Source organism: Takifugu flavidus, chromosome 14 (genome assembly GCF_003711565.1).
Source record: "Takifugu flavidus isolate HTHZ2018 chromosome 14, ASM371156v2, whole genome shotgun sequence".
Lineage (NCBI taxonomy): Eukaryota > Metazoa > Chordata > Actinopteri > Tetraodontiformes > Tetraodontidae > Takifugu > Takifugu flavidus.
The window spans coordinates 12,304,081-12,374,298 of NC_079533.1; the positions used below are offsets into that span (position 1 = coordinate 12,304,081).

Consider the following 70,218-nt stretch of genomic DNA (forward strand, 5'->3'; position numbering starts at 1 on the left):
AAGATGTCCCCACCTCCTGTTTAAAGTATTAAATATGATTAAAGAAGAGTTTGTCACTTTCCAAAGTCTTTCCTCATGACTGAATTGCAAATGGAGATTTTCTCTGCAGGGTGGAAGTGTTGAGTCCTGGCAACAAAGAGACTAATTCCTGGCAACATGTGTTTGCTTGTTGGACGTGTGATAGGAACCATGGTTATGACCTTGGTGACGGACATCCGTTACAAAGCCCTGGGTGTGAGGTTCGGTCTGGGATTATCACAATGAAACAAAAAGACTGATCTTGCCAAGGCCAATCAGGATTTCTGTAGCCGATGGTGAAATATGTGAGGGTACATGAGAACATGAGGAAATGGGAGTGTCGTGTGAAAGTTGATTGCATTCTTAAATGCATTTGTGCATCTTTAACATGAGGAATAAAGGAAGTGGAAGTGTTCAACATTCGTCATCTAAAGATGGTAAAAATCCATTCCAATCAATTTTTTTGGTTTAATTCTGAATGATTTGGCTTTCTGAAATTCTTTCCAGCAGGGTTTGGTTATATTGCACAATAACAGATTCTTGTTTAACCAAATTTGCAGAAAATATGACAAACGTGGGCGATGCATTGCATGTCAACAACAGGAAACTCATGACCGAAAAATGCAAGAACATTAAGAATGTGGAGTTTCTACAGTTTCACACAGAGATTTGAATGCAATAAATCAATTTTAGGAATACAATTCTGTCATTTACAGACTCTTCTGTCTGGAGACCATAATTCTACTGTGCAAGAATCATCATAGAGTCACTTTTAAATAGATCTAATAAATTGTGTTTCCTTTTAAAAAGCTCAGCCAAACCTCAAGGACTCGCATTGTTTTACTGGCCCTTCTGTGAGCAACTCCACAACCTTGGTGACAACAGGAAATTCTTTTAAAGTACCATCTGTTATCCTTTGCTCAGTTTGTCCTAGAGATGTAACTTACAGCATGCATAATTTTAGCCTAGAGAAAAGGAGCTGCCAGAGAGTAGCTTAAAGCTGACTATTATAGCTGTTGGTGCCATAGAAACAACCCATAAGACTTCAGGTCACATGTCTGTCTCCGGTATGTGGTGGACAGCCCTACACTCTCGGATTAAAGGGTACAAAGGACACTCAGTACGTTGGATGTTGGAGCGCTGATGCAATCTCAGTTATGTTTGCTCTTATTTCATGCTCCAATGATAAACACACATTAAACTCCGAGCTGGACGAGTTTTGCAACTCCTGAAAAAGTTTCCATACACTGTGCAGAGTCTTCCTCATCTGTGTCTCTTTCTTCATCTTTATCTCACATTGTCCCTGCAGACAGGAATAATTACAGAGACTGAAAATCCCTTAAATATACCATGCATATGATCATGTAAATCTTTGTGTATATGTCAAGGAGGACAGGATTTTGGATACGGTGATGACGTTCTTGGGAAATTAGTAACAAAATGTAGTTTAACTTCACAGCTTTGTTGGAAGTAAATGTTGAGTAAAAAGATGGAAAACTTTGAATTATTTTTCTTAATTGCTGTTTTTAGATCTAATGCCTGACACACACACACACACACACACACACACACACACAAAAAACGGTATTGTTTGAAACTTGTTCAAAAAGCGTTCAGCAATACGATTTCAGCCTGTGCAATCCCAAATCCAACACAAACTGTGTGGGAGCGGACCATTTGCCATCATGGATCATGAAGACAGAGTACACAGCAGGACAGACGGTGTGAAGTTGCCAGCAAGGAGGCTGGACACTGTTTCTGGGCAGCGCACAGGCCATTAATTAGTTGACACTAGGATGTGAATTCCTGTCCACAAGATGTCTGTCCGCCAACTGGCAGGGATGACAAGTGTCCCACATCACCTTTCGTCTGCACATTTTGACACGGGTCTATAAAAGGCCTTATAGCACAGCTGCCATATTCAACAAGCCCCCTCGACATGCTTCTGCAGATACATGCATGCAGTTACGTGTTTTATTCCACACGCACGCACCATCAGAGCAACAAGTCACCGTCAAGTTGACACACCATCAACTGCAGGCTGGTAGCAGATTAAAAGGCTTATCCACGGTCATTATCGCCATAAGCAAAGAGGCAGCGGCTGCCTCGGGAACTCGTTTGCTGGCATTTACAACTTTCTCTGCCTCAAAATGCAGGTGTCCCGTGTCAACTCTTTTATATATCCAAAAGACTGGGAGAAAAGAGGGCGGGTCATCTGTCAGTCATTCAGAAGAGGTTTATGATTCAAAAGGCCTGGACAGTGTGCAGGTGTTGAAACAAAGAGGCCTGGAAGTCGTGTCTTTCCATGACTCGTTAGAAAGAGTGAGCCAAATCTGTACATGGCAGTAGAAAAGATCAAATATAACTAACCTCTTCCCCTTTATTTATGTCTTCCTGTCACCATACGTCTTAATATAATTGTTCACTTGCGCACTTAATGCAGTGCATGAATGCCGCAACCACATGACGAATAGCAACGTTTGGAAGGTACCGCAACCTTTCAGCGCCAATGAATTCGACCATACATCCCAGTCAGCATCTAAATAGCTCGCTGCTCTCTATTTGCTGATGTTTGGAGGATCAAAATCCATTTTGGAAACCACAAACATTACCCGAACTGTTGATGACAGAGCGTGCTTGTGTGTTGTGTCATGTCAGCGGATGCTTCAGCGCACGATGACTTGTTTGGACAATGAAATCATATGCGGTGGCAGTTACAAAGACCCACACACAAAAAAGAGGCAGGGCAATGCTCAGTCTCACTGCCAAGAGAGTGTTTGTATTTATGCTTCTGACATGACATAGTTTTCTGAATATGCTTATGTCTCACATCTGCTTCCTCCGCTGATTCTCAAGCTCGCGTTTATCAGACAAAGCACGCCCATCTTCCCCCAGGCAGGCGGCACGCTCGCAACCGTTTGCTTTCATTGCCTTTTTTTTACTGGGAGCCGTATCTGTCTGTAACCTGTGATTACATTTGCTGATGTCATCCTCCCAGAGTTTCATTGTTATAAACTGGTGTTGTTATAAACTTGTTGTTTTAAACTTTGTTATAAACTTGACGTTGGCACAGTTAGGACAGTAAATATTTAAATGCGTTGTGCACACTGTGAAGCCACAGCAATCATAAATTCAACAAGAACTCTGATTGTTGTTTATGTTGTTCCATTTTGGAATATAACTTGGCAAAATGCTGTGTGTTCAGCAGGAAGGTATAAAGAAGTAGAGAAAATCTGATTTTTTTTGGCCTTTTCTGAACACTGATGATCAGTTTGACACAGTTTGCAGATAAAGAGGTCAGTTTTTGCAGACACTGAAACCCAGCGTCTTTCCATTGCATCCCAGCTCCTTTTATGGCCATAGCCGTAGGTTCAGGGAGAACTTCAGGTGACCTTCCGGGGGTCTGTCTGCATTTCTGAAAGTTGCTGATCACTTGCTGTAAATCTGAGAATTACAGCACCAGTTTAAAGCGCTGCGGCGCTGTAGTTAAAGGGTCCGTTTGGGGGCTGATGATACAGCTGAGCACAACACCTGGAATCCCTCAGCAGCCAGTGAGCGCTGATTAAAAACAAATGTCAGCACCACCACCCGCCATCCTCCCGTTCACCCCCCCACCCAACCACATGCACCAACACACCCGTTTTCCAATGCATTTCTTCCCTAAGCCCTGCAGCAGCACCGGACTCTGTTTACTCTGGCCAGGATCAACTCTCGGCTACTGCCAGGATCCACAGCCAGCAAACTGACTTTTGACCCATATTCCCAAGGTCAGAAAAGTTCAGAGATTTGTGAATATTGAAACCAGTAATATTTGACAGTATCATTTCAACATTTGTTCTAAATCTGCCACATGAAAGCAATTATGAAACGTGGACTTTTCTAAAATATCACATCTATTAAAATTAAAATTAGAAAAATATTTGTCTTGTCTTTTAGACAATTTCCACAGCTCACTTAATTTGCCAGTTTTACAGCAAGGCTCCCGTTAAAATAGTTAGCTGGTTAATAAACTATATTCGACCCTTTAGATCAGTTAATTAGCCAGATATTGCCGAAATTCGTCTCTGTGCGCACCAGTTGCTGCCAGTAGTGTTCCACTTTACGCACAAAGCAATAGAGTCACGATCATTACCTACCCTGGAGATGGTTAACGGGGTGCTGAAATCGCGTCCTCCCACCAGCCGGAACCCCCAAGGAGAGGGTCCCTTTAGTGTAACGGTCTGCGACATGTTTGGCATATGGACCGGCAGCAGAGCACCTCGAGAGTCTGCGCGTTCTTCGGTGCGAGCAGGAAAATAAAGCAGCGTAAAGTAGCCGGAGTCCCTTGGCCAGCTGCTAGGCAACGCTGTCCCGTCTGACAAAACTTTCCTCTCGCTCTCGAATCAAGTTTAAATAAGGAAACCGCCTCTGACGTAGATGTGACGGTCTGTGCCGCCCACATTCGACCGGTCTGTGCTGCCTGGGCGCAGTGGGAGGGGACGGCGCTGCGCTGGGGGAGACCCGCGGTGTCCTGACATCAACTGTGGTGCGGAAAGTATTCACATCCCTCCTTTCAGTCGAGAATAAAAACTGTATCAGGAAGGAGTTATGGGATTAAATTTAATTGTTACAAAATTAACAAAATGGATTGAAAGAATCAAATATCTTTGCTGTTTGTGTTATTGATCATTTTGAGGTTGATGAGGAACTTATGGATCAGTTCAAGGCTCAGGTCCTTTCCGCGTCACCTTTCGCCTGCAAAGTGGATTTTTTTTCTCCAGGTCTGGTGTCCCCCAACAGCACAAAGTTAAATGGAGACTCCAAGATGCCCCATGGATGAATAGCTCCCTGTGACCAGTCTACAATGCTATGTTTCGGTTGTTTGTACACATGTTTCTATGAAATGTGACAAATAAGACACTAAAACAGACTCAAAGGTAGGTGAGATATCTCACATTTAATGCAAGATTTCTGGATCAGTGTCTATCTGCCAAATATGTGCTCTTTACTGCCCATTGGCTGCTCTTTCCAGGGGGAAAAAATGACTATAGTTCTTTCAAACATGTAGCCTCATATGTTTATGGTTGCAAAACGAATCTCTGTTGGGTCTCCAGAGCTGTATAACTATAAGTTTAGAACATCAAAGTATTCATCTGGAGAACCATTGGATGATAAAAACATCTGTTTTAAATGGCAGTCAGGAGCTTCTTTTTGTCTTAAATTTGGACGTAAAAGTCGACACAGCACACTAATAAACAAAATTTATATTTGAAGCTCTCTTATAACGCACTCCTGGACCAGGGCTAAGTTGCTACCTATCAGGTATACTTGTGCTAATTTCTGCCACTTGCTATAAAGCCTGCACTAGTTCATGTGAATGGTATGAATTTCACAATAACTGGACATTAATCAAATTAGGATTGTGGCATTATGATCATCATAAATAGTAAATAAAGTATATACTACATATCATGCTGCCCCAAAACATGGTCAGGTTAGATCATCATGCTAACAGTGTCAGCATGATAAAGAAGGCATTAAAGGTAATAAACAAGGTAAAGACTAGAATTATGCCTCAGCTTGTGCTAATCTTGACATAAACTTAAATTTAAAGGCAGTCCATGACTCCCTCCTCAAGGTCTGTGTCATCCACAACAGTAGTCAGAAGCTCTTGTTATTCGTACCTTCACATGGCAGGAAAGACCTCTCCTCTCTTCTGTTTATCAATGGCTTACCCGCTTGCCCGCTCTCCTCCTCCGTTCTCCGTCCAATTTTCACTCCTCCGGCCAATTACAGCGTGAGTCACCGGGCCGGAGTGCCAGAGAATTATCTCACAGACACTCCTATGAATTTGTCTCCAAGTCATCTGCAGTCATCTGCTCTGTCTGAGAGATCTGAGTCAGCTCTTAACCTGTCAGTGTAGCACCAGTAACATCAGGTGTCACTTGGACTGAACATTGCAAAAAACTCCTGGGCTAATATTGAGAAATAATTAATATGGTTAATTAAAAGCTGGGACAGAGCATTTCAACAGAAAATGAAGTCATTTGCTTGGTATGAAAATTGAGATCCTGAAAGTGTGGACGAACAGTATTTACAGATGTCTTTTTTGCACCTAACAGCGTAAAACCTTCAAAGGATGACTAACCCAAGGCCAAGAAGGTATTAAAGGGCAGCCAGCAGTGGAGATTTATTGAGCAGGAGACCCGGGTGACACTTGGGATATGTGTCTTCAAAGCCTGCTTCCCGTAAATCTGTGTCAAACTACAGAGCGCTTCCATCCCTGTGTTCTTGTCCCATAGATCGCTGTCAGTCCGCACGCCATCAGCGAAAACACCCAGTTAAATTCCAACAAATCCGTGATCGGCCTTTTATTTTGATGCACAGACAGGAAGAACCTGAGCGAAGCAGGTGAGACAGCAGGTAACGGGGGGTTGTAATCACACGCTGTCTGACAAGGCTGGCGTATATCTGCTGTCTGGGAGAATGATGTCACCTCAGATATACAAGCAGTTGACTCATTCTTCTCTTTTATTTACAAAAAAAAACAACCCACGCCTAATAATAACCTCATCTGTACTCATGGATTTTCCATTACGTTTATGTTCACATCCCAAATGAGACAACTGTTTTCATCTATTAATCGGGATGCATGTGTTGAGCTATTTCAGTATCTGTACAGAGGACATTGGTCTTTAAAGGGGGTGTATTGTCTCCCTGTCCTATGAAGTGAGTCCCTGCCCATTCGAGCTGTTTACTGGGACAAAAACTATGTGCTTAATCAACTCATTTGGCTGTATAAACACAGCTTTTGAAAAAGCACTTCAGGGCAAAATCAGAATATAATACCAGTAATGCAGCTTTCCTTTGTTTATAAAGGAAGTTCTAAACTATTCTTCTGTGAAACCTTTAAAGGTGATAAATCGTTTCTCTTCTTTCTTGCTCCGGCTGCTTTTCACTATTCTGAAAAGTTGGAGGCTTTGCCTTTACTCACGTTGACAAGAGTTGATTCTTTGTTTCTTTGTTTTCTACGTCGTACAACATCGGGTCATTTTCCGACCCCAGAGCCGTAAACGCTTTCATAATGGCACCGACTGGAAACAATCGCGCCGCCGCTGCTCCCCTCGCGGGGAAGCAAATATTTGTAAAGGAGCCATGATGTTTAATGTATGCGGTTGTGATATTGCTGAATCAGAAATAAAAAACAGATGATTTCAGAGCGCCGTAGAGGGGGACCACCATAAGCTCAGTTCTCTTAAGAGCCTTTCAGATTTAGGAGCCACCATGAGAACATTGATGTGATTGTAAATAATTGAGAACAACTGATACCGGAGGGAAAACCTCCTGTCTAATGCCATCTTTATCTCAAAACCATGTGTTCTCCTCGTTTGACAATAATTCAACAATCCACAATACTTAACCCTTCCACATGGATGAATATTTATGCACTCTAGCCACAAGCATACTGTGATCATGTACTCCCTCCCTATCAGATGATTTCATATGAGTTCCTGGTGGCCCTTAGAGACACTGCCCGTACAGTGAATATCTAACAAAGTGCTGCTGAGGCCTCTAGCCATTAAGGCAAACAGTGTGAGTGTAAAGGAGGACTGCCATGTTACACTACAGCCGTACTCTGACCCCGCACATATTGATTTTCCACAGCTGGAGGTGTGTGTCCTGAGTATTGATGTTTGTCTGGATCAATACGGGAGAGGCACCTTTTACCCTCCTGTCATGCTGCTACACTACATTCTAGATGCACGGCTATTATAAGGAGAAGGTGGTATTTGGCATGCTCTCTCGGGTTATACGTGTCCTAAACATACTATTAGCCTTGTTTTTGCTAAGCTGAGCATTTCTGCGTGGAGGATCTGTTTGTGTTATGTTTGTTTTCTATGTTTCAAGACATGGAAACAGTGCAGGGAATGATGTACGGAACACGTTTGGATTCCTCTGTAAACAACTCCAGCCAATTACAACCTGGCTGGAGGAGCCGTAAACAGAATGAATTTCCAGTCTGCACGAGTTCTGTGGATTTGGAGATAATGGCGTCTTTCGGGGGAATTCTGTGGGGGGGGGACCACGGTGGAATACCAGGGTAATCGCTATGAGCCATTCTGTGCCCAAGAAATGAGTGTTGTGTGTGTTCTTGGCAAAAAGTCAAACACAATGGGTGGGTGACTCTACTCTTGTCCCCAGTCCTGTCTGTGGTGCTCGCTGACAGAGCCTGAGGGCACGACCTGGCCCTAGCAGAGGAAACCCTCAATGTGACCTGTGACACAGCACAACAGTCGGGAGGCCAAAAGCAACTGCTCCAAAGCAACATGTGTTTATGCTCAAACGAAAAGGCCGTCCAGCTGCTCCAAGACTCAGGATTTTATCCAGAAGGGGGCGGAAATGCAGAGGGATATGTTGTTCAAAGGGAAGGCGGGAAAACCAGTAATTATAAAATGTTTGTGGTCTGAAATTGCGTGATTTTTCAATTTTCAATTGCATTTATGCTTAATGGCATTGTATTTTAGGAATTTTCTTTTTTAATTATATGTACTCAACCATTGCTTTCACTCAACAAACAATATTTTCCACAATGTCAGCTATTTGTTATCCTTAGTGGTGAAGCGGTATTAAGGTATTTATTAAGATCAACACCCTGTCATTACACTTTTTATCTGGTTATGGGAATGCAGGAGCACTAAGCTAACGTTGTGGTTGTGCACTGTATCATCAGGATTATTGTGTCCTTGTGAAAGTACCACTTTTTTGTTGCCTTAAGAGCAAGTGCCAAGGATCACCTGGTGGCCAGGAGGATCTTTGCTGGAAAAGTCTGTGCTGCTGCAGCTTTTTCTTTCATCCAGTTAGCACAAACCACAAACACATTGTTTTGACTGCAAGGACTTGAACAAGAAGCCAGTTCTGTGAAGCAGAACTAAAGGATTACACCCATATTACAGCAAAGGGGAAGCCCCAAGTGGGCTGACATGGAAGCTGTGATTCAAATTTCTAAGAATTTTTAAACTGTAATTTTTTGGGTAATAGTCTTTAATGTCCGTCTAATCATTTTTGCTTGTTTCTGGTTTCTCGTTGTTGCTTGGCTGTTTCTGGACGCATGTTTAACCTTAATTTGAACTGAATTAAAGTGTATTTTTAAACTTTGAGGAATATATAGGGGCGAACGTTAGCTGGTATGGAACTGACCTTTTGAAGTTTCCTTTTATGGGGTGTAGAACCTAAGTACTTAATCAGCTTTTAAATGTGCAACAGTGAGACTAACAGGTCCTCAGAGGCTGCAGGAGAGGATTGAGTTGTTTCCCGCGGCGGGAACATGGGAACAGGGAACCGTGGAATGATTTACAGCTACTGGTGCACATCTGCTATCCGGAATGCCCAAGTACAGCCAATTAAACCCAAAATATTGTTCAGGCCAAACGCCTTTTTAATTTTTTTCCAAGAAGAACAAACATCCATGCTTACAAAATTCAAATAAGAGGTTTTAAAAAGGTGCGTGAATATTTAATTTCCAACTCCCCCCCGCCCCGTTATTTCCTTTCTGGTTTTACATCCATCCTTTATATGTTAGTCAATCCCTGTGCAGGAATGTCAAACAGTACTTGTGAGAAAGAAAAATAAAAGGTTCACCCCCGTCCGCTCACACAAACCTACACAGCCACCCATTCACAGTGGCAGGAAATGACCCTGCGCCTGGCTTTTGTTTCATTTCATTCCTCGGGACATTTGTTTACCTGTCTTCCTGAAAGGATTAGCTGAACTAAACCAGTGCGCAGTTAACCGGTAGCATCTCAAACACTATAATATGTCAATGTGTGTAATTGTGTATTGTTATGTGACATTTTCTGAGTCCAAAGCTTCAGTTTTTCAGGATGGAGCCTTCAGAAACATAGACATGCCTGGTTAAGTGTGTATTGTTTGGCATATCCCTGCAAAAAAAAAAAAAGGTCTCGGAACCTGTTTACGACCTGTCAGGGAGCTTCAGGGAATTCAGTGGCTTTCAGGAAAATAAACAAGGGAACACTCTAAAAGTCTTTGGATGATGACTTCCAGACGAAAGTGAGTTGCCTCTCTTTTACAATCAGACCAGTGTCAGAGTTTATCCCACCATGAAACTATTTATCATGGATTTGGGGGTCTGGCTGATTTGTTTCTCCGTTGGGGCCAAATTGAGACATCCAAAACGCTATTCTTCTTATTTCACCTCACTTTCTTTTACTCCTCCATTGACTTAATACATGTAAACACATGGCTGAATTTAAAGTGAATATCAGTGGAAACAACATAACAATCTGTTATTTAAAAATTGTAAATTTAGATATCAGACAGTCATGGTAGTTGAAATTCTGACCCTGATGAACAGTTAATACGATTTTGTTCAGTTGTATAAGACGGTCCGGAGTTTAAATGGGTCAGCCAAGTTTGGGTTTTGTGGTGAATTCCAGCCGTCCAAGAGAAACAACAAGGTTTCATTATGCCGACATGCTTCTAAACTTCCCAAATTCAGGTCACCTCCATGTGACTTCACTTCCTGAAGACCATTAAACATAGAAATGTCATATTAACAAGGTGCTACACAACAAGTGTAACAGAACCATGAGGACAAAAGGGTCCAAAACCTCTTGCTGGTTAAACTTCTGCGAGTCAGCCAGTGTGAGATGAACCCGGCTGGGGTAATTTATTCTCTGATCCACCCCACTACTGCAGGTGTACTATTTTTGGCCATTGGCTTTTTCAGATTGGAATTTTGAGTGACATCATGTCTGCTCTGCAAAAGTCCAAATAGCAACTTTTTAAGTTTTGTTTCAGACTGACTCAGTTAAACTGGCTGAATCTTCACTTTATATCTGATTGGCGCAGTTTCCACTTTTTTATCCCTTTCTGCCCACATCCCAGACTGTACTTCCTTTTACCTTCTGCTGGTCCTGAGACCTGTGCGGCTTTTTTTGCCTGAGTCAGTATGAAATGAGTAGGAGACCGGGGGGTCCTCATCTTTCTCCTTACCCAGTTTCTTAATGGTTTGCGCACATGCCCGAGGGGAGGGAGCTTATTTTTCCTGTGGCTCCCGGTGCCGTTACCATAGTCAACCGCCCTCTTCAAATAAGAACAAAGTGCTCTCGACGCCGTGGCAATGTGGTCTGACAGCCGACAGCAGTCCTACAAAAGCGAGGTCACGCTAAATCATGCTTTTGTAGATGCTATGGGCTCACAATTTACATAGTAAAGACTGTTTGACCTAATTTCTTACTGGAAAACATTCAACTGCCAAGGTGAGCTTCGTTTTGTGGTCTGTTCTCATGACTTTACTGGCCTGGTGTTATATTCATGAGCAATAATTAAATGTGTGGAAAGGGGAGAGGAGCTTTTTTTTACCTGAAAATGAAAAAAAAAAATGGAGCACCAAAACAGCCATCACCTTCGGCTGTGTCGCGAGGAAAGTCAGGCTCAGTCATCTCTCCTTCCCTTTATTGGTGTGGGAACTGAAGCAGACAAGGGGAGATGTTTGCAACTCATCTGTGGTCCAACAAAAATCCCACCACAGGCCCCTCTGTACCACAAGATGCTCTCAGCCTCCCTCAAGGCCTCCTGGGTCCTGTTTTAGTTCTTGTACCCAGTCAGGAGAGGGGTGCTGCAATCCAGTTCATCAATTCAATCAGCTTCTGTTACAATCAAAATTGTCAAAATAGGCACTTTAAATAAACCCAGAGCCAGACTCCCAACAAGCAACTGTGGCAGGAAAAAAACCCATTTCACAGGGAGAAACCTCTGCTAACCTTCTGCTGAAGGTTAAAAAAGAAGCTGGTTAGAAAAGTGGTGAAAGGTGGGGGGGGGGGGGGGGGGGGCAGAAAGAGGAGAATAGAATATATGTATATATAGCCCTCTCCCAAAAAAGTGTCTTGGAAGGGAATTCATTCTTCCTGGAAAAACAAGCAATGCACACCTGGAAAGTCCTGGAAGGTCCTCAATATTAGTCAATATTAGTGAAGCTGAAACTCACATCTGCCCTGAACAGTTAGAAGCCCTTTAAGTGACAAGAGAAAATGAGTTGTTGGCAAATGGGTACGTGTCCTCAAAATCACCCACAAATGCACTTGCGCGTACAACGACACGAGAAGAAAGAAAGAGAATAAACAGAGATTTGGCAGCAGCAGGCAGGAGTAAGATGCAGTTAAGTGCTCGTGTGGACGCATTAAGTGGTTTTTATAATTAGTATATTAAATTTCTTTTCTGGTTTGGGTACAATTCCATGAATACAGGATTCCAAGAACAAAAGCCCAGCAGCTGACCTGACTCAGTAGCAATAATCCATACTTGTGCTGACATGTAAAGTATTCAAAATTTATTTTTCTTTTTTTTAAATAAATGGACAAAATTGTAACTGTATGACAACTGCCAGTAAATCTATTCTTATTCTAGAATTTACACATCATTATGTGGTTAGATTAAATAAATTTTAGTGCCAGTTCACAATAAAAAAGTATAATGTAATGGTCTGAAGTAGGTCATGGGTCTGGATCAAACCGTGTGATAAAAAACCTGGATTTAAAATCCAATATTAGCTACGTCCCCCAGTAGCTGAACCCATTAAGTAGGAGGAGAAAGTTACATCATGCACTGTGAGCAACACAGCCAAAAAGGCACCACTCAAGCCAACTCCCATAATGCATTCCTGCAAACTCTAAAAGGTATTCAGTGTCCAACAACACGCAGTTAAGATTCCAGGCACCCAGAAAGAAATGTGAAGGATTACGCTGAAACAGCACTGGACATGCATGTGGTGTGTCTGCGCAGTCCTGAGGGAATGGTTTCTTCTGTGTTGACAGACAGGCGCTGGAACCTGATCCCCCAGGTGTAGCAGCCTCCCGATATCATTATTCACCAGACATACAAGTGTGCTCATACAACAGAAATGTCTGAGTTAAACTGACTCCATAACTTGGAAATGACATTCAGGTTTAATGTGCTTGTACGCTAAAATGTCAGTCTTAAAGACTCCACTATAACCAGTATTAATCCTTTATAGCCAAAAGTAATAGGTCCATTTAACCTAATCACTGAATTGCTCCTTCATTAAGCTAACAGCTTGACATATCTTGGCACTGAGGATCTGTTATAATCAATTTGTGTTCTGCCCAACAAATGTCACCTGTTCTTCATTTAATGTTACATATGTTGAAATGATTGTATTATATTGCTCTCTGACTGGGTGGTGCATTTAACCAGTGGGCCGAGACAGGTGGAGTCACGCCACACATCCATTACCAACTTAACCATCAATGGCAATAGTCTTGTTTTAGGCAGTGATGGGATATATAATGAGGGAGGAGGATTGTTACTTTATAGATAAGCTCATCTGGGTAGAAGATTACTCAGCAGGATCTCCTTTAACATCTGCTTTCTGTCCCATTACCTGGTGGGAGTCATTGGTCCAGAAACACACACACACACACACACACACACACAAACACACACACACAGGGAATTGTTTTTTCTGCCTCTCTGAGTTGTTTGTACTCCCAATGGGGTAAAATTAAATGGTACGATGGCTGAAACCCCAAACCTGCAGTGTGTGTTCACTCAATCACTTGTGCACCAGCAGGAGGGTTGAAGGGAGGCGAAGCAGCAAAGAGAAGAGCATACCTGTACTACTGTATCTTTTGTCCTGTTGTATGTGCTCTCTGTAAATTAATTCCACAAAACAAGGCAGCATGTTTGACCTTACAACCTTTCCACTGGAAGGAAAGAGCAAGCTTGGCACCGGATGAGGTTTAATGTAAGGAAGTGGTCCAAACATCTGGAAAACTGTAGCACCCGAAGGAGAGGTATGGCTTTTCTTAATCTAGCCAGTCAGAAATTGTGTTTCACCCACCCAAACATGATGCCACTGTTCCGGGTGAGTTTAGAAAAAGCAAAAACATATTTTGAGCACTTTAACCAAAAAAGCAGTCTCTGCAATGCTACCAAAGAAAGATGGAAGACGCATTCTGTTATCTCATTTGTTATGCATTCCAGTTCTGCTCTCTGTCTGGTTTCTGTGCGTCATGCTGTGTGACATCCCACACATCCAGTTCTGTATTGTACTTAATGAATAAGTGCAGTCTTTAAAAAAATAAAAAATAAAAAAACATGCACACAGGTATAAAATTACTTGATGTTTGGTATGTTGTTACCCAACTATGATTGCATGGCTTGCAACATAGTTTTGTGATTAGCTAAGGGGAAAAGGCATCATTGGAATTTATTATCATTCTGCAACACTGGTATTTGAATAGGAAAGATGATTTCATTGATCAAATATGGCACACATAAACAAACGCTAACAAACGCTTAATGCAAAAAGTGATTAACGTGAAAATGTGCATTTGGAATACAGTACCGCCCACTGACTAAAGCAGAAATAGGGTGAGATCCGTTTGTTAATCTTTTCAGACATCTAGTGGACACTCGTGAGCGACGCCCATATATTAACCAGTCGGTGCTGAGCGCGGGGAAGTGTGCCCTCTAGCAGACATATTTGAACATTGCAGGTATATTACTCCTCGATTACGCTACAAGTTCATTACAAAGTTGTAATCAGTCTATCAAGTCCTCCTAGAATAAAAAAAACACTGTTACTGTTTTCACAATTAGTCTCTTGGTTTTGACCAATTTTCATTTCAATTTTTTTAATTTCATTTTTCTAATCAAATGTAGTACCGGTAATAAGGCACAAAGCAGCAGAGGTGCGTATCTATCTATCTATCTATCTATCTATCTATCTATCTATCTATCTATCTATCTATCTATCTATCTATCTATCTGTCTATATATCTAAGTATTTTTTCTTGGCAATGTTGCTTGTGGGGTCAGGCCCCAGGTTTCTGTAAAGCGCCTGGAGACAATTTTGATTGTATCAGACGCCATATAAGATGAAACGATTTTGTGTCAATTTGAGAGAATTTTAAAATAATCTCCTTTTAGTTTCAGTCATTTCTGAAGCCTCTGAAGTTTTAATGGTCTATTCATCTGTCGACGCTACATAAAACACTGGCTTAAAAATATATACATATCTGATTATTGTCAATCATAAAAAGATACATTTGAAGAGGAAAATGTTAAATGTATAGTATAAATGGCCAAAGTCTTGGTTATCAAATGGCCCCCTCCCACAGTGTATATGAAGTTAAATCCATGCACTGCAGTCACATAAGTATTGCATCATGTGTGTCTGCATCCCTTTTGTTGATTTGTCATTACATAAAAACAGTGGAAATTCTAGTTTGTTATATTTTTACAGTATTTAAGTTTGAATGGCGTGTGTTCGGTGCCTTAATGACTATGTTTAATTTTTTCCCCAGCTTCCACCTAACACAACAGACTGCAGGGACAAGAATAGCACACAAACTTCAAGAAGAGCCAATGATTGAAAAATCATGTGTAAAGTCTGGTTCTCTTGGCTCCAAACGCCGGTGAATCCATCCTCCAAACACGCGTCTCAGTGGCAACGTGACGGCCTGCATGGACCACATTACCGTAAACACCCCAGAGGAGCGGGAGCCGAGAACGCGCCACAGATTATCAGTTTCCGAAACTAAATCACGCTTTTCAATTATTATTTTCAATTATTCTCCAGATTTTACCGTTGGAAAAGGAGTAAACAATGATACGAGACTGTAATAACGTGTTTTCGTCTACCTCTGTTTTATCCTATTCACAGAAAAGAAAATCACATTACAATAATGATAAAACGTACAAAACTTAGAAATGGCTAAAACGATGACTTTAACTAAAATATTCTACCATTGATGCGGATGTTCCCTTTTTAGCTTAACTACGAATAACACTGAAGTCTAAGTTTCAAAATTAAACAGGTTAATTATCTCAAAACATGATAAATGATACGTGCGCTCCAAAACGAATGTGCTTGCGTTTCTAGTTGAAGTATTAAGGTACGCCCTCCTGTAGGCTCTGTACGTGGCAGCGTCGAAATCCCCCCTCCTTGTCCTTCTCCTAACCCCACCATAAGACTAAAGACGTGCCCATACACCTAACGCTGGCCGCTGTCCCTAAACCCGGGGTAAACGAGGTAAGACGACATCAAATTTCACATTTAAACGCCCGAGAAAACGCCGTTCGCCTCCCCCGGACGTCAGTGAATGGCGGCGGTGTCTCGAACATGATGGGACGGTTGTCAAAAAGCTGATCCGGGCGCTGTGTTGTGAGACAAGCGTGTTTTCGGCTGCCTACTTTAAAGAACTAAGTGGGCTTTTTTTTGTTTTTGTTTTTTAAATTCGTTTTGAATTGTTAGACATTGCGAGAAAATAGTGTCGTAACATCGTGCAGCCAAGAGGAACAAGTTTGAACATAACGGGAGAAAGTTCTTCGAGTTCCAGGCAGTGCGCCAGAAATGCTCACATTCTGCTTAAATTAGAAAAGAATATGTTTTTGTAGCTTGTGCCGACGCAATAAAATAAAAGATAACGCGGTAAAAGTAGAAGATGTTCACCGGAGACTGAGTTCATGCGCTGCGAAATTTCTAGAGAGACGAGTGACGTCAGGCGAACTTGTTCGAACGGAGCGGCTCGAAACCATCAGCAAGACAGTTATTTCTAATCATAATAATTAAAAAAAAACCAATCCATTAGTGAGTCATCCACATTGATTATGGGGACACATGTTGAAACGAGCAGATGGAGGTCAGAAGAGATGATTGATCACAATTTTGGCAGGGTTGCGTAATAATTTAACTGTCATCCTTCCCAAATGTTGGCAGCCAGTTTAGGAACGTGGATGAGCATCCCAACGTGGCGGCTGAACCGTGTTGCGGCTGTAATCTCAAACCACTGCTGTTATGGGAACAGCTTAAATCTATGGAAGGAAGCCTTGTTTGACTTGGGCGCCAAGTTCAGGCCCCGGGTGATAAGAGCAGAGCTGCAGTTAGGAATCTTGAATTACTCAATTCTTGGTGTTTTTTTTTCCCTTAAAAAGTGAGAGTATTTCAAGGATGATTAACAGTATTTACAGGCTGCAATATTTAACTCTTTCTTTCTGAATCCACCCAGGAGACTTTGTGTTGTTGCTGCTGCTGCTAACCAACCAACAGAAAGGCTGGAAAACAGACCAAGGAGGTAATAAAAAAGAAAAGCTTCAAAGGAAATGTGCATTAGGATCATCTGCCCCTAATCCTGATTTATGGTGCATGTCCAGGAATAGCCTGATGATTCATATTCGATGGTGAAAAGTGATTGAACGTGGCAGCAATGTGAGTCTGTTGAATTCTCCCCTCTGAGTTTCAGTTCCGCTGCAGCTTCCTCAGTCATTTTGATGGATAACACACTGCGCGTGTGTTATACAGTTTTGTGATTTACAAGATGTCCTCTGGAAAGTTAAGACACACAGTTAAAACATACAAATCCCTTTATGCTTACCTATGTAAACAACAGCCTACCCGTCCTGTTAGTGTGCGGTTTAACATTAGGCCTGTAAGCGTCGTCTCAGAGGTACACATTTACTCCACAACGGCTGCACTCAGCACAGCAAATTTGTCTTGGTATGCAAAGGTGAGTTTGGGGGGGGGGGGAAGCATGACAAGTATAAATGGATCTGGATGGAGGAAGTAAAAGAAAAATGAAGTGGAAAGGGGAACTTTCACTGAAAGTGGAAGGGGTGGCTCTCGTTTTTAGCAAATGTAAAGTGTTGGCTGAAATGAAAGGCTGAGATTGAACCTGTTATAACTGGACACGCGCATGGACATGCACATTAGCGTCACTCAATCCTGCTTTGTCACACCGGTGTTCGAAATTTAGAGAATTTTTACATTTGTATCCCTCAAACTCCCAAAGTATGTCACAATTTCTGCATCAATCTTGAACAACTGCTGTGTGTGTTGAGTGTCTGGAATCTCACGTTTCTGATGCAGTCATTCAATTTAAGATTTTTTTTTAAATTTGAATGTTTTTAAAAATGAGAGCTTTAATGCTTGTCTTGCTGTGTAAACAGCTGCTGGACCACCCAAGATCCAGAGGAAGAGCTGGCTCACAATTGGTACTAAACTGTGAATGTCCAAGTAAATATTTGGTCCTCAGAAGCATCTGCTCCTTTACATTGTGTCCTGATTCCAACTCCGTGGTGGAGGGCTTTTAATGTGTTATCCCGCCAAATCCGTATAAAATGTGCTATTGAGTTGTGTGAAGAGAACGGCAATTCCCCCCCAGGTGGAATCAGGAAATTTGGCAAATCGAATCCGTCCTATTCCGCGGCATAGTGGAAAGTCTCCTCGGGGACTCGTCGTCTCAGTTTGAATATTCTGTGCACAAGAAACGGCGCCGTATTTCTTCCCATGCTGAGCCTCAAAGTAACAGTATGAACGCATCAGAAATAAAGGCAGGGGCCAGCACTGATGAACCTGTGCCATGAAACACAGCAGAACTTCCATGAATTGTGACTCAGGTGTTTTAACCTGCAGGAAGTGGCCACCTTTGGGCTCTGTAATCACAGAGGCTGCAGATTACAAGGCGAGAGATTAAGTCCTCTCATTTGTAGTTCCACGGCTTTGGTTTTAGGAAGTGATCTTTAATAAACCGGGATTTGTTCTCGAGCTTTAGTCGTGTTGAAATAATGTGGTCTTACAACCAGGGCATGAGCAAGTAGACAAAGTTCTCCAAATATACTGACATTAGATAAAATAGCAGAAAAATGTAAAACGCTGGGTTTTGCCGCACAGCTGAATCACCATCGGCCACACTAATGTGTGCAGCCAAGGCAAATACCCCATTGATCATGCATGCATAACAAGTGTGTGTTTAGCCTTTATAATCATGTCACTGTTTGGAAAATTATTCAGTACTTGTTATATTTTCTCTGGTATTTGGCGATGTTTATAGTCCAATGTGAGGCGCCTTGTTGTGAAAAACCCAACTAATGTTCATAGGACGCTTCATTGAGCCGGTTTTCCCAAACTGGTGCGTTGCTTTAGATGAAATATTCTGCATTTCTGTGTCCATGTGATTTGTAGGCATGTTTGGAAACAAGTTTGAACAGCTCTGCAGCTCTCCTGCGTTGTAATAAGGTAGTTCTTAGTAGTTCTCTTCTGTCTCCGTCTGCAGCATAAAAGAGCTGCAGTTAGTTTAAACTACTAAAATTGGAATTTAGAAAACTCTGTCGACTCTCTCACAAAATCATAGGAACACAATTCTAATTCTCCTGACCTTTTTTACCGGCTCTTAGAGCTTTTAAATAATGACCCAGGCTTGTTTGTTTCTACCATATGGTGCCATCGTCTCCTGTTTGCCTCATTACAAGAGTCATTTGTCAGAAATGTGCCAGATTTCACCCTAAATAGACAAGCTTGAGTTTTTAGCTTCTGCAGAAGCTTCTGTAAATACGTCAGATTTTTACATGCAACAGACAAATCAGCTGCAGAGAAGTGATGTGTTAAAATGGAATTAGATGCTGCCCAGGAGGGGAAAAGTGTAATTTTTCACATAAGCAGAGCCAACAAAGCTGGTCTCCAGCACAGGACGCTGTGATTCTCTACATAACAGGTCCATTGTGTTGCTCTGTAACACAACACTGTTACACACACAGCTTGTGCTGCTTGGCTCTCAGTGATACTGCTTTTTAAAGAACAAAAGGTAAATGTGGTGGAAAGAAAGTAACATATGCCAAGGAAATAAGCTCGGGTGAAAGGGGGGGTGTTGCCTGTTTTAAATATATAGGATGTTATGTTTACTAAATTCTGGGGCTTTGAAATGTTCTGCTCAGACACTGGTGAGATTCAGCTTCTGTTAGCGTAAATCTCTTTCGACATGGTGAATTCCCTTTTAATCTTACAGGTTACTGAGAGTGACACAATGAGGACTTTCCTGCCTTCCATCCTCTGGGTGCTGCTGCTGCACTGCTGCGGCCAGATGACACAGGCTGAGGTCTTCACTTCCATAAGTAGGTTCAAATGGAGGTTTAATCTAATCAAACACAAGAGCTTCTGGACCCAGACTTCAATTAGTGGGGGGAAAAGGCAATCAGGGTGGTAGTATGACTAGAATCATCCATCATTTGAATGTGCTGTTTCCGCAAATTCACTTTGTTTGATTCTACTATTGAAATTAATCAGATACATAAAATAAGCATCAAATGTGCATCTTTTGAAACTCCCTGAATCAGTGTTTTCTGACATGTTATTTCATCTAATATCATAGAATAGTTCCCCTGATAAATTGTCTGCATCATTTTAATCTGTGAGATACAATACATTCTCTTCATTTACTGCTTTTGGGAAGGTTTTATGAAAAAAAGACACATTCCTCCTAAACAAACTAGATGAATCACCACTGGCCCTTTCTGTGGCTTTTTAATGATGCTTTTTTAGCCCAGCTTTCCCATCACAGCCTCCTGGATGAGCACCCCACTGTCATTTCAGCTGTTTTAGAGGTTTGAGTCCCGTATTTTGTGGCTGCGTAGTTATTCTTAGTCGTTATTTTGGGCTTGGTGTAGGTTTACAGTTAAAAGGTTACCAGTATTAACCTTTACAAGGCTTGCTTTAATCCAGTTGCAATAAAGAGTAGAGATCATTTTCATCACCCATATTGAAATTTAGAATTGGGGAGAATGTAAGCTACACTATTACAATAAATACAGAGGAATTTCAAATTCACCCTGTGCATTTTTATTTCTTTATTTCATTTTTTCTCCTATATTTATCTGCCTTCATCTGTGTCCGCAGGCCATCTGACGGATCTCATCTACACAGAAAAAGAGCTGGTCCAGTCTCTGAGAGAGTACATTAAAGCAGAGGAGTCAAAGCTTGCTGCTGTCAAGAGGTGCGTTCAGGGACACTAACTCAAGACTGTGCATTTCACCTTATAGGAGTGTTATTACTAAAGGGGTATGCGTGGAAGCTGTAGTAGCCTCGTTTTTATCCCCATCTTTCAGCTGGGCGAACAAACTCGATGCTCTAACCAGAGTGTCCACCTCTGACCCGGAAGGCTACTTGGGTCACCCAGTAAACGCCTACAAGCTGATGAAGAGGCTCAACACAGAGTGGACTGAACTGGAGAGCCTGGTGCTGCAGAATCCCTCTGATGGTAGGGAAGAGAAGGGGAATCAAGCAAAGACGGGATGAATCAGAGGTCAAAAGGATATGTGTCATTCATCAGTTAGTCAGTGTAATCTATTTAAAAAGAGCTTTGCAGGTTGGCTGCCTCATCTGTATTACAGATATTCCTAACTGAATCTGTATTTATATACTGTAGGTCGGGAGTCAGGAAACCCACCCAAGTCCCCCTTTTTTCTTTATATCCTATTTAGATAACTGCATAAATGGCATAGCAAAAATAGAATGACTAAAATTTGACTTTTTAATGTTCCTCATGTTGAAGCCGAGTGGAAATTTCTGCAGCTCTTCTCTGCTCAGAAGCTGTTGTTTCTTATCAGGCATCTTTAGGAAAGACTGTGCTTGGATCTGGTGTGTTGTGCAAACTGCTCATACCATAGGATCTTATCATAGTGTAAAATATGTAGTGGGAATGATTCAAGGCGCTCTGTATATGCAGCAGAAACTGGATGAAAACTAAACATGGAAACACTAAATAAATAAAGCCTGACTTTTCCATTTTTTAGTATTGTCAGGCTTCCTGTATACGTGGCCTGATTTTTGATAAATGTTTTCCTGAAGGGTGATTGTTTATCTTCTGTAATCAAAGCAATTCTCTGGAAATTGTCAAGACAAGGAAATAAAATGAAGCTAGTTTAGCTAACCACCTTGTGTTTTATTCGTGAATTGTTGAGGTCTTCATTGACTTCTGGGGTTATTTATTTCCTGCCTTTCTAGGGTTCATTTCCAACATATCCACACACCGACAGTACTTCCCAGATGAGGAAGATGCCACCGGTGCTGCAAAGGCGCTGATGCGTCTTCAGGACACGTATCAACTGGATTCTGAGGCCTTCGCCAGAGGAAAGCTGCCAGGTAAAACCAAGAGCGTATTTATCATAAAATATCAACAACTGGCATGTCATCAAAATAATACAAAACTAATAAAGACTAACTGTTCTTTTTGGTATTACTGGGCTTTATAGGGATGCACTCCAGCGCTCTTCTGACTGTGGACGACTGTTTTGACATGGGAAAGACGGCATACAACGAAGCTGACTATTATCATGCCGTGCTGTGGATGCAGCAGGCCCTGAAGCAGCTGGACGCTGGGGAGGAAGCCGTAGTCTCCAAGGTGGATATTTTGGACTACCTCAGCTACTCCGTCTACCAGATGGGAGACCTCCCCCGAGCTGTCGAGCTCACACGCCGCCTGTTGGTTATTGGTAGGAAACAGCATGGACGTGCTATTGCATTCTCCTCCCTCACTTTGCTAACTGTATAATTGGGTTTACCAGAACAGCAGGGTGTAGCCTTCAAAGGTTAAAATTTGTGGTTTCTAACCCTAATTTTAGTTTCTGCATCAAGGACTCTGCTGGAAGCACCAAGCCACATCTTAAATCCTTGTTTCTCCTTCACGTGAAATGAATGGGGCAGAATATTTATACTACCCTCCATATATGCTGAATGAAAATGGGGGGAATAAATGAATTATTACATGTTATCTGTTAAAAAAAGCGAACGAAAACCACTTTTTTAACATTGACACATTCGGTATGTTAACATCAGGCATCTGGCAGTCAGTCAGCTGAGTAATGCCACTAAAATAGAATCGTTCCCTGCACCAACAGACTCCAGCCACGAGAGGGCAGGAGGCAATCTCCGTTACTACGAGAACCTACTTCGCAAGCAGCTTAGTGAACTGAACCAAGACTATGAGCCTGCCTCTGAGGAACCCATCCAGCTCGGAACATACAGCCGACCTAAAGACCATTTACCCGAGAGGGAGGCTTATGAGGCCCTGTGCAGAGGAGAGGGGCTGCAGATGGTGAGGCACTTTCAGCTGTAATGAAAAGATTGTGCATTCAGTGGAACGTGTCTTATTTAAAAGTGCCGTTTGATTAAATGTGTCAGAACAAGGTTTTGCATCATTCTTCATTTTAGATAAAGCATAATTGTGCTTATCATACACACTTTTTTGAATTTTTTTTTTTTTTTTTTATTTTGATTTTTGTTCCCAGAATGAAGCAAGGCGTAGCCGTCTCTTCTGCCGTTACCAGGATGGCAACAGGAACCCTCACCTGCTGCTGAAGCCCATTAAAGAGGAGGATGAATGGGACAGCCCGAACATTGTGCGCTACCTGGACTTCCTGTCCGATGAAGAGATTGAGAAAATCAAAGAGCTGGCTAAACCCAAGGTGAGACATTGCAAAAAAAAAAAAATAAATTGCTCTAATTCAGAGATTTACAGGCCCATGCTTTTGTTCTCGTAGCTCGCCAGAGCTACGGTCCGTGATCCTAAAAGTGGAGTCCTGACCACAGCCAGCTACAGAGTCTCAAAAAGGTAACGAAGGCAGATTTACAAATGGAACACAATCAGGAGGGTTTTCTTTGTCCTTACGTTGGTGAAATATTTCCATTTGCTGAGTGCTCATTCGTTTATGCTGGTGCACGATGGTATTCCTCAGTGCATGGCTAGAAGGGGAGGAAGATCCCATCATTGCTCGAGTCAACCAGAGAATAGAAGATCTCACAGGCCTTACAGTAAAAACTGCCGAGCTACTACAGGTAATTTTAAGAATAGGCACAAATTATATCAACCCTAGTGATGCATGCTGTATGTCTAAATAGCCTTTGCCTATATTTGATGCAGGTTGCTAACTATGGAGTGGGAGGACAGTATGAGCCACATTTTGACTTTTCAAGGGTGAGTTGTTTAGACTGCAGCGTATCTGCTTGATCTGAGGCTCGCAGCTGCATTGCTCAAGGTTTCCCATTTTATAACATTTTAGTGCAAACAGCCCTGCCACAGCTGTCCCCTTCAACAGTTCTCAATGGACTATCTATCGACTGTTGGTCACTAGGATTGATCTGACTTTGTTTTAGAAAACGGCATATTTATCTGCCCTCTTCTGCGTCTGAAGACCATCTGTCAGATCTCATTTACACAGAAATAGAGCTTGATTCATAGAAAATGAATAGAACATCTAATATAAAAGAAACCTTATAAAAATGCAGGAATCTGGCTTTATTTGGCTGTTAGAGGCACTGCAAATTTCTCAATAATGGTCGTCTTTCACGTTACCCTTAATGATATTTGACAGCTTCGGCTGTGGGTAGAGATAAAATCAGAGAACAGCCGTAAAGCACTTCATAAAAAAGGAAGTGAGACAAATCAAAGTTAATGGGACATATTGTCTTGTTTTTCTCGCGTGACAAATTCAGTATTTGTTGCATTGTAAATGTCCTGGTCTTGAAATTACAAAAGAAATTAGGCCATTTTTGAAATAATCTGCTGTTAGATTTACCCAGCTTAGTCATCAAATCCCACAATATTAGAAAATGTTATTACGGTCATGTTTTGCCAACATCTGCTTGTGGGATCTGTAGAGAAACATCCTGTCCTCCATCGAGCGTTAAATTTCCAGTTCCAGCTTGGATGGCTCGGTCCAACGGTTGCATTTTGGTAAATCTCATTCTCTGTACATGTTCCTTTGTTTTTCATGCATTCTAACCTAACAACCCTTTTTAAGAGGTATCCCTTTTAGAGGGTTGGAGTGTAAGTGCACTTTATGGCAGACTCCCGCATCTTTATGGAAATGGGTTGAATGTTTTGAACATCTGTTGCAGCGCCCTTTTGACAGCAACCTCAAGGTCGATGGAAATAGACTTGCTACATTCCTAAACTATGTAAGTACGGGCGAACGGACGAACAGGTTTTAATCATTTATTTTCACTTTTGGATTTTATCTTTATAGAAAGATGAACCTGATGCGTTCAAAAGGTTAGGCACTGGAAATCGCGTGGCAACCTTTTTGAACTACGTGAGTATGCGCATCCAGTTGCCGAGGAAGGCTGACACCCGTGCACCATCCTTCTTTGGTTGCAGCTTCATGGGATCATACATAAGCTCTGGTTCAATCTTGGACTTGGATTGATTGACTTGCAGAAGGCCATCTCTTGGCGAGTATGGTGCTAGATGTAGATATGACAAGATTTCTAAACTACTGACAGTTCAGTCACTTTATGACTAAACAAATAATGATCAGTAACCTAAGAATTCTTTTTTTGGTTTGTCAATCAGTTCTAGTACATGTTGTGGAGAGTTGTGTTGCCTGTCTCCCATTAACACGCTGATGTAAAAACAGGTCTTTAGAGAATCTTTGCTAACACTGGGACATTTATGAGAAAATGGAATAAAGAATTTGAGCCAAAACTCTTTTTAATTGATATATTGTTACATAAATGTAAGGATTTTTAAGATTAGATTCTGATCAACCTTTTTTATTGAGATGTATCGGAAGATGTAGAATTTAAATTTACAGCACACAGAAACTCAGTCCGACAACTTTTTAACTGAAATTCCCGTTTAAATTTTAAATCAGCAACAGCCCCAAAAATGACCTCTGCATTTAACGCATCATCTACACGGCTGTAGTGAACACAAGCCCGTGACCTGTCCCGGGATTTGTGTGATAAGCTTTATTGTGCTGTCCAGCTTTGACTGCTGGAGGCATGACCCGTACCGGAGCCCAGAAGGTGTCCAGTCTGGAACCAGGAGTGTGTTAGCAGCACAGCTTTCCAGTCTTGGTTGTCCAAACCATCGCAGAGATACTTGAAAGGATGTAGGGAATTTGGAATCAGAGTCAGCACCTTAACATCCTTTTCACTCTCCTCAAACCATCCCTGAACAGTTCCAACATGTGCCAGGGTTCATTATCTGGCTGAAAGAGGCCACAGGTGTCAGGACTTGTCGTGAATGGGAATTCATGTCAGGTCTGCAAAAATGATGAGGAACACCCCACAACAGCTGTGATTTTGGACCAGCTCACAACCACCACAATCATCAAAATCCGGCCGTCGTAAAACATGAACAGATCCTTATGCTCGCCCTATTTCCTGTTTTTAACAAGTCAAATTTGAGAACATAATTGCTCACATTTGTTGTCTTAAATACCCCATTGAAGAGATAATCAGTCATGCCTACTGTGTTCAAAATAACTTGTTTTGCTGCTCAATTTGGTGCCTCTATGTATTGACCAGTTATACCAGTTCTAGAGGCTGGATAATTAAGCTCTACAGAATATAGTTGGTGGGATGTATGTGTTGATAAAAAGCTGGTGTTTTGAGAGATACTTCTCAATCTGTTCATGAAGGGCTAACCTGCTCAGATGTTGCTGTGGAGTGTTGTTTATGCATTTATTTAGCAGTTTGTTCAATATCTTGCAACATATGACACATTCAGAATCACGCTACTCGCTTTACAAAGCTGAATGGCCTCTAAGAAACGTGAGATTTAGATTTCAAGGCTGAAATTTAAAAGAGAAACATTCTTTTGTTCTATCTTCCATCTTTCTCGTATGAACACTGGGGATCTTCCTACTTTCAAGACTTCCCCAGAACCTTTTTTTTTTTTTTTTGAATGATATTATTTTATTCTTTAAACAGTAGTGAAGTAGAAAATATTTCCTTATTTTCTTTCATTTACTTTGCATCTGTCTGTATATATGCATGAACAATTACGAAGACAGGGTTCCCATATATATGGTACATATAAGATTTTACCCTTCAATAATAATTTTAAGTGGGAAACAAATGCATATGTTGAAGCAGTTTATTTATTTTTTTATTTTCCTATTTGAGGAAGTCTGATTCCAGGCGGTCTTTTTGCAGATGAGTGACGTGGAAGCAGGAGGCGCTACGGTCTTCCCTGACTTTGGAGCAGCGATCTGGCCCAGAAAGGTGAACGAGGACCCAACAATTGAAACCACATTATGTGAAGCATTTTCTGAATATGCCGCAAGGCGTCTTTTGAGGTTACAGGAAGGTGACGAGTGCATCCCTTCCCCTGTTAGGTTCAGGGCCTCGGCTCAATACTGAGCTATATTAAATATACAATCATGCAGGTTTTAGGTGCGTCTCAAAGGAACATCCACGTGAATAAGAGGAACCAAACATTCCCACCAAACTGTTGCATCACTTTGTCATTACTTTATAAGCTAAATTTATATCTTAATGTTGCATGTCTGCACATCAGCACCTAATTTATCCCTTTATAAGGCAAAATGGTAAATAGCCAACAATCTAATAAAGCTTAAACTCTGGTGGCGCTGCTCCTACAGGAGATGTTGGGATTCCATCTCTTCCATCATTTTTAATATGCATTGTCCTGAATGTAACAACTAAATGTTGTGTAATTACTTCATGAGAGATTAGCACATTAGTTTTATTGTGTTAGTCAGTTTTAATGTTCTTCTTTCACCAAAGGGGACAGCAGTGTTCTGGTACAATCTGTTCAAGAGTGGGGAGGGGGACTATAGGACCAGACATGCAGCCTGTCCTGTCCTAGTAGGAAATAAATGGGGTGAGTGAAGCATGTAACACATTTAATGTACAAATACCTGTTTAAAATAATCATTTAAATGTCATTTGTTTGGGTATAATGGACTTTTATTCTGCCTTGTCAGTGTCGAACAAGTGGATTCATGAGCGAGGTCAAGAATTCAGGAGACCCTGCGGTTTGACAGAAGTGGATTGAATTACACAAAGACATAAAAATTCTCACTACACACTAGACTACATCTTACTTTAACGTCACCCTCAGCAGTGCCTTCCCTCTGGGGGTGTTCCAACTCACACTCATTTAGAAACACTCTTCCTGTCTCTACGTCTGACATGAAAACTGTGCAACAGCTCTGCACAGTCTGTTATCACCTGAAGACACGGAACAATGTGGACACTCCAACAAAAGGAATTATTTAATGTGAAAATGCAACGTTTAGGTAGTTCTTAATATGTGTGCTCCCAATGTTGTGGAAGCCTGCTAATGTTAGCATCCCCTCTCATACAGGTTTCAAGCCCAGCTTATGTAATCAGTAAAAGCATCTTAAAACTTGCTTTGTAGCTCTAACATGTCTCCATTCCTCCTAGCTTTATCTGTATTTACATTTAAAGCCCTGCACTCCTTGTGTGGTCATAACGTAATTTTTTGCCCTTGCCAAGAAACACTTTTATGTCCACGATAGATTTTTTACGAATGTATTTATGTGGCATTTAAATTATTGCGTGCTCTTCTTACATGATTGCTCATAAGCAAAGAGCAATAAACAGCTTCTTTTATGACCTGCAATGTTTCGTGTCTTGATTTACTACAAGTTGACTGTCTTGGTACAAGCTGAGAGGAAGGAAATGGGATTTAGAAAGTGATTCTTCTGTCTGTTGTGGGGAACTGTGGGTGTGATGAGCAGGTGTTCAACACTGGAGCTTCATTGAGAGATTTTCTGGAGCTGTCTGCAGCTTTATTTAAGTCCCAGAACATTTAGTTTTGTTCCTCGGTTATGAAACGGAGCGTGAAGGAAATCGAGCAGTATGTAAACCAGCCTTCACAGTCAATAAAGTAAAAAAAATTTAAAAAAAACAAAACCATAGTACATGTTAGTAAGCGATACAACAATGGCACAAGTTCACAGAGTACATGAGGTACAAAATCAAAGTTCCAACAGGCACAAATAGGTATAAAAAAAATAATTTGGGCAGGAAACATTTGTGGATGTAATTTACATTCTTGAATCAGGAATACTGTCCATCAGAGTATCATTATTCAACAATGAAAGCATCTAAGAAGATTATGGCACATTATTCTGTGCCTGGTAAAGGTGTACATAATTATTTCAATAGTGATCATTGGTACACATAAACATGATACAAAAAATGCTTTAATAAATGCTCTAAAATACAATATATAACTTTTATATCATATAAAATGTAAAACCTTGCTAATTTCACCCATTTAGTAGTTCAGAAATCATTAATCCCTGAAGAATATAACTACTGTCAATTATGCGCTGTAAAATACCAAAATGCCCCTCACAGGAACCACGTGTCCACACGTCTTCACTGATTACGCTCCCCAGCGTGGGACAAAGGGTTGAGCTCTATGTTGCCGGTGGTGCCAATGGTTCCTGGCATGGACAGACATTCTTGTTTCAGAGGCAGTTCATCCTCCGGCTGGCATAGAGACAGGAATCGCTAAGTGGGGGAGAGAGAGGAAATACAGAGGTGTAACCCACACTTTGGAAATCTTTATACTCTGGTAGGCAGGGGTAGAGCTTTTATATGTCACAAGAAGGGTCTTTTTTTTATTAGTTAATAAGGAAAGGGACAGTTGTGTTTAGATCCCTGGGTACTTTTCCCAGCATAATAGCACTGGGGTAACTGAAGATAATGTTGGGACTCATTTATTGACTTAGTTATTGACACAGGCCATTTTTTTTCCTGACATAACCAATTCAATCCACTGAGTTATCCCAAAAAACAACATGTAGGATTGTTTGAGCTGAACTTGGCCTTGGCTCATTCTTAAACGAGATGATGTGACTAGCAGGAAACATTAACATATGATATACTGTATGTGATGACTAGTTCCTGATTAGGCACAGGTTTCAACACAGTTCTTGCCTTTAGAGCTCAGTCCTTAAATTTATCACTCTGTGCCTCACTTGAAAGTTACAATAGATTAGTTTCCAAAAACTCCTGTCAGTGATGCCAGGAATGATTTGTTTCAATATATTACTGCTCTTGGCCTCAGCTAAACCGTACACACACTTGTAATCAAAGACGGTCACATGAGGACACATTAAATGCATTCAGCTGTCATTCCCCTGAACAATAGAGCACTTTCATGAATCTTGTCTGACCCGTGTGACAGTCTGACATGTTGGGCAACAATATCCAGCGACTGTTAGTTAAAAGCCGTCATTCAGATGAATACTTTTTTCAGGCACTTGTTTCGGCTGTGCTGGTGTGAAGGTCTGGCTCACCTGCCGTAGCGTGCCTTCTCCTCGGGCCACTTTATACAACACAAACAGAGGGATTAGCGAGAGGGAGATGGTGGCGATGAACCAGCCCAAGATGTTAGCCCAGAGTGGATAAACATAAGTGTCACTGAACCTCAGCGGGGTGTATTTGACAATAGAGAAGATGAACGTTCCCTGTGAAAGCAAATATTTGCATTTGTGAATACATTACCTAAAAGTAGCAGAGAAATTAGATCCGCTGGGCGGGGATTGGCACAGTTCTTGCTTAGCAACGAGCTGAATGTGGTGCAACAATCTCTTTGTTAGCAACAGATGATCATCATACGGACAAAGACATTTCAGAGAGGATGCTTACGAAACAGATGAAGGGGGTGATGTATGTCCAGCAGTACTTCATGAATGGATTTGGACGATATCCAATCATGTCTGTGATGTTTTTGTAGAAACGCTCAGAACCTATGGGAACCAGACAGTCGGCAAGACACCCAGCCTCAAGTAGACCTCAAAAACATTTTTTCTAATTCACTAACCGTACACCCAGCCGATGCTGACTGACTGGCAGAGGGAGAGGAGGAGTAAAGTGGTTCCACTGCAGACATGATGGTCCAACAGCTGCAGCAAGTACATCCCTCCCTATAAGAAGACATGAACATGAACATGACTATGAAACATGGTGGCAAAGAGTGAAAAAAGTGTGCTGCGCAAACCTCAGTAACCAGCGAGAGTCCCAGCAAGCAGCAGGTGCTGCAGATGGCCAGCAGGAGCAGCTCACGCCTGCAGCCCTTACGCAAGAAATTCGGGAACAGGTCTACCAGTGATGTCATTAAACATTCCATACCGACAAACTGGAAGGAAACAGGAAAGTTGAAGGGAGTCGGTGCTTTTGAGTTCATTTGGTCTTTTCTATCCTCCGGGTTTAGCTGCTACCTGACTGTCCAGTCCAAGCAAAATGACCATGGAGAAGAAGCACACCGACCACAGATGAGGCATGGGCATCATGGCCACAGCGCGCGGGTAGACAATGAACGCCAACCCCGGCCCTAGGCACACAAATACACTGTTAAAAATGTGGTTTCTGTTGATTTTTTTCCCCTAAAAGAATTACACTGGATTGCCAAAAGATCACAATCAGAAAAACTCTCTGGGCAAGAATAATCCACCCACATTATTGGCTAGATGGGCTCAAGTATTAAGCTACTATAATGCTAAGTAAATCATTCAAATCCTTCACAATGCCGTTATAGCACGCTAATAACAATAAATAAGGACTGAATATTGTGAAATACAGAAGCCTAGAAGGCTATGTGTCTGCCAGATGTCCTAACTCATCAGCCACTTCAAAGACAGATACTATATTCTGCTTTCTGAGCATTAGACAGGCAGTTATTACATTTGTCCAACCGATATAGCAACCATCAAATAATTTCAGGCGATGAGCGATTCTCAGTTCTTCAAGATACCCGACAGTTTAGCAGTCACTCTTCAGCAGTACTTGCCTGATTCAGCTACCTCGGAAATATCCACTCCTTGCTCATAGGTCATAAAACCCAGTACAGAAAAAATGGCGAAGCCCGCCACAATGCTGGTGGCGCTGTTCAGTAAACAAAGGTAGAAACAGTCCCTGTAAAGCACAATGGAATCAATAAATAACTCCGTAAAAGCTGTGAATGGGCAAGACTTTTGGAAATGTTCACAGAATCGAATGTTTACCTGTAACAGTCATTTTTATAGGTGTTGTAACTTCCAAGAGAGGTAAGAAATCCAAGACCAATTGCATAGGAGAAGAAAATCTGAGTACCAGCATCCATCCACACCTGAAATGGTCAATCAAACCAAATGTGTTTGTTCGTCTTTGTGTGTGTGCCTCTGGGTATGAGAGCAACGTCAGACATTCATAAATGCATGTTTTTTGTTTTATTTTTACCTGTGGATCAGAAAGGCGGGAGATATCAGGATAGAGGTAGAAAATGATGCCATCTAGCGCCCCAGGCAGGGTCAGACCACGTATGAGCAAAACTAGCAGCGTAGCGAAGGGGAAGGTGGCGGTGAAGAATGCTGCCTGACGTGAACAGAACCAGAAAAGGAATAGTTAAACCATGACTTTTTGACTGGAATAGATTAATAAGTTATAATGTTTCCCTCTGCCGGACACTGGTTTAGCGTGAAGGGTGGTGATTTCCACATATGGTGATGACAGTTGCTGGTTGAGCACTTTGGACAGCTGCTTCACAGCAAGAACATCAGATCTGATTCTGCAGCCACAGACTAAAATGAGCTGCAGGGTTCCACATACCCCATATAGTTGGCAGGCAGATAGAAGGCTTCTGTGGTTCTAGGTCAATTTATGGAGGACACTTAAGATCTCAGGACAGATGGCCACAATTAATCCATCTGGCTTTATTGATTAATCGCTTTATTGATCATGTTGAATTCCCAGTCCATTTTATTGCACTGTTCTTGAGAGAACTATTGAGTGAATGCAACGCTCTCATAAACTGCAGGAATAGAACAAATGTTCTTATGATTTTATTTTGATCACAGTTGTTTGTTCCAGAGGACTCTGTTACTTGGCTCTGGTTTTGGGTTGGATGTTGTTTCTTATAATGGACAATTAATGTTGTCACTGAAAAAGGAAACTGGTGGGAAAATGTATTAACGTGTCACCCTTTACAAGTAATTGTAAAATAGCAGAAAGGTTTTTATAAAGGCAACCGTACAGGATGTCATGTTCCTCTTTATAAACCCCAATCTGCCCCTCATAGAACATGAAATCCCTGCGCTTTTAGTGTAAAAAACCCCCCAAACAACCAATATATATTTTGTCCTTAACGTCATAAAGAAGTCTGCTGCAGTAGTTTGCAGGGACAGCAACTCTTTCATTAACTTTATTCACGACCCCCACCCAAGCTGAGTGACACAACATTTAACTTACAGAGTTGAGTCATCAAAAAAAAAGTTGAGTGATCAACACTATGACAGCCTCTTTGATCATTCTAGCTAGCATGTGCATAAGCAGCCGTTTCAGGGAAATGTCTGTACTTCCATAAAACATTTTAAAAAGATGTTTAATAAACTGAGCAGCACCTTTCCTGTTGACTTGATACCTTTCCATACGCAGAAGTAGCAGATGACCCAGGTCAGGATTAAACACAAAACCAACTCCCACCTCAAGCTGCCCATGTCTTCTATACCTTTAGAGACCTTTAAAACACGGTTTCTGGAGAGAAGAAGCAACCAAGAGCAATGGGGAGAGGAAAGGTGAGTTTCAGGTGGAAGGAAGGGAACTAAGAGCAGGAGCAGGAAAATGGCAAGATGAGGAGAAATTTAAAAGTGGGCTAATTATAGTGAGGCACAAGTCGGAAAGGAGAGGGAAAGGGTTTACAAGAGGAAAAGTTGCATTCTGTTAAAAATGTTCAAGTTGTCTGTATGCTTACTGCCAAAATTCCACAACAGGAAGAGTTGTGTTGATGGTTGTCCTGGAAAGGCTCTGATTTGGATTAGTGAGGTCCAAGCATGCGTCTGTTACAAATCATATAGATCAGAATTTTTATTCTTGCCGTATACTTTGCAAAAAAAAATGTTATTGTATACAGACATTATTTATTTTCGTTAATGCTATTAATCTATTACATGCCTTTATTAACAGATTCTCATTAAACCATTGTGATTGCGTTGTGAGGGCTTATGTATTATAATACATAAGCATGTACTCATATAAATACACCATTATTTTATTAGGGAACTGGGTAATCTTTCATAACTTTTCCAGATTTCCTGATACAACAGGACAACATACCCGTATTCCAGTAATTTCCACACGTGGTCCACGGCAAATCAGCACTGAAGGATGAGAATAAGTAAAAGAAGGCCCAAGCTATTATGATGATATATGAAGTCCCACTGAAGGCGATGATTAAGTGGCTAGCATATCCCATGCCTAAAAGAAAATTTGGGGGGAGGAAAACGAACGTCAAGCCTTAAGTTATTTTTCTGATTGTGCGTAATTACGCACGGAGAGTCAATTACGCTCGGCTAAATACGATGAACCATTTCAGGAAAACATTTGGAGCCTAAATATTAAAGACATAACATTATTCCTCTTTTTAAAATGATAATAAAACCTTGGAAAAGCGGGCATATCTTTCTCCAGCATGTGATTCCTCCCTGGTTTGTATACTGTCCCACCGAAGTCTCAAGGAAGAACAAGGGAACTCCGCACGTAAACATGAACAAAATGTATGGGATGAAGAACACACCTGCAAAAAAACGAGATTATCTCAGTTTTTCTGTTTTCTTGTCGTGGGGAACAGTAGTTCCATCCGCTCACCCCCGCCGTTTTTGTAGCACAGGTAGGGGAACCTCCACACGTTTCCAGGTCCGATGATCGCTCCCATGACGGTCAGGATGAATTCGGCTTTGGTCCCCCAGTAGCCCCGCTCTGACTGTTGAGGCATATCTGAATATTCCCCTGGAGCAGAAACTGTCCAGCTGTCAGACTTTTCATTACTTTCTATGTTTTCAGTTTCCATCACTTTATTAGTGCGGTTGTCATTTAGTCCGCAAAGAAACCCCTCAAACTGCACACAAAACCACACAAATATAAATCCTTTCACCCTCAGTACGCGGGCTGTGTGAGTGCGCGAAATAAATCCAAGTCCAAGTTACACCTTAATCTACAAACTATAGTTTTTATAAAGTTTCGGGTCAAACTTGGAATTTCTCAGTTTTTTTCCAGGTTCCACGAACCAGAATGCGCCGACGTTGCCTTTTAATCACAAAGAGGCGTGGCATCTGCACAGCTGAGAAATAAGAGCAGTGCATGTCCTGGAAATACTGCAAGCACGTGGCTTGACGATGGATTTAGACATCTACACGTAAATATTATTTTAAATAAATTATTAACACAACGATATTAGGTGAAACATCACTCAGCTCCAAAACACTCAGTCACAAAATGTGTACTCATTCAGTAGGGGACTGGACTGAGAAGCAGGGTCTATATGTTCAAGCCCTGCTGGGAACAAAAGGTGGAAGGAGAGCAGTAGCAGGTGAGGTGCCGGGACACCTTTATGGCACTGATGAGGTTCCCTTGAGCAAGACACTGAAGCCCCCCAATGCTCAGATAGGACCCTGCGACCCCTCCACGGGTCTCTGCCTTCACCTGTAAGCAGTTAACAAATACAATATCATGGCATCAGTCTGCAGTCATAACACAAGGCGCTTTTTACAGCAATTAACAAGTTGTAAGTTGTTGCTAAACAGAGGTTATAAAAAGCCCATATTACATCTACACAGAAGGGATCCCAATTACTCCCAATTACTCACCCTTTGCCATGAGGGATTTGAGGCTGGATAAGCTCATTTTTTATTGTTTGAAAAAGCTAATTGTGCTATAGCCAAAGCTCATTGAGCAATGCTGCTCTGCCTGTAAACCTGCTCATCTTCCCTGTGGGGAAAAAATTCTGATCTGTGCTTTGAAGGCCAAGAAGTCGGGTGGAGCTCAAAATGAAAAGAGAGGGTTGCTATCATAACACACCCAAGTAGCCCAGGTCAAAAGGCAGACAAGCTGAGAAAAAACATTTAGGTTGGATCAGAGGGGAGAAACAGGATGACAGCAACCTCAAGGTGTCAGACAAAAGTACCTGAAAGGCTCCACAAAGTTTCCTTGAAACATTGCTGTCTAAACATTCAGTATGACTAGACTAGTATGGGATAGATTTAGCTGTTGGAGGTTACCCTATTAGAACTGTGAGACTGACGCTTGTACGTCAGATCATGTGGAATCGGCAGCAGTCTCGAACTTTGGTGGAAACTCTCTTTGTAGCCAGTAACTGTGAATCGGCTGATAAGACGGCAGTTTGTTTGCAGCGAGTTGTTTCTACTTCACCACAAATGGTGCCAGATCATTTTCACAGCAAATTGGCATCACTAACAGGATGCAGTTTAGTTTTCATATAGTTTATCTGATGAAATACTTAACTTGTTTAAAAGAAAGACGTATAAGGAGCTTCTTTGGAAATAACAAATACTTTTCTTTTACACAATTACTCTTTTTCCATGTGTTTTTCATACAGCATGTACCAAATGTGAATTATTTGTTTTTTGAAGCATTGTTAAAACTGGTTGCCAGCGTCAGCCGAAATTCTCACATCCTGCATCTGTTTAGCATCATCAGCCGGCCAAATTGTCCGTCTGTTTTTTAATGTTTTGGTGGTGGTGGAGCCCTGGTAAACACAATCAATCCTGTTGTTCACTTTCCTGTGATTGTTCCTCTAAAGAGAGATTTTTTCCATCGAATTCGCAGCAGCAGATGTTATCTCTGAGATATCACACACAGTGACGTTGTTTAAACAGAGTACCAGGATGTATAGAGGATGCCCCATGACAACATTTTGGTCAATACCGATAAGCAAGGTTAACAATGCTTTTACTATCAGATATTTAAATAAACAAAAAAAAAGATAAAAAAAAATAATAATAATAAGAATTCTTCTTTCTTTTTTTTTTTTAAAGAAAATTGTTGTTGGTTGTAGAATCATGGCGAGATGGCAGACTTTTTTTTTTTTTTAAATATTTTGTATTTTCTCAGTGCGTTCTGTCCTTAGTCCTTTCCTTGCACATAAAGAGGAATTTCGTTTGTGGTGGGGTCAGAAAACGTTTTAGAAATCGTTGGTAAAAGCCAGTATTGGTATTCATTTAGTGTGATCTCAGAAGGGTTTGACTCTGGGTCTTTGGTGAATTCGTCAAACTTAACCCACCTCTAAGAGTTGATGTGTCCTAGATATTTATTTCTTTATAAATTACACTATTAATTTGACTAAGACCTGATTGGAGTACTGGGCTCAGCTGGAAACCAGTGAGCTCATTGTGGCTGCATATGGAGGAGGGCGGGGCTCCCAGCATCATCACCACCCGCCATCGCTGCTCATCGACCGGGCTGCTGCTGATGCTGAGATCAAACCGATCTTCTCTGGGTTTAATAAAAAAATAAGATGACAAGGAAACGGTTAAACGTCCATTAGGATGCCTGGATGCTAACAAGGTAAGGCGTTGAAAGCTGCCTTGAAAAAAACCCCCGCTGCTTTTTGAAAGGGTGAATCCGGTCGGAAGTGGGAGTTAGCGGCCCTATTGGTGTCATTCGCTTTATCGGCACAGCGGCGGTGGCCGCTCACGCATTCTTGGGAACCAAACAAAAACCACACACACCCGTGCGGTCGTCGGGCACGACGCCAGCAGAGCGTGTCTGAATAAACGCGGGTCGTGTAGGTTGAGCGTGCATGTCGGTGGAAGCGCGGGAGCTCGGCCTCCAGCCCGGGGATGGAGCACTAGCCGCCTGGTGCTCTGCATCGCCGTGCAAGGCCGTGTGCTGCACACGACGGCTGCTCACCGGAGACCGTCTGCGCGCACCCCCGCTGCTGCTAATGCTGCTAGCTCCGGCTCTACCTGTTGTGGAGTGGAGCTTACAGCTGTTGATGTGAAGCCGTGTGCGCACTACCTCCGTGCACAATTACGCAGTGAAGAGTTTGCAACAGCCGCGTTTATTCTGCCCGACAGAGCCTAGTCTGGTGAGAATGCAGCAGACATGTTGCAGGATCCCACAGTAGGCCTTGACTGAGGCACTGCAGCCTGCATCTGGCCCCGGGTGTGACACTGGCCCGATTTAACGAAAACCATCCATGCCAGGAATTTGCATGTTGTTTAGCAGGCACAGATTTAGGTGCAAATAATTAAACGAGCTGATAGATAAGATAGCTGAAATAGGAGCCATTGCCTCATCACATGATCTTGAAATTATATATGTTACTGTAGGGCTGCCGGATTCATTGGCGTTTGATTTTCACTTCAATTTTGGCTTTTTTTGTTTGTTTGTTTGTTTAAAGACAATCAGACTATTTAACTGGCTTTAGAGGTTGATTTTCTATTTGATCTCTTTAGATGCCAAGGAAATTAATGTGTAACATGGCCAAAATTTCCATCCCAAATGTCTTTTTAAAAAAAACCAAAAAACATTCTAATATCATCAACTTTATTGTGATAACGATTTCGACACAATCGCACAGCCTTAGCTTATATAAAATAAACTTATGCTTCAAGAAAGTATTAATACAGAATATGTTTTCACTAAATACTGTGAGATTTGGTTAGTTCATTGGTGCATTTACATGAAGCAGTTAGAAAGAGATGCAGTTTTAGGCGCTGAGACGAAAACACAGGGAAAAGTCCCCCTCTGGACAGTCCTGTTGCTCATAACATTGTTCATCTAACCTTTCAAAGGTTAAAGGTTCATGAGGTTAGTTTTCCAAAGTGACTGATCAGTTTTTGCCCCCCCCCCCCCCCCCCAGTGGTTTGACAGTACCATTCTGAGAAAGCTTCACACAGAGATTAACTTCAAGCCATGGATTTGCTTTTTACAAAACTGAGCACGTGATGGCACGGTGGCGCCCTTGAAATATATTTCCCGTGTTATGTTCTCTTCTCCTTAAACCCAGTGGCCAACTACTTAGTGATAATGGAAACCAGAATAAGGTGTCACATGCCGTGCTAAACTGGACTGGGCTGCAACGTGGGAACACAATATTAGGTTACCATGGAAATAGTTTTGGTTTTATAATCGTGATTTTTTTTTTTTCCTTCACAAATTGACTTGAAAAAATATAAAACACATTGGATCAAAACAAAACTGTGTAATTTAGCAGCCCGTTTAATTATTTATGAATGCCCAAAAAAACCCCAAAAAGCAAAAAACCCAGTTTGAATCAGAACTTTTCAGCTGATTTGGTTTTTACCGTCAAGATTAATTCATAGCTCATGTTCCAAGAATAATCAATTTGTTTCTGATCAGTTTGCCTGTTGATCATTCAAATTGCATGCAAGAAACTCTGCTGAGCGCATTGGATGGATGTTTTTCTGACCCAATGAATTTCAAAGAGGAACATCCGTCCCGTCCAAACTGCAGAATTCTCTGTGACTCTGGCCAAACTGGTGATACTTTAAACCTTCTTACGTCACAACCGGATCCCTGTTTGGAATTGGACTTAGCTGGCTTTAGTCAGATAAATGTTTGCTGACTCGGTTGCATAAAAATCCTCAGTCAAAAACATTCTGTAATCACATTGTTTGTTGCATGTTTACCCTTTCAGATATGACCACAAGCATTGCTACTTTTCATCCATGTAAATGAGCATAATGTATTATGGAAAAAAAAAGCTTTCAAAATTAAATTAGAATCACAACCAAACCCTAAACCAGATGTGAGCCTTATATTAATTGTACCCAGCTCTTTCTACCCAAGGCAGTTAGATTAGAAATATGGTTCGGCTTTATCAGAGAAGCAGTAAAAAAGTGACGGGGGAAATGCAGAAACTGGCAGAGGACTGGACAGAGGGGCAGCTTTGGGTCACCGAGGGTGTTGTGTAGTGGGTTGTGAGTGATGCTTTGTATGTGTCCTGAAATTGAATATGTTTTTGCCATTTACTGAACCACTGATATCATGGAGTGAATGAGGTCACTACATAAACTACATAAAGTCTGCATGTGAGTGTTTCAATTCACCAAAGAATTACATCCACTTTTGGGCTTCCTTTTGTTGAGACCCGGACTGTTACCAAATAGACATAAGCAAATGTAAACAGATATGATAGGTAGAAGTAGGTCAAAAGCATTCATGTATTATCTTTATTTGACTTCATTAAACCAAGATGTCTGTGTAGATTCTCATTCATCCAGGTCATAACTATCCAAAGTAAGGTCTCTGCTTCTTCGGTTCTGCACTGAAGAAGCCTTGTGGAGAGAAGGCAAAAGGTCTTCAAGAAAACCTTAGAAACCCAGTCGATCAGAGATCTTACCTTGGATTATTAAACCAGTCACTCACGGAATGTGCCTGTTTCCTGAAGGCTGACTGGAAAATTCTAATTTAACCTGCTTCACTTCTGAACTGCCTGTGATTAACTTTTGTCTGTTTGGCAGAAAAACAGTGCTGCAGGTCAGTCATCTAACAATGTACCAAAGCATATCGTGTTACATTTCTCACCAAAATACTTAAAGTATATAGAATTATATATATAAAAGTCTGTGTGTGTGTGTGTGTGTGTGTGTGTAATCCTACCTTTGACACACATGATTTTAACTCAATTCATGGTTAGAATCTTCTCACCTCTACATATTTATAGATTGTACTTAAAAACAAATTAAAGGGACCAATGGATTGAACCATTCATTTTTTTTAATTTTTTTTTAAAACACGATTTATGTCTTCTTTTTGGGTCTTTTAAAAAAATTTTTTTTACCATACTCAAATGATCAAACTGTGTCTTGCAACTGGACACAGCACTTTCAGTCAGGGATCATTTGGATCCATTATTGGATGCTATTGGACAGAGTTCAGTCCATTTTCCGATATTCCAGAATCATGTAAGAGAGGATTTTGAATGGATGTTATCCTACAGGAGTTTCCCTGTTAGACAACCTGATTACAGCATGTGGACCTGCTTGCAAGTTCTTAGAGGAATGGACAGCGTCCAGTTCTCCTTGACATCACATCATTTGCACTCTTGTCTTAGTCTGTATAAATTGCTCTTCACTTGTGTCGGTGGGGCATTTCTGCTGGGACATGTTTGCGTGTATCTGCTGGATCTCTTTTGACAGTAGGAATTTTCTGCAAGGTATGAGGCACCTTATATTACTTCCTTTTTTTGCCGCCTCAATTTGTCATAGTCAAGATGTCAAGGCTTGCATAACACGAGCTGAGGTCTGGGGAGCGATTGATGCTCTATGTTTTAAGGGACATTAATCATATTCACACTTAAGCGTCTTTTGAAAAGGCTTTGTGAAGTTTTATGGTCAAGTTTCAAAGCTCAGGAGTTGGAAGCTGTATATTGTTTTGGTTTCTGTTGGGGTCATTTCAAATTTGTTTTATTTAGGTGAAGTTGAGGTTTTCTCGTGCGTTCATGTGCCTCATACGTAAATCCCTTTCATTCTTGAAACTTAAAGCTCATGAATGGACCAAAGGGTAGAGCCATTAACAGTGTCAGTAATGTGTTGGTTTTTTTCTTTTTTTAAAAAGACTGATACAAATATGTCAAAAGTTAAAGTTGTGAAAATGACTCTTGTCTTTGGGAATGCCATGTTCAAGGAGATTATTTCCTTTTTAAACTTGAATATGGCATCGATCTGATTGAATCAGCTGGGTTTGAATTCATATAGTGGGCCATTCCGTGCCATCAAGCTTCAACAAGTTTTTAGGTAAATACAGAATTAGTTGTCATGGTGACGAGCGGTTGTCTTTGTGTAATGTTTTATTTAGCTGGACCATAATTATACTAATGGCTCATCAAGCATTAGTCACATTTAAATCCATGCAATTACTATTTATGTGATTTATGTAATCACGTGGATGTAACGGGTGCCCAATCGGTGTTGAATGATTGGGTTCAGTTACTGGACGGGGCTGGAATGTTCTGACTGGTCTGACAGGATCATGATAGATTGTTAGACATTCAAGCCCGTCACTAACTGAACTCTCCAAAAGTAATGTGGTCGCCGTGAAGTTAATAATCTCCCAAACACCCCCCCCCCCCACGATAAGTACACAAGGAGTCTATTTTTATTAGGATCTATGATCAGGTTTCCAATTAAACATGCTTGTTTTTGAAAAAGTTGAATATGTTTGAAACTGTCGAACAAACAGCTCATCCTGGGAAACAAATCCTCACAGGTAACAGGCTCGCCTTCTGAACCTGTAAGCGTTATGCGTTAGTTTTCATGCCTTTCACGCAGCTGTTAGAAATTTAGTCTTCCAGAAAGAGCTCTCCAATCCCGCTGTGTTCCTTTCACTCGTTTGCTCCCTTGGAGAGCATTCCAGACTCGTATCCCACTGTTTTTTAACCTTTAAAGGACCGATAGAGTGTGGGACCGCTGTAAAGTCATCTGTTTTTTAGTCATCTTTGAAAAACAGATGTGGTGCGATTATTACATAGCTTGGCCATATCCACAGCATTGCAGATATTTTTGGTTCGTATCAGGCCACTTGCTGAATCTTTGTTGACATAGACTGGAAGAGTTCGTGATGACAGCAATCAAACTGCCAACTCGGCTCACGCATGACTTGGAGCTGCAATATTCTATCACTCCTCATTCCGAGCAAAAAGAGTCAAAATTGCTTCTATTCATGAAACTCTCAGCAGGGTGTGAAAGCTAAGGTCTGTCAAGAATTTGAATTTGTTGGTGAATCTTCTTGGTGCCTGGGGTAACATTTTCTTTCTGGTATTCATCAGGAAAAGGTCAGTGTAGGACAGCTTTTGTAACCAAGTATTTGATTACACATCAACAATTTTTATTTCCTCGATGACTTGATGATTCTATAAGCTGAGAGGCACCCAGCAGAAGGTCTCTCTGTCCAAAAGCTCTGCAAGAAGAAAAAGGGAAATGATGTTTGTCAGTGCAGCTTCTTGTTTTTATGTAAGTTTGTTAAGTGGTCTAAAATATTTGTGCCGACTCTGCTCATCCCACAGGCTTTCCATCTGAGAAGAGAATGAGGAAGAGGAGGAACTGGAGAACCTCAGGGAAGCCTTGGAAAGTTTCTGTGCTGTTTCAATGAGAGCACTAAAAGAGCAGCACTAATTTTTTGACGCAATGGCCAAGAAAGGACGCACGAAAGGCGATAAGCCCGAAGCTCTCATCTCTGCCCTGCAGGCAGCCAATGAAGATCTCAGGTCCAAGCTGACTGACATTCAGATAGAGCTACACCAAGAAAAATGCAAGGTGTTGTATGAAATCTAAACATTTGTCTTCAGTATTCGAAGTATTGTTATTCAAATGCAGCATCTTGATGAATGTACGAATGAAAACCAAAGTTTAACCTGGAAAACAGATTTAAAGAGGGTCCATAACTCAAACGAGAGCTCTGTGACACTGGTCCAGTTTATGAAACATTTTTATTCCGATGCCCGGACTTTCACCTTTGAGTTTCTCTAAGCCTCGTTCTAAACATTCAGACATCAGCACATTTGCAGGAGCCGCAGGTTGTCTAAATCCGCTATGATCAAACCCATATGAAAACAAGCTTTCCAAAAATGGTCAGCTCCGCTCCATCACACCCAGTGACCGGGGTTTGTGTTGGCAACTTCAAAAAGAGAGAATGTCCCTTGCATCCAGCTGGAAAGATCAGTGTGACATCCTTAATATGCATTAATTTCTCTTACTGGCTGGGAACTCTCAGCCATCTCAACTTTCCCACGTGCAGCAGAACTTTATCACCTGCGGTGCCCTCGTTGCACAAGTCAGAGCGTTGTTATTGTCCCAGTGAGCTGGCGTTTCTACAGGACTCGTAATCTCCATACTGGCTGCACGTGGAGTCAAAATAGCTTTCTCTTAACATTCCACCAGCATGTGTGCAAAGGGCATGTCTCAGAACTAGAAGAATGGGCTACCTCAAAGCAACCCTGCAGATTTAATAACTACTTTTTTTTCACATTGAACAATATCATGTTTGTTCTGAAATTGAAATAGTGTCTTAGGTTTTTGTGCAGATTGACCTTTAAGGCTCACGTGGAACATGTGTGGCATAAATTCACACTCTCTTGCGTCGCGCTCCCCAAAGGTAAGCAAGCTGGAGCGCGACAAGGTGCAGGAGGTGAAGCGGGTGCGAGAGCAGGAGCAGCACCGTCACACTGCCATGTTGACCGAGCAGAGGGCAAAGTGGCACGAGGAGAAACAGAAGGAGCTCCAGGCGCTCAGGGAAAACCTCACGCGGCAGCACGAGCAGGAGCTGGCACGCCACGCCAAAATCAAAGACCAGGAGAACCAGAGACTCAAAGCAGCGCTGAGCGCCATGAGAGATGGCAGCGGTGAAAAGGTGACTGAAACATTTGAGCCGCACTATAGCTTTTGTTTTGTGGTGAAAAGCCCTATTTTGGTACCATTAACTTTTAGATCCATGGGTTTACCTCATATGATGTAGAGTGCATTTGTTTAGTGGCCGGTCGCGATTCCAGCAAATAGTAACAATTAAAGCAGTTAATGTCATGGATGCTTCAGATTTTGGTCTACTTTGGTGTATATCTGCCATCATTGATGGCTTTATCACAATAGAATGTTTTATTTGCATCCTTTGACTTAGCATTTACTGTTACGCTGCACCTCATTCATGTTTCATACTGTATACAAATGAGAATTGTACCCAGGCAAGGACTTTGGATGATGTAATGTACAGTATTTCAGCTTATCTGTGATGTAAGGTTTTAATTTAAAGCTGAAGCCTGACTGCCAAAGCCTTTCCCCATATAATCTTAGTTCTGAGGAGTTTTAGTCAGTCTTGATTATAATCCCCCCCCCCCCACACACACACACACACACACACACACACACACTCCTCTGTCACCCCTGTAGGTGCGCACTGCGCTCACTCTGGAAGCCAAGGAGGACGCGCGGCGCTTCTTTGACCAGGAGAGAGTGAAGCTCCTGCAGGAGATAGCTGAGCTGAAGACATCTAAGAAACAGACAGACGAAGCTCTCAGCAATATGATCCAAGCAGACAAGATGAAGGCTGGTGACCTGCGAGTGGAGCACCAGCAACACCAGGAGCAGATCTCCAAGATCAAGTGGGACTGCGAGAGGGACATCCGCAGACTGGTATGGAATATACCCTCACATCAAAATGTTATATCCGACATGAGTTAGCATGAAACAAGTTCAAGCAATTCTGGGTGACGCAAGCTGGCCATAGTCAATAAACTCCTGACAACAGGTTCTTAAATGCTGCTTCCTCTGGCATCACAGGTGGATGAAATCAAATCTAAAGACCGCACCATCTTTGCTCTGGAGAAGGAGTTGGAGTCCACCACAGGCTTCCTTCAGAAGCTCCAGCTTCAGAAAGATGCCCTGGATGAACAGTTGTACCTGGTCAAGGAGGCCGATTGTGGTCTGGGCAGCCCCAAAAGAGAGATCCCAGGAAGAGCTGGGGACGGAGCAGAGCACTGCGGTAGTCCCGTAAGTGGAGAGTACCACTATTAGGTCAGCTTTTAAGATGGGGCAGCACAGAAGTTGCATAAAACAACAATATAGATACCACTACCAGTGAAAAGAAAAAGAAAAGCTGTCTTTCAATGGGCTTAATCACAGTGAACATCCACATGATCTGGTTCTATTGTCAGACTGCAGAATCAGTCATTTCAGGCATCCCTGTCTAAAGAAACCAGTTCTGTTTTCTCTTTTTTTCCATCATGAATGTGCCAGTGAAAGTCTAAAATATTGGGTCCCCTTGTATGTTCCAGGACCTGAGGAGAAACCAACGGCGCATCGCTGAACTCAACTCAACCATACGCAAATTAGAAGACCGTAACTCACTTCTGGTGGATGAGAGGAATGAGCTGGTGTGGCAGAATGAGTTCTCTCATCATCGTTTATGTTCAGATACTTTGCTTTCAGGTTAAACTGAGCGTCTCCCCTCCTCCTCACCAGCTGAAGCGCATTCGAGAAACAGAGAAGCAATGTAAACCCCTGCTGGACAAGAACAAAATGCTGAATAAAAGGAATGACGATTTGACTCAGACTATCCAGAAGATGGAGGAGAAACTCAAAGGCCTGGCAAAGGAGAACCTTGAGATGGTCGGCACGGAGATGCGCTCGCATCACATGTCTTTCTGTCTTTTGGACCACCGGCTGATGTTGTGGTTACTTTTGTCTATGGGTGTGTTGCAGAAGGAGAAGATCAGCTCTCATCCGCCGCTCAAGAAACTGAAGTCTTTGAATGACCTGGATCAGGCGCACGACGAACAGGAAGTAGCCTTTCTGAAGCTTCAGGTCCTGGAGCAGCAGAGCATCATCGACGAACTGGCCAGAGTAAATGCCTTTCCCTCAAAGTCAGCTTTGTCTCCGTAGAATATCCTGACTGGAAGTCACAGCACAAACACTAAGAGTTTGCCACACCGGCTCAACCATGCACAATCAATCAGAGAATACAATCTTTAGTGGTTGCAGTGATTTTAAACATCCTGTCTGGGCCAAAGAGTTGTAGCCAAAGGTTTTTTTCTATCAATTCCAGTCCTTGATGTAATTCGTGTTTATTTCATTTCAAAATTCCAGTAAAAGGGGAAAAAAACAAACACATATTGCACTAACAGGAGGTTTGTTCTATGTTTCTATTTCCTACAGGACCGAGAAAAACTGCTGAGAAAGAAAAGGCATAAAAGAAGTTCAAGGCCAATAAAGGTGGAAATGGATATTCTGGTTTAGCTTGCTGACGTGACATAAAACTAGTAAACTGGACTCTTTATCTCATGTTTTTGAGACACTTGTGAAGGTTTTTATGCATGAACTGGAGTTCCTCTTCAACCTTACTGATGACTTCTTAGATGTGTTTTTAAAAGTTGCATTTAAGAACGCGTTAAAAAAAAGGCACGCAGACTCCAACTGTCTCGCAGGACAGATATCCACCTGGGCATTGTGGTTTTTAATCTACTTGATCATTCCACTTTTTATACCCATCAGAGGCACATCGTGGTCGACACCTTTTTTGGATATGACGAAGAGTCCATGGATTCGGAGACCTCTTCCGTGGCTTCTTTACGTATGGACCGGACACCCGCCACCCCTGACGAAGATCTGGAGATGGTGAGACTGCACGGCCCGTCTCAAAATTCATGTCCGTGTGTACGCTTTAAGCACTGCTGATTTCAACTTGTGCCTCAAACAAAGGGCCTGTCGAACGAGGAGTCGGAGCTGCGCTTCCGTCAGCTGACCAGGGAGTATCAGGCCTTACAGCGGGCCTACGCCCTGCTGCAGGAGCAGAAGGGCGGCATTCTGGATGCAGAAATGGAGGCAAAGGTACCAAATAAATTCATATTAAAGCTCCTTCAACGCAATCTAAGGACTTGAATAGACAGTTTTGTCAGCAAGCTGCAAATAAAATTAGTTTACGCTGAAGAATAACTGATTAAGGTTCTTAATGATGCAGAAATAGTCACCTAGTCAATGGTCTTGTTTAGATCTTTTTCTCCAGGAATTACTGCATGGTTTATTTGACTCTTCAGTAAACACAAATCAACAGTTTCCCTTTATACCATCCACAACTAATCTCCATGGTTCTCTCGATATCTCACGCCAAGAAAGTTGATTCATTTGTGCAGGAATGCGAGTCACATTTTAAATGAATTTGTATTTCAGGCTCATGAGCAGCTCCAGGCGGATGTTTTCAGATATAAAGCCAAAATCGAGGACTTGCAGAAGGAACTGACCCTGAAAGGACAGGTGTGTGTGGGGGTGTGTGAAAATGAATGGATGCACAGTAGCTGACCAGCCTTGTAATGTTCACGCGGAAAATTGGAAACTTATTCCGCCTCATAAATTTATGGCTTCTCTTGTTTTGCACACCATGTGGTCTGTTATATATCTGTTCTATATGTTCTATACTGTCTGGGTTGCCACATGAGCATCTTATTGTGTCTGACGTGTCAGATCGTTTTCATTTTAGCTGATCCGTCTGTGTGCACTTATTGAAACCCTTCTGACTGTGAGCATGAATGGAATGACGACTAAAATCACCATTTGTTTGCACCCTCTGCCAGGACTCCAAATGGGTGGAGGAGAAGCAGCTGTTCTTGCAAAGGAATCAAGTTCTTCTAGAGAAGGTTTGGCTCAACCTAATCGATTTGACTTTTATCAAAACTGCAGCAGGAGTTCTCAGCTTATCCAGAGCTCACTATCAAGGGTTTGAGACCCAGCCATTGTCCTGCAAAAGGATTAGCATCAACTTCTGTTTTGTCAAAGCATTTCACCTAGAGTTCATTTGCAATGCTCCTTGGTTAGAATCTGTCCTAAATTGCATCATATTACTGTACTAAAACAACTCACTGTGGGGTTTTAGGTGGAAAAGTTAGAGTCAGAGTGTAGTCAACTACAAGAGGAGCTGCAAGACTCCAGAGACCAGAATGAACTATTAGAATTCAGGATATTGGAGCTGGAGGTGAGTTCCCTTCTAAATCTTTATTATTTAGAAGTGATATTTTGGGGTCCTTCTTGTGGCTGTTTCTCTAAAAATAACACCTTGATTGATCCGCTGCAGTGAACCGGCTCCTTTGTTTTCTACAGATTGTTTCAGGTTTTTTTTATTACTGGAAAGATACAGACAGAAAGTCCCTTTGGAAAGTTGCAGAAGTAAAATATATTGAGGTGAAAGATGGAAAAGAAGTGTAAAAGCAAAAGCCAGTTACATAGGAAAATATCCCACCTTATTTAGCAGTGCATGTGAGGACAGAGCTGAGCTCTGTGAGACTTAACAGCTCTCATCAGATTCTTTACATGACCAAGGCTTATTTGATATTTTCCGTCGACACAGGAGCGAGAGAGGAGGTCTCCTCCCTTCAACCATCTGAGGATGCATCCGTTCTCTGATGGAGTCAGTGCCCTGCAGATCTATTGTATGAAGGAGGGTGTCAAGGTAAGACAAAACGATAAGAGCTTCGAATTTTTGAGTTCCCATTTCAACTGTCATGTTTTGTTTTCTGTAACCTACTCATCTTTCAAAAGACAATTTTATTATTTCAAGCTCACTTAGAGCTTTAAAGATTCCATAGAAATTCCAAACTTTCTTGAAAATGAAGGCAAAAATCCTGAATGATTAAACATATAAATCAGAAATTGATTATATTGTTTGTTCTTTTTCTGAGGTCTTCCCTCAAATTTTCTTGACAGATGTGCGTAACAGTAGTGCTTAGCTGCCTTAGCTCGAGGCCATTCATTGATATATTGCAGATCAAAGCAGGAACAGGGTGTGACATGATTTGAGTGACCCTTCCAGGGATTGTTATGTGACATCGCAATCAGGCACAGATGATTAAGTCCCTGGGGAGTATGTGCGAGATTCCTTTGAAAAGTCAAATGTGAGAAGAACATGATTTGCTAAAGCAGCAATAAATCATTTCACAACCTAGAATAACCTCAAGGTTTTGGAAGTGTCAGTGTGCGATGAGAAGTATGATATATGGCCATTAAACAAACTAATGCAGTCAGATGTTACGTTTTTCTCAAGATCATAACTTCATTCACACTAAACGGGGCACAAATTATCCTGGAAACGATTATCACCACCTTTTTAACTAGCATTGCTATAAAGATTTTAGTCTGCAATTGTAGTAATATTCAAAAAAGACTTCTTCAAATTCCTTGCCACCATTTCACCTTCATGCCTTGGATACTTTTGATAACTGTCCCTTTATCATTCTGTCCTTGAAAGTCACATTGTACCGTAGTTGTGTCCTAAAGTCCTAAATGTGTTTTTTGTTTTTTTTGTCTTTGCAGGATGTTTGCATACCAGATCTCATCAAGCTGCTCGATATCCTGGGAGACAATGGGGTAATCCACGCAAAATTCAAAACTACGTGCAAGAAACGGGCATATTATTAAGTCATTTCTTTCTTTCGTTCTTTCTCTCTGGCCAGAACTTACGAAATGAGGAGCAGGTGGCCATCATTCAAGCCAGCACGGTTTTGTCTTTAGCAGAAAAGGTGAATGCAGGAGCTTGTAAACTCTCAAAACTGTTAATCATCAAGGAATTGTGCAACATTGGGATAAACATTAGGATAAACATTTCCCGTAAATTACTGTCCAGTGGAGTTTTTGGTTAGCGCCATGTTTTGCTGTTTGTCGCCCTCTAGTGGATCCAGCAGATAGAGGGAACAGAAGCTGCGCTGCACCAGAAGATGATGGACCTTGAGATAGAGATGGTGAGACACAAAAATCCCTAAAAAGGGAGGGGAAAAAAGCTACCTTGTAAAATTCTCCATTTTCCTGTTTATTGAACCCAACATTTGAGTGCATGGTGGAAAAAGTATGTGAACACCAGAGGACTTCTCCAAGAACTGATTGGAGCCAGAAGCCAGCCACTCTGGGGTCGAATCAACGTGTGGAGATTGGGGGTGTTGGTTACAGCTGAGTTTGCTGTTCTGAAGAAGCCTTATGTGAACCATGCCTCTCGCCAAAGAGCCCTCAGAAGGCCTACATGTTGTCGACTTACATGAAGCTAGAAAGGGTTACGGTAATAGTAGCTTTAAAAGCCTCGATGTCCATGGTAAGACAGATCGTCTACCAATGAAAGTTCAGCGTTGTTGCTACTGCCCCTCGGCTTGGTCATCCTGTGAAGATGGCTGCAAGAGCACTGAGCAGAAGATCAGCTGAGGATTCACAGAAGTTACTGCCACATGCTCACACTTCATTTGAGAAATCTACCAGTAAAACATTTAAGAAGAATGGAGTTTCCAGGTGGACGCCACAGAGGAAGCCACAAAAAAACCATTGCTGCATGTTTGAAGCTTGTGTGCACCTGGATGTCTCACAGCATTACTGCCATCACTGACGGAACAATTCATTCCCACGTTCATCGGGACATTTTGCAGGAAAACCATAAACGCATCAAATGAAGCTCAACTGAGGATGGACGTTGCAACAGGACACTGACCCGAAGATGTAAAGCAACAGAAATGCTTCAACAAAAGAAAATACGCCTTTAGGAGTGGCCCAGAGTCCCGACCTCGATGCTGTGGCCTGGCGTCAGGAGCGTGAAACACAGCGGTCCTCCTGAGAAAACGAATGAACCGAAACAGTTTTGTAAAGAGGAGCGGTCCAAAATTCCTCCTGAGCGTGAAGCAGGTCTCATCTGGTTGAGATCAGCACTCCCAAAGCAAAGTCAAACGGTTAATGAAATCCAAAACTTCAATATATTTCCCACCTTGTACTTGAGGATTTACAGGTTGTGTTTAATAAAAACATGAAATCATATCATTTTTGGTGTGCTCTTAACCTAGGGAAGCTGTGTTTGTTTAAGGTGAGTTAGGTTAAGATTAGGACCCAAGTTATGACCAGTTTATTCAGAAATTCATTTGTTTCTTGTCTTACCTTTTTTTGCTTCGATGTCTGTAGGAGATGTTCTGCAAACAGAAAGGATATCTAGAGGAAGAGCTGGACTACAGGAAACAGGCGCTGGACCAGGCGTACATGGTAAGGGAATGTTCAGTTTACAGGCCAGGTTTCCTTTACTATTGCGATATCTCACACATCAAATCAATAAAACAATGTTTTAAAGTGCAATGATGCCGTAATTGCAGCCTTCTCTTTTACCGTTGACAGCAAATCCAGGAATTGGAAGCAACTTTATACAATGCGCTGCAGCAGGACAAGGTGATTGCAGCCTTAACTTGTTTCAATTCCTTCTGTTTAAAATAATCATCATTTATCAGACCATCGGTGAAATGTGTGTAGAAACAGTATCACTTAACTGAGGTTTAAGGAAAAGCCTTCCTTCAGGTGATAAAATATGGCGAACCTCTGGATGAGCTGCAGAAGGATGAGCTGCGGACGGCGGTGGAGAAGCTGAGGAGGCAGATGCTGAGGAAGAGTCGCGAGTACGACTGCCAGATCCTCCAGGAGAGGATGGAACTGCTGCACCAGGCTCACCAGGTAATCCCTGCAAAATGCATCCGGAGGCTCATTCGGCCTCTTTGTACAGAAAAAGATCACACTCTTCTCCATTTTTTTCTGTTTTCACAGAGAATTCGTGACCTTGAAGACAAGACAGAGATCCAGAGAAGGCAGATTAAAGACTTGGAGGAAAAGGTTGGTGTGTAAAGATAACAAACGTGCACGTTAATAAAAGTGAAATGGGGTGAACGTAGTGTAAAACTCACCTTCCTCGCAGCTATATTAGGTTTGTGTCAGCATGAAGTCTGCTTAGATGGATAAATAAACAGTGTTGTTTTCCAGTGTCTCTGTAGACTGAACCTGTTTCTGTCTCTGCTTGTCACTAACATCTCCCGAGTGGTCCTCTAATTCTCTCACTTTCTGTGTTCCTACCCTTTTTTCTCCTTGTCTCCAGTTTTTGTTTCTGTTCTTGTTCTTTTCTCTTGCCTTTATCCTTTGGCCTTGAAGTATTTGGCACGTCCTGTGGCCGAGGTGAGTCTTGTGGGCTTCAAACGTGAGAAGCTGCTGTCGTCTCTCTCTTGTGGACCTCGGTCAAATAACTGCTTTAATGCTGAAATGAATAAAGATGGCTGTCTCCACTTCTTCAGGTTGAGATGTGCTTGATAGCACCAGATGATGACTAATTTGCAATTACACCTAAATCAAACATGATTGACGACCTTTTTTTGTATTTGCTCATGCTTTTGATCGAGGTGGCTGTACTTTAGTCCACCACTAGGGGGAGACCTAAACACTGACGTCAACGCAAGTTTACTGTCCAACTTTATCATAAAAAAAGACAAATCAGTCAGTTTTTGGCTTAGATTATAATTGGCCGTTGTTTGATAATACAGTTGACATCTGCAAAATAAACACTTTATTTGAGCCTGGTCCACTTGTTCTTCATCCCACATCACTTTAATTCCTCCTACTCTATTAGCTGTCATCGTAATCATTTTTGACATTCGATCGACATCATAATGCATTTTTCCTTCATTTTTACTTACTGAAACACTTTTGGTAGCAGACATCAGCAGAATTCAAAGAATACCATCAACATTACCACATGTCTTGGACTTCTGCTGCTGTCATCTGTCCTACGTTGGGTTTTTTTCTGTCATTGTTTTTATCAAAGAGTCGACCTGGTTTTCCAGGGTTTTTTTTTTTTTCAATTATTTTTTTAATGTACTTGAGCTAAAGGAAGTTAATTTCACTGTGTTGTGTTGGTTTTAAAAGATAATTGTGACGAGCTTTTTGTTGTCCCCTGCTTCATCCTGAAAGTAGACCAACAATTCACTCTTTGCAGCTCATATATAGAAGATCAGTGTGTCATTTTTTGTCTTCTTCCCCTGTCTCTCTTAGACGGTGTGTCATCGTGGACATCTTCTTCATGGCTGCAGTGTTATTTATTTCTTGGACAAGTGTGACCCATCGTGCGTGGCAGTGGCCGTCAGTACAGGTGGATGTGTCGTGTGTTGGTTATGGACTTTTACACTTCAGCTGTTTTTATTTGGGGGATTTTTTTATTTCATTTTTTTAAATCATGGTGGGGGTATTCTCAGGATGTTGCCCAGGATAATATATAGTATATATATACATTTGTCAGAGCGTTCAGTGTCTCTCGAGACAGCTCCAAGAAGAGTAGTAGATACACACACAGACCAGTATGCATATTCAGTTTACAGACATGCATGCAGACACATGTACACACACAAGCTTTGACAAATTCAGACCAAAGCCTGGGGGATTTTCTCTGCCATGCAGGGTCATTTCTACAGAGGTGGTGTGGATGTAAACAGACAATATGACAAACAACCCCCCCCAGACCTTTTCGTTTTGTTTTGTTTTTAACTCCTGGAAGGACACTCTTCACGAACAAGAGAGAACCATCTCAGGGTTTCGGGTAAAAACGTTGGCCGTGGCGTGCCGCTGACTGTACTGCCCCCCCCCCCCGCAAGAACTGTTCTCATAGACTGCTTGGGGATCCCGCTTGGACGGAGGTCCACCTGGACAGAAGCACTTTGCGTAGATGAGTTTGCACCCCGGAGAAGGGGGGGAGCGGTGTGGCGTGTCGAGGACACTCAGGTCGACACATCGTCACTGGACACAGACTGGAGTGAAGATCTGTACACGGGAAAGACAACGTGATCCCACTTCACATGGATCCCAACAAAAAGAGCCAATAGATTGTCAGAACATTTTCTTAATTTGTCTTAAAACCAGCAGATTAGAAGAGCTTTACTCTGGTTACTTTCCATTTTTTTTACAGCTTCAACCACTCCGATACTGTGTCCCTAGGTTTCCGCTGAGATGCCCGTCCTTTACTGTAATATATGCATTTGTCGATATGTACATGTGTCTAAATTATTTCACGTTGTCTGTCCTCGAAAGCAGCTCGAACAGTTAATGTACTCGGCAGTTTGTAAGTGACTCCACGGATATGAATTGCTCTGTTGTATTGTGGTGACAGCTGCGAAGAGGAACTTTATTTCCTTAAGACTATACCAGAAAAGGGAATTTGAAAGTGGATAAATTTCCTCACCCCCGACTGCATTGTTTCTCCTAAAGTAGTTCCTCTGGATGACCAGAAGGTGGTGCTGATGTTACCTAAAAAACTTTCAGCTCATTTTCAAATGACGTTTTAAGAAACTGGCATATTTAAAGATTCAAATCCAGGTTATTTATTTTCCCTAGCAAATGGAGGAAAGCCAAATGGTTTTTATTTCATATGGAAAATATACTTTCACTTCCTTTTTGTCTTCTGTAATTTTCCCTTACCTCAGACATTCCAACCATTCTTCAAATGATTGTGAACTTTAAAACTTCTCCAGAATAAAACAGGAAGAAAGTGACTGCAACACTACACCTGCTCCACATGTCTCCATCCTGCAACATTTATGACCAGGTGTTCCTGGTTTACCTGAGCTGGAATATCTGTTATCGTAGTGCACCTCCTCTGTCTGTGGCATCAGGGCGTCTGGTTACACAGATGGTAGCAATGATCCACTCCATTATACGTGCTGAACTCAAAGGCAACCGGACTTCTTGTCAGTTCTTTGAAGTTTTTCATCTTGGCCCGAAAGTTTCCTCAGCTCCGATGGAGTGTTTCACCTTTTGATTGAGCGTTGATTTGATCCCAAGAATTGCTGATCCACCCTGTAATTATTTGCATGGAAGGAGTTGGGGAAAACTCAGTTTTTAATCCAGTTTGACCCAATTACAAACTATTTCTGACCTTTAGGTGTGTACACACCTATATCGCATAAGTGAGGGGTGAGATGTCTATCCTAATTGGCTCAACCCCCTTTGACCTTTCTGGCCCTGCAGACAGGATGCCACCATCTTTTGGGAGCCTTCTCCTATGTGGCATCCTCACTCAGGTTAGTAACTGGAAACTACTCTGTGGATATTCATCAAACTTTAGAAACAAGGAGCTTCCTCGCAGTGAAACGTCTCTCAGAACCTGGTAAAAGTCCATTTGCCTTCCTCTGATGACCACCATGACTAACCTCCAGACAGACCCACTTCACCCACGTCACCAAGGGGAATGTCTCGGACTATTTTTGTGCAAACTCGGCTCACAAGCAGTTGCCTTAAATGCATACCCCCCCCCCCCCCCCCACACACACACACACACACACACACTTTTTATTTCCAAACTATTACCTGTACTCTAATAGTGTATGTATAATATTTGATTTTTTTTTATTTCACGATTTTTTTTAAAATCTTTATTTTGTCTGTCTTCCAGTGAGAATTTAAAACCCTCCTGCTACTTAGAATAAACATTATGTCTAAATGATCAAAGTGTAAAAAAAACAAAAATGCAATGTTGTAAAAATAAAATATAAATCATGACCTTTTATGGTAGAGCAACCTTTGTCATCTTTGAACATTTCTTTGCACACTTGGAAGTCATTTTATTTTACAGCTGAGCATTTCAAGGCCTCCTGTCATAAATATTTCACTGTTTTTTCTGACTAATCAAGTTTCCCTTCATTTCAGAAAAGGAACTAAGATGGCAGCCACCGCTGGTTTTGGAGCTTTCTTAGATTCCCGACATGTTGTTACGGCTTCACTCAGTTTGTTTTATGTGGAAAAGCTTCAATTGAGCGGTGATGCTGTCAGCTTGTCACAGAAGCTTGTAAAATCTGTGGGGTTTTTCCCTGCTTGGTGTGTTTTTACGACAGTTAGTCCAGGATAACGTTCTCCGTTTCCAGTTAACATCATGCTACATTAATTTAGCCAAAACCAGACACCGCAGAGGTGGAGCGGTAGTATAAAAACACTTGTGGTTGTACGTTACACTTATGTCATCGAAGATTTTCTGCTGTTTTCGGCTAGATGATGCTGGGTGACAGGAGCTCTAAATTAGCCTGCTATCACTGCAATATGAAGGACATTTCTCTAAAATGTTTGACAATACCATCTTCAGGCTGTTGTGTTTATTTCTGCAGCTAATCAACAGCCAGTCATTCCCAGGCAGATGCGGTCTGTTTTTCTGCCTAGCAACGCTGACTTTATGGAGACTGGCCCACACACTTGCTGGCTTCCTGAGAGCGTGAATTCACTTTTTCACTATTGAAACGGTTTTGCACAACATGCCAACAAATGATTTAAGGATCTCACACATTTGCCATATGGCAGTTCCGTATTAAATGTTCTCGGGGGAGGATTTATTATGTTCTAAATCGGTTAGCAGAGATTACATCAGCGCGGCGATGACTTGTTTTTTCCCCTTTGGTCACTCGGTGCACGCTGCCAAACTCAACTGTTGACTCATGCTGCAAGTAAAGTTTTAAGTTGGGGGGCGGGTGTGTTTTGGGGGCGTTAATATTAGCCAAAAAACAATGAAAACTAGATGATGAGGAAAACGCAAGCACTGGTTTCAGGCTTCCTCTGTTTCCAGGTCTGGGCTGTAGGGCATGGCTTCTGTTCCTCAGGCATGGATGGATGGATGGATGGATGGATGGAGGAGTGAATGATGGGTGGATGGATGGATGGAGGAGTGAATGATGGGTGGATGGATGGAGGTCCTCCTTACAGTTGATTTTAAACCTTTGCTATTGCACTCAATTTAATCTTCCTACTGCACACTGAGTCTTTAACCTAATCTAAATAATGTACTCTACATGCTTTCTCTTGGATAGAATAATTCAAAGTAAAGTTAAAGTGATTAATCAAGGTGCAAATTTGCGCTTGCTCAGATCTGTTACAGTTTGAATTAACTCTTACTGACTTGCCTGTTGTGCGCTGGCCCACTTACCCACTTCTTCGGAGATCTCTCTCTTGCTGCTTGGCCTTCATTGCCAAACCCCCAGTCGAGCTCTCGGGGTGGGTCTGGTGTTATTCCGTCATGCCTGACTGGACGCGCGTTGAGGCCAGTTGCGACCACGAGCGATGGTTGATGGAGGGATGTTCAATCCACAACCTGCCTTCCACCCTTTTGCAACATGAAGTTGGAATCTTTGGTTTAAAAGCCTCATTAAAATCTGTGGTCACTGTTTTCATAAGCAGCAGAGGTTTTTTTTCCAACCTTTGTATTACAACAAAACTAAATATTTTTGTTTTAATGGTTTGGAGGATTTGAGCCGCTGCAGAGGAGCAGACGATCAAAGGTTCAAGCGCTGCACATTTGTCCAGCCTCTTGAAATAACCAATGATTTTGGTTAGAGTGAGGGAGTTTGCTCTGCAGGCTTGTGCTGGCTCGACGTCAGTGACCCAATCAATGGGTCAAGTAAGATGAAAATCAGCTGTCGCCACTGACTTAGGTAGGAGGACAGATTTTCTTGGACTGAAAAGGACCAGGAAGTATTAGTTTGTCGCCTTTCACAATTGTGCTCATCCTAACACAAGGTCATTATGCAACGGGAGTTGATTGACAGCGTTGACCCCAGTTTGTCTTTGTTGTCCTCGGCTGAATCATGCTGTATAGAAGGGTGCCCGAACCCTGTGTCCCTCTGCTGACATGGTCCTGTCTCATTTCTGCTGCCGGGAGAAATTATCCCTGAGGTGTTGATGAGAAACAGCAGCTTGAAATAACTTTAGACTGGGAGCCCTGAACACAGCTGTGGGATGAATCAAACTGGGCTGAAAGGACAGTGGCGGCACCCAGAGATCCGTTCAAAACTGAAGTTTGACCTTCCCAAGGTTGGATTGCTTCAAATTCAAATAATCCATGTGGTGAAAGGCATATATGGAATTAATTTAAAGATCATGTAGATCCTTTTGGTGAAATGAATTTTGTTTAAAGGGTTTGTGTTCATCTAAAACTGGTCGAAATTTACTTGGATCACCAGCAAAATGTGTCATTTCAGCCTAATTTCAGAGCGAATTTAAGAGCCTTCAGGTAATTTAACGATGCTTCAGAGACGGGTTAGTGCACACACACATACACGCACGCACAGGGAAGGCACACACACTTTACCACTACTTTATCGGTCTTTCTCGGTCACTTGCACCAGGGCTCCAGGATGGCAGAGCGCGGGGAAAACCGGGACCTGTCAGAGGATGACCTGCCGGTTTACCTCGCCCGACCCGGCACCGCCGACCAGGTGCCTCGGCAGAAATATGGAGGCTTGTTTTGCAGCGTCGAGGACGCTTTTGCGAGTAAAACCCTCGATTTTGACGCCCTGAGCGTCGGTCAAAGGGGATCCCGCACGCCGCGAACGGCGAAACGAGAGACGCGCCAGGCGGCGGCGGCGGCGAGCCCGCGGAGCGGCAGCAGCGGGTCCCTCGGTGCGGAGGGTCCCGCACACACGCAGGGACAGAGAGGGTCACCCCGAGAGGAAACTCAAGGCGGAGAAGAAGTGATGCGGAGCCCGCCAGACGAAAAGGTGAGGAAGTTCAACGCACCCTAACCCTGCATGTGCGGATGACAGGATGTGTTCACCTGTAAAGAAGTGATGCATAGTTTGTTTTAACATATTTAAGCATATTTTTGTACAATATCCGAAAAGAGCATAGAATAATGAACTGAATATGGAATGTTCTGAAAGCTTTGTCTTGAGTATCCAGCCATTGAAAGAACGCTATAATGTAGTGAACCAACCACAAGTTTCATCCCTTCAAGCGACAGACTTGATTATTTCTGTGCTGGTGAACCTGCACAACTCAGCCAAGATACAGCAGTTTAGCAACATATACACTACCTAACTGACATAGTTTTTTTTTTTAAATAGACACGGCTATTTAAAGAAAACATCCATCCTTCCATGGGAAAATTTAGATATGTGATTAAATTAATTTATATTTAATTAAAAAATGTGCAGAATAGACACTTTAGTGATTCTGAGTCACTATATGATGAAACTCGGCTTGTCATCAATGGATGATTTAAGGATCTCACACATCTTTAGCGTTGCATTTCTAACCTGTTTGAGGATATTAAAGAACACAGAGGCCTGTTTCATAAATCCTGACACTTAACAACAGCAAGTTAAAAAGAAATCTGACTGTCTTAGACATTTTAAAGAGAAAGAGAGTCAGTCATATTTTGTGCATAGTGAAATCAAATGAAGCTGCTGTAACAGGAAATACTAGTAATCATATATAGATTTTAGCTTCCTCCTGTCTGGTGCACTAATGAGTACACTCAGCCACTCTAATGGAGTTAAATGGGGAGGGAGGTCAGTCAGCCAGATGTCCAGAGAAGACCCCCCCTTTGTTAGCAGGCAGCAGGGTCGGCAGTGTGGGAAGATGGAGAAAAAATATCTTCTGAAACACAAACCTTGTGATCAAGGTTTAGAAAGCAATAAGAAATTGAAATAAATAAAATAATAATACCCCCACAGAAGTGCAAAGGATACACAAGGAGATGCAGCTTTGATGACCTGGCAGTCTTTTCTGCATCCCCGATCTGTCTGAATCAGGTCTGCCCGTCACTGTCAGCTGGTTAATGTGCTCTGCAGAGGTAACCGCCCTCCAGACTTGAAGTTGGTTGTTGACTCAGGCTCCGAGGCCTTCAGATGCTGAGGTAGCCTATTGCTTTTCTGACACCCTGCCATGAGAGGACATGTCAGCATAAAGGCACTGTGTCCTGGCCCCATCAGTATATCATTTAACATTTGTGGGATGTGATTGAGCTTTTTATGCGTAAATGAGGGGCACATAAAGACTCGTCACACGCTGACAAAGCACTTCTGAATAAACATAGATTGACAGATATAATGACAGAATATAAATCAGAAAAAGTGTGGTTGTGTTGGTGATGGTGGTGTGTGTGCGTGTGTATGTGTGTTTTAAGTGGGCGTCACTTTTCTGCATGGGAGGTGGTGGTGGTGGTGGTGGTGGGGGGGGGGGGGGTTCCTCTTTAGGCCCAAACAAAAGAGACACATGGATGGGTGGGGACATGAAAAGAGACAGAGAGACAGGGGGTTGTCATAACGAGTACATATCTACTACATTGGACATTTTTTTGTGCAGGCCGTGCGCGCACATGCAAACACACACACACACACACACAGACATTTTGTTGTTTTAGTACAAGATTGTTGTATGTTGCGTGTTTCCTTACGGATTGAAATTAGTCATTACTTTAAATGATGAACATTTAAAATATAATATCTCTTTAATTTACTCTGCATTCTGTAAAGTCAATGAAATGTTATTGTTTTCATATAATTAAAAGAACATAAAATGAATACTTAAAATAATAATTTGAAATAAATATAGTCAATGTCAAATGCAAAAGCAATGCATTCTGGTGCTTGTTTCAGATATGGTAATATTCCGAACCATATGACAGGACAACCCTTGAACCTAAGGTCATTTTGAGACCATAATAAGGCCCATTCTACGGGTTTAAAACGAACTGAGGAGGTGTGACGTTCAGTTGGCTGCAGTGCTGTCACCGGCTTCTCCACCGCGCCCTCTGATGGACTGTTTGGGGAACAGCAGCTTTCCAGTAGAGCTTATTGAGGGAGGGGCCGCCTGGCTGAACCACAGACGCTCCGCTCCTATTAGCACTCGGCGAAGCACTTTACATCGCACTGACAGAGGGGCGACCATTCCCTGAAGCTTCCATCCAGGCGAGGGCCGCTTCAGCATCCGTACAGAGGGGACACGATTTTGACACAACGCGACTCTAAGGAAAAACAGAAAAACGAACATGTCTTACCAAGGAAAAAAGAACATCCCAAAGATCACAGTGAGTTTTTAAAAAAGAGGGATTATGCATGTTTCGGCGGCTGTAGGAACTTTGATGGCTGGTGTTGCAAATCTGTGCACGAGTATTTTCACTGCGCAACGGATCCCTCGGATATTTACGCGGCCGCCAGCGCGTCTCAGGGCTGAGATTTTTTCCCCCTTCCATTGTCAGACTTGACTGCAGGAAGCCGCCGGGGCAGCGCTATGACCTGCTACCATAGCGACAGGCAGGCAGAGAGATGAGGCGTTTTCTTAAAGGTGTCCCGCATCCTCTTTGTTGAAGGGCTCCGTGCTGGTACAGCCGGCTCGCCCATAAAAAAAAAATCTCTACAAAGGCTCTTGTCTGCAGGGCGTAACTATGGGATTAGATGTTTTAGAACAAGGTTTCTGCACATATGATCATACTACTGCATGGATGTCGGAGGGAGAATATTAAGTCCTCTTAAATTGTGTTTAGATTTGGACAAAATATTTTCAGGAAATGATTAAGCATGTTTACCTTTCTTGTGTTCATTCCCCCCTATTATTTCAGGTTGCTGTGTGAGGGGGGTCAGTTAATATCTATTTTTAATGTTCTTCTTTTGACCAGATGCGTCCCCCATTTACAATGAGAACAGGCTATAGTGAATGGTGCAGAGGAGAATGAGGGGAGGACAAGGAGGGTGGGGGGATAACACGCCCATTTTTGATGGGAATGAAGGGGACTTGGGGTCCAAGAGAGGGAGGAAGCTTCCAGCTCTTGTCAGAGCATCAAGGTTGGTGTCATGGTCTCAACAAGCTGGTCACCAGCGTGTTACAGCTGAGTTCAACCTCTCCCAGCCTCAGCGTTTGTCGCTGTAGCGCGGCCTGCTGATGGGGCTGTGCTGCATTCAGGCCTCAGCCTTTGTTTTGTCTCCTCAACTGATGTCACATCACCAGTGGGGAGATTTGGTGTGTGGGGGGGGGGCTTCCTGGTCTTGGTCCATACTGTGGGCACGGTGGTCTGTTTCATGTGCTGAAGTCCCATTTTTCTTTGACTTGGAAGGGATGGGCTTTTTAATTTTACCACCCACCTTGAGAGCATTTCTCCTCATAGCAAGTCTGGATGAATAGTTTTTTAGTGACACGAGACACAGGTTTATGGCGAAGTGCCAATATTTGAAAACAAAAATCTGTTGGCGCTATGGCAACAGACTTGCCAAGCCTTATCACACATTGGAAAAAAATGTTGGGTTTGCTGGCCTTCAAAGCAATAGAAGGTAATTGTTTCATTTGTTACAGTCCTGAAAAAACAAACCCAGAGCACCAAACCGACCTGCCTCCCACTACATTTCTCCATTTGAGGGTATTGTCAGGTGAAAAAGGGGATGTCATGTGATCATAGAGGCAGGACATGTGTAGTTCTTTGTGTGTGGATTGAATCCTGTTGAGCATTCAACCATTTCAAAAAGTTCATCGAGGCCTGCTGTGCACGTAATCTCGGGGTTACCTTCAGTTCCTCTGTTAGAAATCTTTATTCTGTTTTTTGCTTGTCAGTATCTCCAATGTCAGGCCCAATTGGTGAATAAATCCATTTATTTCCAAAACATTCCCTTACTGTCCTCTGGATCGAGTAATAGAGCCCTCGAGCAAGCATCGGGCAGCTGCAGGAGGAGGTCACATGACTTTTTTTATTGAGCGATGGTCGAGAGGTCAGTGTAGAAAGATGGGTCAACAAATTGGCTCTGACATGGGAGCGCATGCTTTGGTTCCAACAGTCAGCAACTGTGCAGAGCCTCCATCTAATGAGAATATTTCGTAAGTATGAGCTCAGAACCCTTTTTTTAATTTCTTTAATGACCTTTAAGAACACATAAACTAATACTGAAACACGCAAGGCCATGAAAAAGCAGGTGAATTTCTCTATACCAGTCTCACCCTGGCTTATGTATACGATTAAAACTCAATCTAAAAGATTTGTGAATGCCCTAAAGGACTGTAGTAACACACATTTGAGGCAGTGTATTATTACTTCAGTCAGTCCTGCATTCCTGTACTAAACATTTTGATCTCTGGTGTTTATCTTGGTGCTAATCCAGTTTTCAGAAGTGCTCACAGAAATGGTCCAGCTTCCTCTATCCCCCAGCTGCTGTGTGGCTGCTCCTCTCTAAAAATCAATACCCTTCCACTTATCAATTGAAATTGCAGCCATCCTGACATTTTCCTGTCTGAATCCACAAACAACCCTCCAGCGATGCCATGAGATCCCGAGAATAAACCCGACCAGAGAGACAGAATGACCCTGATTGTATTCCTCCAGCCCAGATGTTTCCTACTGTATTTCCATGTTTGCATATTCCAGCTCACCACCAGAGTGGTGCTGTCAGATTTCTAGGTGTGGCTCTTTTCCTTCCTTCGTACCTACTCAGCAGCCTGTGTGGAGGCTGTCCAGGCTGTTGCGTGTCATCCATAATCCCATCCAGCTGGAATAGAGACATCTGTGGGCATGAACCAAGGCTGACAGATGTCTGCTCTGCCCGGGAAATGGAACCCGTTCACCGGGCACGCAAAGTGGGAGAAACCCAAACAGCTCGCAGTGTTCTCCTCAATCACAGTCAGTGGTCGGGCTTACTTCACAGAGAGAACCTGTCTGGCTCAATCAGATCCTTATTGGGTTTAGATTTTATTTGTTTTTCCTAGTGGCAGGGGCCTCTGTGAATTATTTAGATTGATAAGTCTTATTGTTTTAATGTGAGAGCAAGAAAAAAACAAAACCCAAGCAGTTTTAGTAGCAAGTAAATATTTGTCATCGCTAGGCAACAGGGCTGAATCAGAGGCCTGGGTGCACATTCAGGATGAGTTTCTTCTACTACTGGTCCTCTGCCCATTCCCTCACTGCTTTCCACACGCAAACAAGGGTCCCTTCTGATGTCCTCTCTGCCTCCTTTGACCTGGACAAGCATTCCAACTCTTGTGATTTGCATCCCATCTTATAAGCTCCCTCCAATCTGTCGGGAGTGGAAAAAGGATGTCAGCCCACATCGGTATAGTAAGAACAACATCCTGGAGTCTATTTTTGATTGCTGCTGGCTTGTGGACAGAAAGTGACAGTTTCCTTTGCTGTATTTTTAGTCCCTTAGTTTGTAGAACTTCAGTCGCCTAGTGTTCCCTTTTCTGACACCCTCGGTGTAAAATCAACAGAAGAGGTCTTCATTTGAAGGAAGATACAGCAGAAAAAGAAGATCCAATCTCTCCAGGGCCTTTTAAATGCACCAGATCTCCAGATCTTTTCTAAGCCACTGCCACCCGTGATGTGATTGATGCGTTAATCCATCTTCTACTGTCCCAAATATTCAACCCTCATTCTGAAGAAATCCCGTCATCAGGGACTTAGAGTTGGCGAGTAACACCAAATCCTCTAGTATTTCCACAGAGCCAGAGATTTGGACCAGGTCACACTCACACGTGCACAATGACGATTACTGTTCGGGTCATATATCTCACTATATATACAGGAGCGTTTCCATTGTTTACACCTATGTAGAACTGTTGTACTGGTTTGTTTGCTGTGTTTTTAATGTTTCAACCAAGTGGGTTGCATTATTCCCGTAACTGCGTGAAAGCACAGATGGTTTCAATTCATCAGTGTCACTGTCGCACAGGAGAATTCAGAGGGGAAAATGTGCGAGCTTGATTCCTTGCTGTGGTTGGAGAAAAATATACGTTTTCCCTCATGTCGCGCGTCTTAATTGTAATAGCATAGCAGGCCTCCTATAGGAAAAAATGAGCACAAAATAACGTAGGCTATGTAACTGCGGCAAGGTTTTGGAAGCAGCAATTGTCAATTGTTTCTATTAAATGATCTAAGTATGACGGCGCTCATGGTCGAATGCCACAAGCGCTAGCAGATGTGGCAGGCTGTCATAGTTTCCAGCAAAAAGCCACTGTAAACACTCGGTCTGCATGTAGATTTATGATGTGAGATTATCAAGCGCTAATGACCAAAACCCCTTGGTCAGACGTTGTGTCTGACAGAGGCCGGACAGTTACACCTACGGAGGTGAAAGGCTGCGTGTCGGGGATGTGATTTGACAGATTTGCCCTGCCTGACAATGCTCGTAATGGCGAAAAGTTGACGAGAACTTGTTAACATCGTGCGTAATCAGAGCGGATTTTCCACTGTGAGCGCGTTACTTGATGTACAGCAGGGCTGACTGAGCCATGTTGAAATCAGCAGACTGATTGCTGTTGGAATAAAAAAGGAAAGCTATCGCCAGCAGATTATTATAATTTGCATGTTGTGCCAATGTCTGTGTTTGACTTCTTCAATCAAATGTCAATAAAACATGCGACACAAACTCCAAATTAGAGGTAATGAGTGACAGTTTCAGGGCGGCTTCATGACTTTCAGATACTGAAGGCTGTGTTCTTGCTGCAGGGTGTGGTGTCTTGAGAAGGATCGGCTTCACACCACTCACCATCCCACAGACACACACACACACACAGATGCATGTTATGATCTCACTACATACTGAGCATGTGTCATGTCGCGTAAAAGAACAGCTTTTTATTTTCACTAGTTTGCAGCTGCAGTTGGTTATGATGATGAAACATGTGGGTGCATATGGGCTAATGGGAAAAAAAATGGAGGTTCCAGTCTATCCGTCAAAACATTCAACTTAAACACGACTTTGTATGAATAGCTCCAAGGGATCCACCATTTTCAACCAATTCTCCAGCATTTGTCCAATAGATTCATCACCAGTTTCAGTTATTTTCCCCAACAACTTCCACTCATTCATCGGTCTCCTGTAGCCCCTGCAGTCAACCTGTCATCATGGCCACAGGCTGTTCTCAGCCACTTTTGGTGTCTGGCGAAACAAATACGACCGCATCAAACCATATTAAGAGATGTTCAGTTAGACTTCTAGGGCCCTAAAGTGAGACCGTGCAAGGATTCATCTGTCATGCAGGCTAAAAATATCTTGAAAATGACCATTAATTGTTATTAGGTATGTTGGATAAATAGATTAAGCTGGAAAAACAACATCCGCGGGTGTTGCGTAACAAAATCTGGATAAACATGGCTGAAATATTAATCCATGTGTTGTCCATTAAAGGAGCTTCAGCCTTGAGCAGGGTTAGGGTTAGTTGCTGTCCTCACAAATGTGGACTGGATCAGTTTTTTTGGACCATGAGGTGATGAGTCAAACCTTCTCGGTTGGGCTTCGGAAGTTCAACACAAGTGCAACATAAATATTGTCCTCTGCCTGTAACGTTTTGTTCAAAGCAGGACTGCAGGCGGTGGGACCCTTTCTCAGGTGAAACTGGTGGTGCGAGGTCCTGGAGAGGTCATCTGAAATTTGCATTTGTGTTTTCCAGTGTAGCTGTTATCAGCTAAAAGGCAGATGAAACGATGATGAGCAACGTTGGTCTCGGTTTAAATCTGATTAAGTCCAGCAGCTTTAATCTATCAAATCTAAGCTGATAAGGCCACAACCAGCCCAATAAAAGGACATTCATAACATTTTTACGTTAAAAGCAATTAGCGTCCATTAATTTGCTCACTGTGCTGCTTTTTGTGCTCTCTTTGAATTGCAGACTGGGGTTGTTGCTTTGTATTGAATTACAGTGTTATGTCTCCCCCTTCTAATCCCCGGACCCCCACTTTGGCATTCTCTCAACAGAGCGACAGGCTGCTGATCAAAGGCGGGAGGATCGTGAACGATGACCAATCCTTCCATGCTGATATCTACATGGAGGATGGCCTCATTAAGTAAGTCCCCACTGGCTTCCTCCGTTTCTCTTAACTCCCAACTTTCATTCGCTGTTGTTTACGCTAAAACTCTCTATTTTGCTTGCAGTTCCCACAAAGCCATAGAGGAGCCTTCCGTGTGGCTTCTAATGTTATAGTTTGCCCAATCGATTTCAGCTTGAACACATGCATCAAACCCAAAAAATCAGTTTAGGGCTTTGACATGCCCATCTTCTCCTGAATGTGTGCAATAACTTCAGTCCCAGTGCGTCACACAGTCATAAGCGTAAAGCCTTGGCTGTAGTCCGAGCAGTTTGAGGATGTCTCAATGATAATGCGTTTAAAGGGATTAGCATCTCTGGATCAGATTGAGTGGCCGTAGGAGATAAAACCCGGTCTAAATAAAGTGGAACATTTACGCCCCTCTTCAGAAATATTCTGCAGTTCACTTGATTGTGTGAGCGTTTCAACACCTCTCCGGTCCAGTTCCTCCCTCTCTTTCCCTTAATGAATCTGTCCTCTCCGCTATTCTCTTTTGCTCCTTGTTCAGCTCCCATTTCATTGACCAGTTATGGGCCTTTTGTCCTCCCAGTCCCTTGCTGAGGCATCTAAGGGACAGACACCCACAGTAAGCCTGGTGTTGCATAATAAACACCCAGATGCCTGCTGAACCATGAGCCTGCTTACAAAGTTGCACAGACACTGTCCTCTGTGTGTCTGTCCTGGTTCTCTAAAGTCTGAGCAGGGACGGATGCCAGATGTGCTGACACAGCGACGCTGTCAAGCTGGACTAAAAGACTGCAATGCATAATTGATAAAAGGCAGAACACAGAATATCCTAATGTTTTAACTTTCGTTCCTAAAAAAATGCTGCAGGAAAGACTTATTCCTTTACTGCTGCCCACCACCAGAGGGCAGTCATGTCATCTGTATGCTATGTTACCTTGACAGTTGGCTTTAAATTATTTTCTGATGAGGGACTTACAGCATCGTGCAATTACGACAGGCAAATCGGAGACAACCTGATCGTCCCCGGTGGGGTGAAGACCATCGAGGCCAATGGGAAAATGGTCATCCCCGGTGGTATCGACATCCACACCCACTTCCAGATGCCCTATCGCGGCACCACGACAGTGGACGACTTTGCCCAGGGTTCCAAGGCTGCTCTGGCCGGGGGGACAACCATGATCGGTGAGAGCTGCCAGAGAGGCACAGTCAGACACTACAGCTAAGGAGGGGGGAAGGGTAGATGTAGGACAAGAGCGAGAGGAATGGGAGTTAAGCTAGTTTTGGGGGGCTTTTCTTTAGCTTTGGGGGGCACTTTTTACAGAGCCAGACAAAAGACAATCGGCATCAGCAGCTGGGGGGAAGGGGGAGGGGGGTTCATAAATGAAACTCTGTCCTCAGAAAAGAACAAGGGTGTCCTATTTCAGTGCATCTACCTTAAACAGCTGGTAGAGACAACCTTGTTAATGACTGTTGAGCTGACTACTGCGGGTCTGCAAGTGTTTGTAGGCCTGATCCTGTAATAAGCTGCAGCCATCAACCTCATTCATCCGGGGATTACAGACAAGTGGGTGAAGCGTCAGGGAGAAAGTGGAAACACAGACAACAATATCTTTAATTCTGCTTCTGTTCATCTCAGATCGTAGAGATGACGTTATGTCTGTCACAAACAGGAACATCGGATGACAATATAAACAGCTGTTTTCTGCTTTTCCCTTTAATCTCCTATTAACATGTAGATAAGCAGATTTAGTCATCCTTAACTAGATAAAGAAGCCAGTTGGGTAGTGAGCCTGCAGCGGGTTTATTGTCCTGCAGGAAAATATGTATGTGTTTTTGGTTGGCATGAAACGGTTAAAAGATGATAGCATTTACTTAAATAATTACACGAAAGGTTGAGCTAAAATTTAGCCACATTGTTCCAAAATTTCTTAAGGCAACTGACTGTTGCTACCAAAAAGCTGCAAATATTTAGAAAAGGGATGGTCTCTAAATTTGGACACCCTGACAAAAGTGATCAAAACAAAAGCTGACAGGTCCGACTCCACTGGCAAAGCACTGCAGGAGACAGACAGCTGATTACGCAAGACAAACAATAGACGAAGCAAACAGCGAAGCTGGGAGAGGAATCCTGACATTCAAGATTCAAGATGCACTTTATTCATCCCCGTAGGGAAATTGAATTGTAGCAGCCTAACGTGGATTAATATAACTGTAGTCTAGGTTTTGTATTTACAAAGTATAGAAATAGAATAAATATAAACAAATAAGATTAGAACGTTATAAGCATATATACAGCATATATTATAAGCATATATATATATATATATATATATATATATATATATATATATATATATATATATATATATATATATATATAATATATACATATTATAAGCATATATACATAAATATGGAATAAATAGAAATAAAATTACAACATAAACATTAGACAATTATTTTTGTTGAGTGGGTTTGGATGAATTATAGAGTTTAATGGTGGACGGCAGGAATGACTTCCTGTACCGTTCCTTAGAGCAGCGAGGCTGCAGGAGTCTGCTGCTGAAGCCATTTCTCAGTTTGTCCACTGTGTTATGGAGGGGGTGGGAGGGACTGTCCATGATTGTCTGCAGTTTCAACACCATCCTGTCCCTCACCACGTCGACCAAGTTAGCCAGTCTACAGCCAACAACAGACCCTGCCTTTTTAATGAGTTTGTTAAGTCTGTTGGCATCCTTTGCTTTAATTCCTGCTCCCCAGCACACTGCAGCAAAGAAGATGGTGCTAGCCATGACAGGCTGGTAGAACATGTGGAGCATCCTGCTGCAAACACTGAAGGACCTGAGTCTCCTGAGGAGTCTGCTCATGGTCTTCTTGTAAACAGCATCGGTGTTTGTGGACCACTCCAGTTTATTGTCCAGCTGAACACCCAGGAACCTGTAAGATGAGACTATTTCCACATCTTTCCCACTAATGCAGACTGGGGAGGGAGGGGACTTGCTTTTACTGAAGTCCACCACCATCTCCTTCGTCTTGGTCACGTTGAGCTGCAGAAGGTTCTCCCTGCTCCACCTAACAAAACTCTCCACAAGGTCCCTGTATTCATCCTCCTGTCCATTCTCCACACATCCGACTATGACCGTGTCATCTGAGTACTTCTGGAGGTGACATGTCTCAGAGTGGTACTGGAAGTCAGCCGTGTAGGTGGTGAACAGAAAGGGGGAGAGCACAGTTCCTTGGGGAGCCCCTGTGTTGCTCATCAGGGGGTCGGACACACGGGACATGACACTGAATACACTTTATCCTCATTCCGTGTCCTGCAGTGGACCATGTGATCCCAGAGCCTGGCAGCAGTCTGACGGAGTCCTTTGACCAGTGGCGACAGTGGGCTGACGAGAAGGCTTGCTGCGACTACTCGCTCCACGTGGACGTCACCCACTGGAACGACAGCGTCAAGCAGGAGGTGGATGTGCTCATCAAGGAGAAAGGTAAAATATATGCCCTTTTAGGATCTTTGGCACCTTTAAGACATGTCAACATAATATCTATTATCTGGGGGAATGATTATTGATGGAGGATTTTCTTCTTTTTTTAATTTTCCACTCTTTTGTTACAGGTGTGAACTCATTCCACGTGTACATGGCTTACAAAGATTACTACCAGATGAGCAATAGTGAGGTAAAATAACTTTAATTTAGGACAATCTTAAGTGTTTGGACCGGTAAAGAAGTGATGCCATATGGACGGTCGACACGTTTTTATGTCCTTGCTGATGTTGAACTTCACAGATGTGCCATAAAAAAAATCCTTCAATGACTCCGCGCAATGAAACTGCATCTGAAAGCTGTTTCATATCCAATGCTGGCATTAGTGGATCGTTCTGATGATCAAAAAGCCTTTGGCTGAGTTTGTGCCTCATTTAAGACAGATTTGGAAAACCCGACCGCATCAGTTAACGATGTAAACAGTGTAACAACAATGAACACATCAACAATGTAAACCTCTCTGAG

The 70,218-nt window shown here is 42.3% G+C and overlaps 5 protein-coding genes across 10 annotated transcripts in view; 3 read left to right on the forward strand and 2 right to left on the reverse strand.

Moving 5' to 3' along the window:
- pdlim4 (PDZ and LIM domain 4) overlaps positions 1-4,399 on the reverse strand; it is a 28,111-nt gene extending 23,712 nt beyond the window's left edge. The window contains exon 1 of the mRNA XM_057055372.1: positions 4,155-4,399. Coding sequence (XP_056911352.1) covers positions 4,155-4,256 — 102 coding nt within the window. The 5' untranslated portion in view covers positions 4,257-4,399. The remainder of the gene's footprint in view (positions 1-4,154) is intronic.
- An 11,516-nt stretch (positions 4,400-15,915) lies between these two features.
- Positions 15,916-28,205, forward strand: p4ha2 (procollagen-proline, 2-oxoglutarate 4-dioxygenase (proline 4-hydroxylase), alpha polypeptide 2). Of its 4 annotated transcripts, XM_057055369.1 has the most exons (17): positions 15,916-16,072; positions 17,049-17,114; positions 19,821-19,926; positions 20,708-20,804; positions 20,917-21,068; positions 21,815-21,952; positions 22,063-22,302; positions 22,708-22,904; positions 23,098-23,274; positions 23,350-23,420; positions 23,545-23,644; positions 23,730-23,783; positions 24,707-24,766; positions 24,835-24,900; positions 26,750-26,818; positions 27,344-27,440; positions 27,544-28,205. In XM_057055369.1, the coding sequence occupies exons 3-17, from the start codon at positions 19,839-19,841 to the stop codon at positions 27,612-27,614; spliced, it is 1,677 nt and encodes a 558-aa protein (XP_056911349.1). In that variant the 5' UTR covers positions 15,916-16,072; positions 17,049-17,114; positions 19,821-19,838; the 3' UTR covers positions 27,615-28,205. The 4 variants fall into 4 exon arrangements, 3 of the variants coding, with proteins under 3 accessions (XP_056911349.1, XP_056911351.1, XP_056911350.1); XM_057055371.1 differs by lacking the exon at positions 24,835-24,900; XM_057055370.1 differs by lacking the exon at positions 24,707-24,766 and having other exon boundaries at positions 15,917-16,072.
- Positions 28,206-28,344: 139 nt separating this feature from the next.
- LOC130538108 (sodium- and chloride-dependent GABA transporter 2-like) lies at positions 28,345-34,658 on the reverse strand. The gene is made up of 14 exons (XM_057055366.1): positions 34,220-34,658; positions 34,014-34,148; positions 33,689-33,829; positions 33,327-33,411; positions 32,977-33,109; positions 31,817-31,951; positions 31,603-31,706; positions 31,389-31,513; positions 30,820-30,932; positions 30,600-30,737; positions 30,423-30,525; positions 30,248-30,348; positions 29,896-30,066; positions 28,345-29,104 (listed from the first exon to the last, which is right to left on the reverse strand). Exons 1-14 carry the CDS (start codon positions 34,419-34,421, stop codon positions 28,970-28,972), a joined length of 1,821 nt encoding a protein of 606 aa, XP_056911346.1. The 5' UTR covers positions 34,422-34,658; the 3' UTR covers positions 28,345-28,969.
- Positions 34,659-36,777: 2,119 nt separating this feature from the next.
- On the forward strand, positions 36,778-55,215 carry jakmip2 (janus kinase and microtubule interacting protein 2). 2 transcript variants are annotated; one of them, XM_057055365.1, is made up of 24 exons: positions 36,778-36,934; positions 42,402-42,651; positions 43,490-43,744; positions 44,278-44,520; positions 44,668-44,877; positions 45,162-45,260; positions 45,349-45,495; positions 45,589-45,729; positions 46,042-46,098; positions 46,378-46,500; positions 46,585-46,713; positions 47,053-47,136; positions 47,454-47,516; positions 47,753-47,851; positions 48,224-48,325; positions 49,186-49,239; positions 49,326-49,391; positions 49,542-49,610; positions 50,803-50,880; positions 51,010-51,060; positions 51,187-51,339; positions 51,430-51,495; positions 51,755-51,831; positions 52,702-52,943. In XM_057055365.1, exons 2-23 carry the CDS (start codon positions 42,523-42,525, stop codon positions 51,803-51,805), a joined length of 2,469 nt encoding a protein of 822 aa, XP_056911345.1. In that variant the 5' UTR covers positions 36,778-36,934; positions 42,402-42,522; the 3' UTR covers positions 51,806-51,831; positions 52,702-52,943. The 2 variants fall into 2 exon arrangements, with proteins under 2 accessions (XP_056911345.1, XP_056911344.1); XM_057055364.1 differs by lacking the exon at positions 51,755-51,831 and having other exon boundaries at positions 52,702-55,215.
- Positions 55,216-60,260: 5,045 nt separating this feature from the next.
- Positions 60,261-70,218, forward strand: part of dpysl3 (dihydropyrimidinase like 3) — a 20,628-nt gene continuing 10,670 nt past the window's right edge. Inside the window, exons 1-5 of one of the 2 annotated variants that reach the window (XM_057055368.1) lie at positions 60,261-60,487; positions 66,132-66,220; positions 67,206-67,390; positions 69,532-69,696; positions 69,825-69,886. In XM_057055368.1, the coding sequence (XP_056911348.1) occupies positions 60,449-60,487; positions 66,132-66,220; positions 67,206-67,390; positions 69,532-69,696; positions 69,825-69,886 (540 nt within the window). In that variant the 5' untranslated portion in view covers positions 60,261-60,448. The remainder of the gene's footprint in view (positions 60,488-66,131; positions 66,221-67,205; positions 67,391-69,531; positions 69,697-69,824; positions 69,887-70,218) is intronic. The other variant, XM_057055367.1, reaches the window with a different exon arrangement.

Excerpts from the sequence above, each read along its gene's own strand:
- p4ha2 (XM_057055369.1), top strand. The coding sequence starts at position 19,839 with ATGAGGACTTTCCTGCCTTCCATCCTCTGGGTGCTGCTGCTGCACTGC. Across the intron at positions 23,275-23,349 it reads AAGAGCTGGCTAAACCCAAG|CTCGCCAGAGCTACGGTCCG; the intron begins GTGAGACATTGC and ends TTGTTCTCGTAG. Across the intron at positions 23,645-23,729 it reads AAACTGCCGAGCTACTACAG|GTTGCTAACTATGGAGTGGG; the intron begins GTAATTTTAAGA and ends TATTTGATGCAG.
- LOC130538108 (XM_057055366.1), bottom strand. The coding sequence starts at position 34,421 with ATGGAAACTGAAAACATAGAAAGTAATGAAAAGTCTGACAGCTGGACA. Across the intron at positions 31,707-31,816 it reads CCCGCCTTTCTGATCCACAG|GTGTGGATGGATGCTGGTAC; the intron begins GTAAAAATAAAA and ends TGACCATTTCAG. Across the intron at positions 30,738-30,819 it reads TGCTTGGACTGGACAGTCAG|TTTGTCGGTATGGAATGTTT; the intron begins GTAGCAGCTAAA and ends GTTTCCTTCCAG.
- jakmip2 (XM_057055364.1), top strand. The coding sequence starts at position 42,523 with ATGGCCAAGAAAGGACGCACGAAAGGCGATAAGCCCGAAGCTCTCATC. Across the intron at positions 45,261-45,348 it reads TGGATGAGAGGAATGAGCTG|CTGAAGCGCATTCGAGAAAC; the intron begins GTGTGGCAGAAT and ends CCTCCTCACCAG. Across the intron at positions 46,501-46,584 it reads CTGACGAAGATCTGGAGATG|GGCCTGTCGAACGAGGAGTC; the intron begins GTGAGACTGCAC and ends CCTCAAACAAAG.